Source organism: Taudactylus pleione, unplaced genomic scaffold (genome assembly GCF_031769625.1).
Source record: "Taudactylus pleione unplaced genomic scaffold, aTauple2 ptg000548l, whole genome shotgun sequence".
Lineage (NCBI taxonomy): Eukaryota > Metazoa > Chordata > Amphibia > Anura > Myobatrachidae > Taudactylus > Taudactylus pleione.
Genome location: NW_028284950.1, coordinates 1,570,864 through 1,642,952, shown reverse-complemented (window position 1 = coordinate 1,642,952; position 72,089 = coordinate 1,570,864). Strand labels below are relative to the sequence as shown.

The following is a 72,089-nucleotide window of genomic DNA, read 5'->3' as shown; positions in this document are numbered from 1 at the left end:
CTTTACTACTTGGGGCACTACTACAGGGGCATTAATACTGGGGAATATATACTGGGGACACTACTACAGAGGGGACATTAATACTGGGGAATTTATACAGGGGACACTACTACAGGGGGCATTACTAATGGGGGGCAATACAACTGGGGACACTACTACTGGGGCACTATTACAGGGACCATTACTATTGGGGGCATTACTGATGGGGGCACTACCACAGGGGGCATTACTACAGGAGGCACTACTAATGGCATGGCATATGGGGCACTACTACTGGGTGCACTGCATAAAGGGCACCACCACTGTGGGCACTGCATAAGGGGCATAAAGACAGGGGGGCATGGCATAAGGGGCACACATACAGGGGGCACTGCATATGGGGACAACTACAAGGGGCACTGCATAATGGGCACTTTTGCCTGAGAGCCAGTGGGAGGTAAACCTAAGACCTGTTGGGCTGGAATGGCAAAGGAGGGGGCTGGAATGAAGTATGTATTATGTGAATCTTGTTTTTTCAATGTGTTTAATCATGTGGTTCTAGATTTCAAAATGTATTTATGTGGTTCTGGATTTCAAAATGTATTTGAGGTGGATGTGGTTTTAAAATGTAGTTTATGTGGCTCTGGCTTTTCCAATATATTTTATGTGGAAGTGGTTTGTTGCAGTGTAATCCTGAAGTGGCTTTTTCATAGAGATATGCGCCGACCCCCGTGTTTTGGGTTTTGGATCTGGATTGGTTTTGCCAAAACCTCACCTCTGTGTTTTGTTTTTCGTGTTTTGGTTTTGGATCTGGATTTTCTTAAATAATCATAAAAACAGCTAATATCACATAAAATGGGCCTGTTTTTGTTCCAACAGTATAATTAACCTCAATAACATTTATTTCCAGTAATTTACAATCAATTTTGACCACCTCACAATATTATTTGCTTCATCTAGTTAAGGCCAAAAGGTTGCATCCAGCTAGCTGGCTGACAAAGCTAAGTGACACAGTGGATGGCACTAACATGTGGCAGTTCAGTTTCTAATTTCCAACACGGATACAGTGTTTTATACAGTGTGGGTTGGACACATCAATAGTGCACTTACTGAGACAGCAGTGTTGGCAGAGCGGGGTTGCTGACGGTGTCCTCAGTACATGGAATGGCAGTGCTGCGGTGCTGGCAGTGTCCTCAGTGAAGGGTACTGGTGATATCGGCAGTGCGGTGGTGCCAGCGGTGTCTTTAGTGCATGTTTGCTGGCTGTGTCGAAAGTGCGGGGGTGACAGCGGTATCTCAGTGCAGGTTTGCTGGTTGTGTTGGCAGTGCGGGGGTGCCAGCGGTGTCTTTAGTGCAGGTTTGCTGGCTGTGTTGGCAGTGCGGGGGTGTCAGCAGTGTCTTAGTGCAGGTTGCTGGCTGTGTCGGCAGTGCCAGCGGTGTCTTAGTGCAGGTTTGCTGGCTGTGTCGGCAGTGCAGGGGTGCCAGCGGTGTCTTTAGTGCAGGTTTGCTGGCTGTGACGGCAGTACGGGGGTGCCAGCGGTGTCCTCATTGCAGGTTTGCTGACTGTGTCGTCAGTGCAGGGGTGTTCTCAATGCAGGGTGCTGGCGGTGTCGGTAGAGCGGGGGTGCCTCAGTGCAGGTTTGCTGACTGTCGGTAGTACAGGGGTGCTGGTGGTGTCCTCAGTGTGGGAGTGTCAGCAATGTGGAGGTCGCTGACGGTGTCCTCAGTACGTTGGGCAGCAGTGCAGGAGTGTCGGCAATGGTAGTGTTGGCAGCGGGGTTGCTGCCAGTGGGGGTGTCGGCAGTGGGGGGTGCCGGCGGTGTCAGGCGGCGGGGGATGATGGGCGCCATCTTCTTTTGTGCTGTTTTCAATGGGCTTAATGCTGATTGGCTGAGAGCCATGACAGACGGCTCTCTCAGCCAATCAGCATTAAGCCTGCTGAAAACAAAACCTCGCGACTCGACAGAGGGTTCGTAAGGTTTTGCCTCGGGTCAGGGATCCGGGGCAGGCATGGAGAATCGAGCTGTACTCGGATCTCCCCGGATCCCCCAAACTCTTATATCCGAACCCGCTTTCTCTACTTTTTCAGTGTATTTTATATGGACCTGGCTTATTTCAGTGTATTTTATGTGGATATGGCTTGTATTTTCATTATGTGTAGGGCTCGCCCCCCGACGTGACTAAAAACGGGTGTGATACAAGGACATACTGCAAATGTCACACCCAAGGCATGCACACACAAATGCAGCATGGGCTTGTGACAGCTAGGCCACACCCCATTTTTTGAGCATGCGCCTCTGGCGCACACATGCTGTCAGTCTTTACTTTGACTACATATATTTTTCAGCGCTTTGCCTCTGATAGGTTAACCACCCCTGGGCTCAGTAGTCACAGCGGCTGACATTCTGTGGTCTTTCGAAACAACGCTCCCTTGCCGTGATACCACACCACCTCATGATGAGGCCATGCCCACTCCACAATATTACTGCTTCTTGGGGGGGGAGGGGCATTCTGACTGCTCACACTGGGAGCCTCAGACCCTAGAAACTGCCCTGTCCGTACCTTTTGTACAAAATGTGAGAAGAAATTGGCAAGTATAAAAAGTGACTGATCCCCGTTGTTTTTTTGTTTTTGTTTTTTTTAAATAACAACCACTGCTTCTGAATAACAGGTAATTTAGAGTCTTATTTAGCCTCTTAATTTTTTTCTATCTGTTTAAATGCAAAAAGAATCCGGACTCCTTGAAGTCCATATTCACTTGCAAAAAAACAAAGGCAAACAAATAATCTTTAGAATAACCATGTATGTTACTGCCTAGATTCCTGAGAAACAGTGACTCCACACCTCACTATGCATAACTCAAAAGTAATGGCATCCCTCAGATGGATTAAAAAGGAATACGGCATCATGTGCTGAGTATTTAACAAATGGTCATCTTAAAATAAATAAAGTCCTTTAACTTAACACATATAAAATTATAGGCCAGTAGGACATTTACAGTGCCTACATGTAGGTTAAATATCCAGTTTCTGCTTTTTGGTATTAAAAGGCAGATATCCAAGGATTACTTTCTGTAAAATGGAAGTAAAGTCCATTGTGTGGTACTCAGGTAAGTATAGTGTAGGTTTTCGGATAAAGGTAAGTATCAGAAGTTCAGGTTTTCAGGTAAGCAGGGATATGCCCTGTTCGATGTCTCTTACCGGATATGGGTGGACAAATGGTCTGACCAATACAGGTTCCACTATTGTTCCTGAGAGGTAAAGATGTATACTCTATACACAGACACGATCACCAAGTTTACGCATAGATGAAACTGAGAAAAGTTACTGTTACATCAAACTTTCACATCTAAATCATAACAGTTTCCTTGCACAATATGAATGATAGAGTTTTAACAATAACTTTTACTTGAGACAACCAGAATTATATTTATTCAACTGGACCTTGGTGTAATAAACGTCTCTGGCTGGAAGAACTTCTGGTTAATCAGCATAGATAATTGCACATCACAATAAATTCTTGGTACTAATACACCTATGCACTTGCACTTTCCTTTTGATAAAATAAAGCTAGAGCAGAACCATTTATACGTTATGAAGAATTAAAAGCAAAATCCAATAACAGATTATAATTTCCAGTGTTCAACAAAGATCAATACAGTAACTTATAAATTGCTTTAACCTTGGGGCCCCAAAAAAGTACACTTCTGCAGAATAGGTTTCCTGCTGGTGCATTCTGTAAAGCTGCTGAAGCTCCTGAGTATAATGTCTGGGAAACGGTTTCCTTTCATTGAATGGTGACAATTTGCAGCTTGGTCAGACAAATCTGCTACTTTATAACTTTTTAGGCGATTAGTGCAACACAAGTATCATTTACTGAGATGCAGAAAGTCTATCCTCGCCTGCAAAATGTACCCTTTATCTGACTGGGAATAGCAATTTTCATATTTCTGCATATTTCTGTAGTGATGAGTCCTGAATTATTTAGGCTTTCTAGGATACCGGAGCTGTATTGTCCCATACTGTGCTATGAGGTTCTGCCTGCATCCTGGGAAAGCTGCTGTAAGTGAGCTAGCCGCAGCACCTATGGGGGTAGCGATCACTCTGATCGCGCCCCCCATTGGCTATGTGCTGGGCTGAGGGGCACACAGTGCCCCCCTCCCCAGCGCCGCGTTATTTTTAAATTTGTTTTACGCCCGTCTCCCACAACCCGTCACCTGGGCCTGGCGCGGCTCGCGTCGGCCCTGCTGGTAACACAGGGTCTGGCTGATTAGTTTTATGTTATCAGCAGTGTTTTCCCATATACCCATGCAACAGTTTTTCAGATTGTTTCAGCAAGACTATCTGCTGGGATATATAAAACAGAGGATCCCTTTACTTTGTGGTGTAAGGATGTGTGGGTTTAGCAACAAGGCTCACTGGCCTCCCTCAAGATGGCTAACTTGTCTCTGAGCTGGTGGGACTGGCTCAACGCTCTCTAATCTCTTCTGTTAAGCCTCTCACAGCTATCAGGCACCGGGAAGAACCGCTGGGAATCGGGCAAAACACAACACACACCGCAGCTCCCAACGGCAGTTACCTCCCCTCAGCGCAGCCACCAACTGCCGTGTTCTCAAGTTCAACTCCTACCACAGTACTCACTGGTCCCATAATGTCCACCACCGCTGAGGGGGCCAGTGCAAAAAGTCCCTGCACACCAATGAAAACAGTTATACCATGGCCTATACTAGACAATGGCAGAAGGCACATTATAACTTTACATTTTTGTAGGGGTACCTCAGTGTGGGTAGGCACACAGGGTCTTGGTGGGTGCCACAATTGTCCCAAATAAATGCATCTTATGCATTTCATTGTAGTCAACATGGCTTCTGAACTTTTTCAAATGTGACAATTTCACTTTTGGTCACATACATACATACTTCCCCATTTATAGTGGTTTGCTTTATATTTAAATTAAAAAACAATAGCAAGAGATACTTTATCTATATGGTGCAATTATACAGAAATCTTGCGATCATTACCGCACACTTTTTGGTTTTGGCCATATTCAGTTTTAGTCTATTTATGACAGTTTATTCTGACAGTCACTCATCCTTGACAAAGACTCATGGTTGCATTGAAACGCATCGGTACGAGTGACTGGGGGTGTTTCTTTGAATCCAGATAAGTGGTCCAGAGGAAAGAAAATCTCAGGTTTCATCTTCTCCTGCTGGTGATCATATGTCGTAGCAAGTTATATCATTGTCTGGTATGATCAATATTCCCCATGTTTTCTTTTATGTTGATAATAATATCTGTTGTTCTTAAACATACTGCACTATCAGAAAGTTTCTTTCTATGGTCCCGGCCTTGAGATACTAATCATACCTTTATGTGCATTTACAACACAGACATTGTGTACGCATCTGTTTGCTGCCATTTCTGCACACTGGTGGAATTCCTGGCTTTGAAGGGAGCATTTTCTACTTGTATGGAAGTTGGATCTCTCTATTTGAAACCACCAGATACAATAGTATAATACTGTGAGAAAATATGTATCTTTTTATGTGTTTTATCCTGTTATCGGAGATGTGATTTTTAGGTGGAAACTTGAGATCGCTAAATTTTATATCCTTATATTGAAGCCTTTTTCTTTTAGCTCAATTGACGTCGAAGTTTTCTGCTATATAGTTTATGCGAGTATGGTGACACTTGATATAGGTGCTTTGTTTTTTTGCACCCAAGGTTTGGGTCAGCCTTTTACCACTTTACCCTGGTATACCCCTATCTCTTTTAAGCTTAATGTATGTTCACAGATTGATGGTTTAAATAATTGCAGTTATTACTAGGAACCATTTCTAAAAAAATGTTTTAATGTGAAGTTCTGATACACATATATAGTAGTATATCAAGTAACCCTAAAATAGCTTTTTGGTATTAACAAATAATAGAACACATTTCCGCAATGCGCTGTTTCCTTTTCCATTATATATAGATACACATTTATTTGGAGACTATCTCCTATTAACAGCTGCTAATTCCCTCAGAGAAACAGCTTTAGAAGTGCCTATGGAGATATATTTTACATTTTTCATCAATTGTACCTACGTACCTGTTATTCTTCCCTTATCACGTATGCAATGTGATTTGTGGTACCACATAATTAAACAAGTATGATTCTTTTCAGTCCTTAACTGCATGTGATTTCCCTACCTTGTATGCTGGGAGGTGTCAGAAAAATACAGTAATAGTATAAGTACAAGAACCCATTTTCTCTTATTTATTATTATTTTTTTTTTTTTAAGAGTAACATATACAAAAAATCCGTCCTAGGGATATGGCCACCACATTCCGACATGCTTCATACACTTTAGCATACGTCATCACTTTTAATAAACATTTGGTCAAGTTTTCTATAACACAATACTTTTTGTTGCCAGCAACCAGGTCTCATATTTTACTATCATTCCATCTTTTATTTAAGTAAGGACAATTGAAAACTGACAAACAGATATGGTGATAAATAAGCACCAACAACAAAAACAGCTGCAACAACAAAACAAAAAAATTGAGGCCTTGTAAAATATGTAATTGTAGGTGTCTGGTAACATGAGTGATAGAACAAGAGATAGGAAAATACAAAACATACAGATGTTATACACTATTCATACACTATTATATGCTCATACACTATTGCTGCAGTCGCGCCAAACAGCCATTCTTGTCACACCAGGTCCTGTGCGACTTAGCTTGCTCAAAATTTTTTATTTTTCACTTGTATGTGTGCCTTAGTCACAATGAGATGTGATAAAACAGCTTAACGATACTGCACGGCTTCATTTGATATTGGACATCTGTGCGTGAATGAGTCTGAATTTGTATATGAAGTGTTACAATGCAGTGGCCGTCGTCTGCTACTTTGGACATATTTAAAACTAATTCCTGTGTGGTTAAATTCACAGTCCAGCGTCTCTGGTAGATTGACCTGTGTTTCATTGCATCTGAGGTGCGAATTAGATGCAAATTTAAAGAAAGTTGCTGCGCTACACTACTCGGCGTGGCTTACTCGCGCCGCATGGCGTATTGAGGCTGGGTGTAGGAGGACTGGCACACAAGACTTCCAACATTTCTAAACAGATAAAAATTAATCTACTGAAGTTTTATGTAGCATTAGTGACAAGGCCTCCCCTATATAATAATCGGGAAATAATTATATGTAACAATAATAATGTACCTTTAAGTTCTCTTTAAAATAATAGATATTACATCTTTGTGAATCTAACAATATGTATTTTCAGGTTAGCTGTACTCTAGCTTGGTTTTGTTGATTTAATGCTGAATGCAGAAAACTATGACTACAAGGGAACTAATCTTTCCTACTTTGAATCTGTTTCTATGATTGTAAGGTTACTATAGCATGTTCCGTCTGCTGCTAAGATGGTGCTAGCAATGTTACTGTCAAGAGTGTAGACTGAAGAGATTAAAACACACACAAATAATATTGAGTAGTCTTTGAAACCAGTGAAACATTTGGCATTTAAGACTAGTAAAGCCTATACAACAATACCACCACGTACAAGGACGGACTATGGCTGCAGAACAGCCCTGGTATCCCTCTCTCTGCTCATGGAAAAAGGGTGTGAGCCACGCCCCCATCTCTGCATGTCGGCCAAGCAGAACGCTGGGAGGTGGAGCTGCTCTTCTAGGCTTTCAGGCTGGGCCGGCCCTCCTGGTATCTGCCAGAAGAGCCAGATGGCCAGTCAGGCCTGCAAACTTTTATGGTATGAGGACCATTACTCTGGTGAAGAAGAAATGTAGTATATCCCAATGCAAAGCAATCAATAAAATGCATTTTGCTTTCATTTCTAACACAGACAGTATCTGATTGGTTGCTGTGGATAACAGCAGCCTTTGCACAACTACCTGTTCACTAATTTTCAAAGCTATAACATGTATCCTATTCATGAAAACAGTAATACCATAAATAACCCAGATCTTTCATCAATATCATTGTGACAGAGCTCTTCAAGTAAGACAATAAGTAAAATAAACACAGGAGACAATGGGATACTTTAAAGCATTGTTTAATATGATATACAGAAGATATGTTTATATTGTATTAAATGCAAAATATTTTATTCACCACCTATATCCATATCAGCTGTTAAACAATTGATTTCCTGCAGTATATCTTTCTAAATTAGCTTCTGATTGAGCAAGAATACTTAACTTTTAGAGTCATACAAGCTCCTATCCCACACAGACAGGGAGTCCCAGTTCAGTTTCCGTCTGAATTCCAAGTATTGCTGTCATATCTGTCATTATCAGCCAGGAATATAGGACATGAAACTACAATGATACCCGACTTTTATCCCTCCACGCATAAATTGGTTCTTCAAGGTTAAATGTTTTATTCTGTTGAAACAATATGCTCAAATATTTTTTCTTCCCTATTAATAAGAGTTGTACAGAGTCGCAATTTTACCAGGTAGGAAAAAAAAACATGGAGATTGCCCCCAAAGCTGTCCTCTTGTTGGCTTCCAGTAGGTGTGCACTGGTGTTCATACACAGCAATACCAACAGTTCCACATCTGAGCAATGTCAAAGTATTATGCACTCATGACACACGAATTTGAGAAACATATCTTATCTGATTTTAAATGAAAGACATTACAAAATAATGAGAATGTTTCTTAGATACTATTGAAGAGTCGGACGCTGCAGCTCATGGAATCTTTCCCAGTATACATAGCATGACAGGACAGTACAGAGCATTACAGAGTTCAGTTTCTATTAGGGACTCCTGCAGAGATATCTACTCCTGGGAAGGTGATGTGATGACTGAGGAGGTCAAACGGGGAGATTCAATTCAATGCGCTGGGAAAGCATTCTTGGAGCTATTAAATTGTCCCCATCGCACCCGGCATGGAGTCGGACTTCCTTTAGTCAGACTTCACAGTGTGGCCAATGAATAGCGCTGGGAACTCCTGCCCGGCGCTATTCACATCGCACTGAATTGAATCACCCATAAGTAATTATCTTACCATGCTCATATTACTACAAAGTTTCCAACATATGCATGCAATACACGATGATAAACAGACACCAGACTGTGAGAACATTTCTGTCATTTGTAAGGCACATCTATCATAAACTATCGGTAATAAATGTTTTTACTTTTAAACATTTATCATAAAACAAGTTTTCTGCTGCAGCTGCTGACACGAAATTGCTTCTCTGAAGATTCGATAATCATACATACTGTACATCAAACAGCCTATCAATGGATCTTCTCACAAATCAGTACACACAAGAGGACATATAGGGGGAGATGTATCAAGCCTTGGAGAGAGAGAGTACCAACCAGTTTATGTCATTTCATAGCTCTGCTTTAAAAATTATAGTTAGAAGGTGATTGGTTGGTATTTTACCTCACTTCAAGGCTTGAAACATCTCCCCCATAGCCTCTGACTGTGATCCAGTGCAGTATGTAATTTGTGGGCTTTAGCCTTTCCTCTTCACAATTGTAATCTAAAACCATCTCCTGCATTTAGTTGCAGATAACAACATACAAGAGTAATCCAGAAAGTAAAGAATAAAAATTTGGTTCATTTTTTTTGTTTTGTTATTTTAAACACAGAGTATCTTTGTCTATTTCTCCACATAATCACCTCCTTTATTTATTATATCTTGAGCTTTGTATCCCCTTCACCATCCCACCAGTTTATTGAACCAGTTGTTGACTGCAAGTTTGAACTAGTCATCACTTTTAAAACAATTTCCATCCAGGAACTCTTTGAGCTTTTTAGAGCAAGGTCCAAACTTTAAAGGTGGATGATCGAAAACCTCCCTCCCAACACTGTGACAAGTGATGGATGTCCTGGTCAGTCTTCATCATGCACATTTGTTCATCCATTACTGAATATTTCACACCACTTTCTCACATCAAACACCAGCGATAAATTTCATCAGGTCTCACTTTCTGTGCATTCTAGAATGGAATAGCACTACACACTTCACTCAAGAGGCATTTTGTATTGTAGGGTTTGGTTTAACAAAGCACAATATCACCAAAAATAACCATAGAGCACTTAAAAACCAGGTTAGGGAAACCGCCTGGCCATGCATTGGGGAGGGTGAATAACCTGCCTGGCAGAAAGGTGCAAACACTCTTTAGTCTCTGGATTACCCTCGTATTACCAGCAAGTTGTACAATGTGTGTTTCACATGTGTTGATGTCTTATCTTACACATCTCCCAACATGGGGAATATTAGACAAACCTGACTTATGCTTTCATATTACTGTATATGCCCTATCAAAAGTAGCGTCGAACTCCACAAGTCATACATTAGCATACAGAACTGTTCCTTTTGCCACTATTCTTTTATTCCTACAATTTAAGGATACAATAAGTACCCCATAGTGCACAGGAAGTGTTATATTCAAAATAGTTTTCCAGGTTGTAAATATGAGCTATGTGAAAAGAACCTGGGGCAGAATACCCCTATGGTATCACAAGCCACTGAGGAACACAGATTATAGAACTGCAGCACCTTATACAGTCTACACCAGTGGTAGCCAACCCTGGTCCTCAAGAGCTACCAATGGTGCATGTTTTGCAGGTCTCACAGAATCACAGGTGATATAATTAGCTCCACCTGTGGATCTTTTCAAATGTGTTAGTTATGCTGGGCATACACGGCCAGATAAAATGCCTGTCAGACCGACAGACATTATATCTGGCCGGCTGCCAGCCACAGATGTCGCCGGCATACACTGAGATTTCTCTCACAGTGTATTCGGCAGACATCCGCGCTCCGTCCCCGGGGGAGGAGACATTTCCCTGTTCCTTCCGTAGGAAGGAACGCAGGAAATGTCCGTCTGTCGACCGCGCTGGGCATACACTGCCCGATGTGGCCGACAGTTTACCGGGTAAATATCGCATCGGACGGGCATGCTGGACAATCCTGCATGCCCGACCGAGCAATATTTAACCCTCGGTCGCCCCCCCCACATGGTTACAATTATCGGGGCGATCCGCCCATACCAGGCGGATCGCCCTGATAATTGTAGCGTGTATGGCCAGCATTAGTAATGAATACACCTGGGTGAACTATAGGTAAGCTCACGAGGACCGAGGTTGGCTACCTCTGGTCTACACCATTGAATGAGTGAGGCTACACACACACTGCCATTTGGAATGCATATTATAATGCACGTTAAAATAGATAAAAATATATGTTAACTGTAAAGTGTTATATAGGTAATTAGTATAAGTTGAGATGAGATCAATTGCTTTAACATAAAGATTCTCTGGGAAAATACATTTGGGACACGTGATGTTAAATAAGCAAAAAGCTTGCATAAATAAAAGTTCATTAAACACAGAATTTTAAAGCAAGTGTGTTCATCGCCTAGTTAGTATGCCCGATACTGAATGTTAAAGCCATATTAAAACTGAGGTTCTAAAATGTTATGACCACAAATCAAATAATAATTTAAGACTGCTATTATACAATTTAATATTCTTCCAAAATTTTAAATCTCAGACCTCAAATATATTTCTTTAGTGTGTTATTAGAGAAGCAAAGGATACATTAGTGTTGTCTGTGTTAGTACAGACTGACCAGTAGACCTGCAAGCCGATCCAATAAGCTAATTATATAAATTACAATATTGAAAAAACAAAACCACCCTACAATATTTTGTATAAATTCACATATTAACCGGCATTATATACAAATCTCAAACTAGCATTGCAGTAGCCATAATTAAGCACTCTTAATTATTATATAAAATAAATAAGTCAATTATTATATATAAGAAATAAGTGACCATAACAAAACAAAGCTCCCTTTTACCAAGAAAAATGTCCTGTTGTCCAACAGTGCACTTATCTAGCATGTGCAATTCACAACACTTTCATGAAGCTATAACGTATATCAGTAAAATGGTGAATCCAGCTACTCCAGTTCTACACTCTGGATTCTCAGGTCTGCCAGGACACTGTAGCAACGAGTTTATAAAGATGATAGGGTATTAGCGGAAATACCAGGGAAAGGCCCCCATACACAACTGTTCCAAAAGTAGACATATAGTTTGTTCAAGACACTATGTTTTAACAAACCTTGTAATAGATTAAACACTAGGTAAACTTTGATAGGTAAAAAAAAAACCCCATGTCTTTTACATTGAAACATTTGATAAGCATATCGCAGATAAATGCAGTTTTATACCTGTCCTAAAACACACCCTGTCCCTTCACCTGACAATTAGTTTCCCAGATCAGTATCCAGAATGATCCCACTTAGATGAACAATGAAACATTCACGGTTTCTAGGATTACACAATATGAAATGTAAGCATCAACCATGATAAAAAAATAAAAAATAAATATAAACTTATAAAGGATACAAGAATCCCAACTTTTTTTTTTTTTTTTTAAATGGAGCACACCTGCATCCTACCCAAACTTTTACCATGACAAACAAGTATATCTGTAACTTTGTCACAGGTTGTCTTGTGGTACAGGTTGAGTCTCCCATAACCAAAATGCTTGGGACCGGGGGTATTTTGGATATCGGAATATTCCGTATTTTGGAATATTTGTATACCATAATGAAATATCTAGGGAATGGGACCCAAATCTAAACACAGAATGTATTTATGATTTATATACACCATGTACACACAGCCTGCAGGTAATTTTATACTATATTTTCAATAATTTTGTGGCTCAAAGTTAGTGTACATACATGAAATTCATTTGTTTCATATACACCTTATACTCACAGCCTGAAGGTAATTTTATACTTTATTTTTAATAATTTGTGCCTTAAACAAAGTTTGTGTACATTGAACCATCAAAAAGCAAAGGTTTCATTATCTCAGTCATGCTAAAAATATTCCGTATTTCGGAATATTTGGATATGGGAGACTCAACCTGTACAGGGAAATGCAATGCTTTTGTAAGACCACTATTGGCATGTTCTAACCTGAGTGTGTGAACCAGACATGTAAACAGTAACAGCAGAAAATAGTGCGAGGCTGTACATGTAACCGGTATATTCATGGAAAAAAATGCATCTCTGCCCTCTCCAGTGCTAAATATAAATGTATATAAAAAGGAGAAATGCCAGCTTGCATGATACAATGAATTAAAAAACAAAACTTTTTAGCTCACTGAAAACATTTTAAAATTGACAAAGTGAATTGGTAAATAAAAAAAATAAAATAATAACAATAATTAATACGAATTGAAAACAGTTATTTCATGCTGAGTGAAGAGACACTGCTACAGTAAACAATACTATCTGGTTAACACCAGAAATAAACATTTAATTTAGATCACAATGTCATGGGGTTAGTAATTATCAATCCTGATTTTATCTAATATCACAGTTGTGCATGTTGTCATACAAAATGATTTACCAGGCTATCCTGTTAGGGTAATGCTTTAGCTGGTTATGTAGTCATTTGGCTTGTGAACTTCCTTTTCTTAATGCCCTTGAAAATATCTTTTGACTAAGGTCTTATTAGGCTACAGATTTGTCCACATACACTTTTCCTGAAATCGTGCCCAATAGCTTTATTTAGTAGAGATGAGCGTTTCGGTATCTTCCCACCAAGTTACGAGGTGTCCGTGAAGATGACATTTTACCTCGCTCTAAGATCCGAACTTGGCAGGAAGATCGAACCGCTCAGCTCTACTATTTAGTGTGCAACGGACTTCGTGACTTAGCTGTGCTAAAACACTAATCCTAAGTACCAAGTACACTCAAAGACGCAAAATTAAGGAAAAAGTGGCAAAATGGAGGTAAAAGTACACAATCTCTGATAAAACAGATCCGATATGAGTAAGTTGTGCCTTGCATTGTGTTATGCTTAATCTGCGACCGTACACCAATTCCTTTGCTCATAGTGTACTAGGTAATTAGGATTAGTATTTTTGTAGCAAAGATGCAACAATGAGGAAAAATTTGCAAAATTGAAGGAAAATGTATGCAGCCTGTGGAAAAATACAGATCCTATATGAGTGACCTACGCCATGCATCATTATGTTTTATCTGCGATTTTATACTAATTCCTTTGTGACAAAATGAACTAATCCTAAGTACCTAGTACACTAAATGCAAACAGAGGTGATGGAAAAGTAGCAAAATTAAGGATTTTTGCGCGCCATATAAAAAGGGATAGATGTACAGTATAAAGACATCTGTGTATTACCATATTTTATGTCTATTACTATAAGCTAGCAATAAATGCAGCTCCTTTAAACTAAAAGCAAGAATCGCTATTACAGTATGTCACTGCTGCCAACCACGGTTAGTTCCCGTTTAACAACGGAGTAATAAAAAAGGAATAGCTTACCAAGCATCAAGGGCTGAACCGCATGCATAGAATGCTGCATGTCCTCCATGACTGCAATCAGATGGTTGCCAAAATGACTGCTCCAACAGTTTAAGGTCATTGCCAGTCTCCTATTCTATATAATTGTAACCAGTGATTTGGATTTCACCATTGTACAGTATATATACACAACTAAGGTAAAGGCGACAGATGTTGTACATGTGAATATTGCTTACAAGAACTGGATATCGCAATGTCGACATTGGAATGTTCAACATGTCAAAAGGCACCATGTTCACATCTGAAATGTTGCAATGTGAAAGGTCAGCATTTTCAGAATGCAGACAGTGAGGGGGCCACCGATGTTAGAGTTAGGCAATAGGGGGAATGTGTTAGGGATAGGGGTAAAATGCTCACACATGCTGGTCACATGGCTGCAGGGACCTGGAAGATGCCGCTGCAGAAGCCACTACTGCCAAGACATGGTAAGTGACTGCTGGGTCACCGGGGATGTTAGGTCGACATTCTGAGATGCTATGTGCCAAGCATGTCAACATTTTGGCCATGTCGACCTAACATACCACATCCCGTTACAATAAATCACAAACTGACTATCTGGAAACTAATCAGACAAATTTTATTTTTATAACAGCCACTCATTTTATTATCAGACGTGGCAGTAACATAGTAGCAAAGGATGAGCTCACTGGTTCAACCTGCAAGCATCACGCGCATATAACACTTCTGTTTCTAATAAGAAACCATAACGGTCTTTCTAAATCTGGTGATGTTATATCAGTGTATATTTTGTAATTGTGACAACTGCAAACTTGTGCCACAATCTATAAAACAGTTGTGTGTGTTGTATGAATGGTCGACCATTATCTTGTCGACATTCATTAGTTCGACGTGGTTGAACTGTCAACATGCAGTATATTGACATACTTAGCATACCAACAGTGGCCATGTCGACATAATAATTTCTACACAGATGTCTCAGCAGCGGTGTTCCAGTGAGTATTCTATCCCTAATACCCAAGTTTCCCCCTAGTGCCTAACCCTAATTTCCGCTCCCGTAGCCTAACCCTATCCCTCCTGGCAGCGCCGAACCCTATCAGTCAGCGTCGTCAGTTCACATATTTCCATTCTGGAGCATTTCGGCAAGCTGAACCTTGTCGACAGCCTCAGGGTCTTTACATCCTTTAACAACAGAAGATATAAAATGTGAGGAAAGAAAAGATCTTTTTTTTTTTTTTTTTTTTTAATAATTTCTCTGTGCTAGATGTAAAACATACTACTGTCTGGTATAAAGTGTACTGAAATAAAAAGAGAACAGTCTGGATTAGGTAGTCACAACTGTAACTTCAAATGGCAGAAAAAGGTATACTATATTGCCCAATATTTAAATGTAGTTACGTTGTAACCGTCACAAAGTCATATACACAAAAAGGTTTGTATATTTCCAGTTCTAATATGTATACCGCTCAAAAGGAAGAATTCCACCATGACTTTCTTCTTGCAAAAAAAAAATGAAAAAACGTGATACTTTTCCTAGTGGTTAAAAAGCTTTATCTTTTTTTATCTTTCTTTTTTTTTCTTTTAAAGGTAAGATAATGTCACACCACTATGTTTAATATGAGTACAAGTGAAATCTAATAGCTAAAAATATCTGAAGATGGAGTTAAATCTGCTGCAATTTTAAGTAGTCTCTAATCATCCAGAAATCTTCAGCAGGAAAGCAATGCATAGATCCAGTTACCCAAAGCACAGGGAAAGTGTTCACATCTGCTGCGACAGCTGAAATGCTTTCAACTGCTTCAGGTACCATCCTGGTGCCTCTGGGCTATTTTTCCCTGTAGAGTGGTGGTCATAGCCATAGGCCACAGTAAGTTCCTCATCCTGCTCCACAGCTGCAATGGTTCGGATACATTTGATAGATCCAAACCGGGGATGGACAAACCTAAACAAGATTTATAAAATCCTCAAACACTTATATTACACATCTTTATCTCTACTGATAAATAAGGGAATTTCCACATGTGCCCACCTGGCAGGGTAGGAAGCACAAGGCATTTTCTTTTACTCTCAGAAGTAAACAGTAAGCAGGGAAGAGTTTACTTATAAATTTAAAATCTTATTAAAATCACTGAAGCAAACCCATTAAAAACAGGACTCATACAGCCAGTCATAGTTTGCCGTCGCTGGCTATGAAAGTGAGTAATATAAACAAGCCATCATATCTTTACTTGTAATTTCTAATGGTCTTTAAAAAGGTCATCTTTGTTTCCAACAGGAAATGTGACATTGTAAATAGACAACTAGTATGGGGACAAAACATTCATCGGTTTCAGAATTGTCAGGTGGTAGGAAGGTTCACACTTACGTGTCATAGATGCAATTAGGGGCGAAGGAGTGGTTGGCCTTGTGTCCCAGGGATGCACAATATTTGTTAGTCATATTGTAAGGCTCCGGCACATCGATTACAGTTTCATCATCTAAAGAAATTGTGTTGCCATTCAAAGACCAGTCTCTACTGTCAACCTATTGATGAAACCAGAAAAAATATGTAATATATTTGTATTGTAAGTTCTGCTGTTGGCATGAGCAGAGCTCTGCCTCTTTGAAAGTCACAAGAGGAATTAGCTCATAAAGTCCTTGCACATTAGATCAGTGAAATCTAGTCCTGATTGGCTGGCTCAGTGTAGTATAGCCCATCTAATAGACTTGCCATCCTGCTCAAATCTCCACTAGGTGTGTGCAGTATTTTGCCTCAATATAAAGAGTAGTGTTCTTTGTTTAGACAGACTGACCAGGGGTAAAGTCTCCTATTGGACCGGGGAAGAACTGCATAAGTAATTAGAGGTCTCCGCTGGCCTTGCTATAAAGTTCACTTGTACAGTACTTTTCCTGTACAAAGTGATTCCAAACCTTTAGAGCCATCTGGTACACATATGGCTGCCGCTGGGCTGACCAGTTAGCGCTGAGTGCCAAAACAGCTGGAGACATAAGTCCTGCGTCCTCACAAGACGTTTCAATAGTGAAGCAGTTACTACGGTCATTTATATATTGCTATTTTAGCAAACTTGTAGGGGTATTCAATATGGGAGCGAAAACTCAGTTTTTGCGTTAATATCGCACCTATGACGTCATTATCGCAGGTTTTAGTTTTACATCGTATTCAATTTCAAAGACTTTTCGCAGGTTCTTTGATAAAAAACGGGGATAAGTTTTCACCATTGAATAGGTGTTGAAAAAAAGTGCAGAATTGGGATTTAGGGGTGCAGGCTTAAAAAAAATAGCCTGCACCCCTGGGAATGACATTTAAAAAAGAACTGTGTCAAAAAAAGTTTTTTAAAAAATAGGGACACCCCAAAAAATTTATGTAAAAATTGGGGTGGAAAAAAAAAAATGGGAAAAAATCGTTTAACAATAGGGAAATAGGTTCAGGGCTATTCTGCAAGTATGCGGCAGGTGTTTTCTAGAATAGATTTATAGCGGCAGGTGCACAATTGCAGAATTTTTAAAAACTTACTTTAGGGACATGAAAGTATGCTAGTACCCATTTTCATGTACCCCAAATTTGATGGGACCACTTAAAAAAACTAAAAAAATAAACTAAGTGCTCTTCTGCAACACTTCTTCAATGTCGGGAAAAAACACCTGCTGCGGCTATTTAAATCCCTGACTTTCATTTAAAGGCTAAAACGGGGGTACCCATAGTGATCCCCCATGTTTTTACAACTTTAGGGGGATTCCTACAATTTTTTTAAGGAAGATTTTGTAACTTTACGCAAAGCCCACTTCGCAGGCTCCCGTTTTCGTTAGTTTCATATTGAATACGGGGATAAGCGGGCGCGCGCCCGATACTTTATCCCAGGTAAAAGCTCCGATATGAAACGTAAACTTCGACAGCGAAGTTTACGTTTCATATTGAATTCCCCTCTGAGTCTTGAGATTTTTAGCAACAATGAGGGGAATTCAATATGAAACGTAAACTTCGCTGTCGAAGTTTACGTTTCATATCAGAGCTTTTACCTGGGATAAAGTATCGGGCGCGCGCCCGCTTATCCCCGTATTCAATATGAAACTAACGAAAACGGGAGCCTGCGAAGTGGGCTTTGCGTAAAGTTACAAAATCTTCCTTAAAAAAATTGTAGTAATCCCCCTAAAGTTGTAAAAACATGGGGGATCACTATGAGTACCCCCGTTTTAGCCTTTAAATGAAAGTCGGGGATTTAAATAGCCACAGCAGGTGTTTTTTCCCGACATTGAAGAAGTGTTGCAGAATAGCACTTAGGTTATTTTTTTTTTCGTTTTAAGTGGTCCCATCAAATTTGGGGTACATGAAAATGGGTACTAGCATATTTTCATGTCCCTAAAGTAAGTTTTTAAAAATTCTGCATTTGTGCACCTGGCGCTATAAATCTATTCTAGAAAACACCTGCCGCATACTTGCAGAATAGCCCTGAACCTATTTCCCTATTGTTAAAACAATTTTTTCCCATTTTTTTTTTCACCCCAATTTTTAAATTAATTTTTTGGGGTGTCCCTATTTTTTACAAAAACTTTTTTTGACACAGCTTTTTTAAATGTCATTCCCAGGGGTGCAGGCTATTTTTTTTTTAAGCCTGCACCCCTAAACCCCAATTCTGCACTTTTTATCGACACATATTCAATGGTGAAAACTTATCCCTGTTTTTTATCAAAGACTTTTCGAACCTGCAAAAAGTCTTTGAAATTGAATACGGTGTAAAACTAAAACCTGCGATAATGACGTCATAGGTGCGATATTAACGCAAAAACTGAGTTTTCGCTCCCATATTGAATACCCCTGATAGTGTGTGCAGCACTCTGAACAACATCTCTCATATTTTTACCCATACTTATTTCTATACTACAAATTCTACATACCTCAATATCCACATACCTCATAATTATATTATTAGTACTTCATTTATTTTAAGAGCCTAATTTTTGAATTGATATTTGTTTCAGCCTAAATGTTTTTATAAAAGACCTAAACACATACTATGCATACTCAAGCAAGAAAAAGGATAAACAGGAGAGCTCATAGATCACACAAATTTACATAATTTTATCAATTTTCATGTAAAATTTGCCTGTACTTAATAAATATATTATAAGAACCAAGTTTATCACAGTACCGATTATTTATGTGGACAGCAGCGCACAGACACATCTCTAATACAATACTGTATATTCTCGCCAACCCTTCCCGTTCCCTACTTTCCTTGTGTGCGCCCTTCAAGACAAATCCATACATTTCTATTCATATCTCTGAGTGATCAAGAAAGGGATCACATTGATCTGTGGCAGCCGCAATACCTTCTTTCCCCACCCGGATACCTCCCAATCCCTGTTTTTTCTCCTCCCTCATAAAATAGCGCGGATCACACACTACCATAAAAAAAAAAAAAAAAAAAAAAAAAGGGAGAGACAGATAATAAGAGATATGGTAAGAACGTACCCTTGTTATCTCTCTTTCTTCAAAGTCCATAGGGTCTCACAGGTGTCGACCTTGGAGTATAGGTTGGGAACCAAATCCGGGCACCACGCAGTTAAAGCTTTCAGCTCCCAGGATGCACTGGGTCCGCTCTCCCTATAACCTCGCCCCCAAGTCAGAGGCACCTCAGTTTGTAAGTAGCCAAAGGAGGAAAGGAAGAGGGAGAAGATTGGAATACTCAAAAATCACACTCACAGAGAAGGAGATGGGAAACCGGTGACCAGTAACACAGCCCATATGAAGCCAGGTGCGTCAGGGCGGCTACCCTGTGGACCCTATTGACTTCGAAGAAAGAGATAACAAGGGTAAGTTCTTACCATATCTCATTTTCTTCAGGGTCCACAGGGTTGCCCTTGGGGATGTCCCAAAGCAGTCCTTATAAGGGTGGGGCCGCTCCTGTGCTGAGAGGAGAATCCGTCGCCCAAAAGAAGCACCGACAGGAAAAGAGATCCAATGCATAGAACCTTAGAAAGGTCTGAACAGAAGACCACGTGGCCACCTTGCAAGGCAGAACAGCCGAGGCGCCACAGCGAGCCGTCCACGAGGGGCCCACAGCCCGAATAGAATAAGCTTCACCAGAAACAGAAAGGCCTTCCTATGTGTAGGCCCCTGAGATAGCCATACAAAGCCATTTAGCCAATGTCTGTTTATTGACCGGCAATCCTTTCCTGTGAAATCCATAGACCACAAATAAGGAGTCCGATTTCCTGAAGCAACTTGAACGGACCACGTAAATCCTGAGAGGCCGGACCACAGTCAATGAGGCCACCCCAACTGAGAGGTCTGGAGACTGAAATGTCGGTACAATAAGCTCCTGAATAATATGGAACTTAAAAACCACTTTAGGAAGAAACACAGGGCAAGTGCGACTCACAACCCTGTCTTGGTGAAATATCCAGAAGAGGGAGCCACATGAGAACGCTCCCAATTCAGACACTCTTCTGGCATATGCAAACGCCATAAGAAAGACAGTCTAAGCCATAAACCACGTAAGGGCTATCAAAACTAGTGGTTCAAATGGAGGACCCAGGAGGGCACAAAGAACCACTACCAAATCCCAAGGAGCCCCTAGGGGGGAATAAAGGGAGGTAGAATCCAGAAAACACCCTGAAGGAGGATCTGGATACCCGAGAGTGGAGCAATTCCACATCCGAACCATACTGACAGTGCAGAGACCCGCACTTTCAGGGAAGCCAGGCGGAGGGCTAGACCCAAGCCAGCAGGAAGGAATGCCAGAACTTCTGGAAATCGCTACAGGTACGATACCATAAGAATTATGTATGCCACATTCTGTGGTAGATTCCAGCAAAAGCTGGCCTATGCGCTCTAAACATCCCGATGATGACAGAGCCACAGAAGCCTTAGGACCACAGTAGGGATGCAGTCATAGACAAACTATCCAGGTCCAGGGAAAGGCAAGGACCCTGAGACAACAGGTCTGGATATTGAGGCAGCAGGAACGGAGTGTCGATGGAGAGACTCCAAAAATCTAAGTACCAGTGACGTCTGGGTCAATCTGGAGCCACCAGCAGGACAGTACCACCATCTCGATTGAACTTCCGAAGAGCTCAAGGAAGACCGAAGGAAACAGGTACACAAATTGGAAGGTCCACTTCACTGACAACGCGTCACCAAAGGTTGCTTCAGTACCTCTAGTTCTGGACCCAAACAGCGGCAGTGTGTGATAGAGTCAGGAGGCCATGAGGACCACCCTCCGGAAGGTCCCCTCTGCTCACTAGGAGTTGAAATGTCTCTTGGAGAAGAGGCCAGTCCCCGGGATGCACGTCATGACGGCTGAGGAAGTCCGCTTCCCAATGGAGAACTCACGGAATGAACACTGCAGAGATGGCCGGGAGGAGACCCTTGGTCTAAGTCAGAATGTGTGACATTACTGTCATTGCTGCCCAACTACGAGTGTCTCCTAGATGTAAGCCACTGTTGTGACATTGTCGGACTGAACCTTTACAGGTTTACTGTGAAGTACAGTGCCTTGCAAAAGTATTCACCCCCTTTGCATTTTTCATGTTTTGTTGCCTCACAACCTGGAATTGTTTGGAGGTGTGCATCATTTCATTCACAGAACATGCTTACAACTGTGAAGTTGTGTTTTTTTTTATATTGTAAATCAAACAACATTTAGGACAACATAACAGAAAACTTCAGCGTGCATAACTATTCACCCCCTTAAAGTCAGTACTTTCTTGAGCCACCTTTTGCGGCAATTACAGCTGCAAGTCGCTTTGGATAAGTCTCTATGAGCTTGCCACATCTTGCCCCTGGGAATTTTGCCCATTCCTCAAGGCAAAACTGCTCCAGCTCCTTCATGTTGGATGGTTTCCACTTGTGAACAGCAATCTTCAAGTCTGACCACAGATTCTCAATTGGATTGAGATCTGGGCTTTGACTAGGCCATTCCAACACATTTAAATGTTTCCCCTTAAACCACTCAAGTGTTGCTTTAGCAGCATGCTTCAGGTCATTGTCCTGCTGAAAGGTGAACCTCCGTCCCAGTGACAAATCACAGGCAGACTGAACCAGGTTTTGCTCAAGAATATCTCTGTATTTAACATCAACCATCTTTCCCTCGACTCAAATCAATTTCCCAGTCCCTGCTGCTGAAAAACATCCCCACAGCATGATGCTGCCACCACCATGTTTCACTGTGGGGATGGTGATCTTGGGGTGATAGGATGTGTTGGGTTTGCGCCACACATAGCGTTTTCCTTGGTGGCCGAAAAGTAAAATTTTAGTCTCATCTGACCAGAGCAGCTAACTCTTTTTTTTATCACTAAGTAATGGCTTTTTTCTGGCCACTCTTCCATAAAGCCCAGCTCTATGGAGTGTATGACTTATTGTGGTCACATGCACAGATACACCAGTCTCTGCTGTGAAACTCTGCAGCTCCTTCAGGGTTTACCTTTGGTCTCTGTGCTGCCTCTCTGATTAATGCCCTCCTTGCCCGATCTGTGAGTTTTGGTGGGCGGCCCTCTCTTTGCAGGTTTGTTGTGGTACCATGTTCTTCCCATTTGATGATGATGGATTTGATAGTGCTCCGGGGGATCAAAGATTTGGATATTTTTTTTTATAGTTCAACCCAGAATTGTACTTCTCAACAACTTTGTCCCTGACTTGTTTGGAGAGCTCCTTGGTCTTCATGGAGTGATGTCTCTTGCTTAGTGGTGTTGCAGCTTCTGGGGCCTTTCAGAAAAGGTGGTTTTTATACTGACAGATCAAGTGACACTTAGATTTCACACAGGTGGACCTCATTTCACTAATTATGTGACTTCTGAAGGTAATTGGTTGCACCAGAACTCTTGAGGGGCTTCATAGCAAAGGGGGTGATTAAATATACACATGCCAATTTTCAGAATTTTATTTATAAAGATTCTTTTTTATATATATTTTTCTCATTTCACTTCACCAAATTAGACTATTTTGTGCAGATCCAACACATAAAATTCAGATTAAAAATAAATTACAGGTTGTAATGTAACAAAAAAGGTAAAAAGCCAAGGGGGGGTTAATATTTTTGCAAGGCACTGTGTTAGGCCAAAATGAGGGCCCAAGACAACTTGAAGTTCCAATAAGTTGATTGGCAGGGCGGAATCGACAGACGTCCAACTGCCCCGAAAGGAGTGCGGACCGGTCACTGCGACCCCAGAGACTGGCGTCCGTTGTAAGGATTACCCTGGATGAGATGGCTATAGCCACCCAGATAGAGACAGATGCACCTCCGGAGAGAGCATCATCGTCTGAACAGTGATCCGATGGAGAAACCCATTCAATCTGGAGAGGATCAGTTTTTGCAAAGGCCTGGAATGGAACGGAGCATATTCCACCCTTCTGAAGGTAGACACCCTGGATGCCAGAACCCGCATTACAGAGTATAATGACACTTGTTGACTGTGGAGACATCCACGCACTCGTAGTTGAAGAGTGGAGATCTTGTCTGACGTCAGAAGGATTCTCCAATTCTGAGAATAAAGCAGGGCTCCCAGATGAATCATACCCTGTGAGGGATTCAGGGAGGACTTTTCCCAGTTGATTTACCATTCGTGCTTGTGAAGGAAAGCAATGGTTAACTGTAAATGGCTTTAAAGTACCTTGGTGATCCTGCTAAGAGCAGGAGGCTGTCCAGATACTGGAGTAGTCGGATACCCTGAACAGGTGGGCTGTCATAAAAGCCATAAACCTGGTAAACCCCGGTGAGGCTGTGGACAGTCGAAAGGGCAGAGCCCGAAAATTGGAAGTGTTGCTGTGGCACAGCAAACCTGATCTAACGCTGATGAGAGGGCTCTATAGGTACCTGTAGGTACGCGTCCTGAATATTCAGCGATACCATAAAGTCCCCAGGCTCCATAGCTCGAATGATGGAGCGTAGGGGTTCCCTCCTGAACCTAGGCACCTTTAGAAATTGGTTCAGGGATTTGAGATAGAGGATATGCCAAGGAGGACCATTCGGCCTCTGCACCAGAAAGAAAGTAGAATAACCAGTCCCTCGCTGAGATAGTGGGGCTGGCATAATTACCCCTGCTTACTGCAAGGACTGTATAGTTTTCTGGCTTTGTAAGGCATTGTTCGGTTCTGAAGAAGGGCCTGTGTAGCAAAACATGCGGGGAGCCCGTCTGAGCAATGAGAGGGCATACCCGTGAGAAACTTCAACTCTTACCCAAGCATCCGTGGTGACTTGACACCAGCACTGGGCAAACTGAAAAAGTCAGTATCTCACTCTGGGATCCGCCAGATGAAGACCTGTCCCATCAAGCTGAAGGTTTATCCTTAGGTTTAGAAGCAGGGTGTCTGGATGTCCAGGTCTGCTCGGTACCGGGTATGGCGGCCCTCGTGGAGACTGGCCTTAAGTCTTTTTGTCCTCAGGAACAGCCTAAACAGATTTAGTCCGAGGCCTTGTAGTGGGAGTAGCTGAAGGAGGAAATTTGCAGTTAGTGATACTGCCAACATTGCTACAATCTTGTTGCTATCGGAGTCCACCTATGCCTTCCATGAGCGCAGCCATAGAGTATGGCGGCGTATACAGTCGCAGCCGAAACCCTGAAGGCTAGGAGACTGGCATCCAATGTTGTTACTCCAACATATGAAACTGCATTTTTTATGTGAGCAACAAAAGACATCTGATCCCCAGAAGTTTTTGAGGGAAAAAGCTCTACAAGTGCATCAGCCCAGCACTCAATAGCTTTAGCCAACCATGCGATAGCCATGGTTGGACGGGCAACAGTCCCTGAAAGCGAGTATATTGATTTCAGGCAAAGTTACCACCTACGAATCTCCTGTAGAATCCGTCAGGGCAGGAATGGGAGGCGTAGCAGCTCTCTTAATCAGACGAGTAACGTGAAAATCTATCCCAGGAGGTGATTAATATTACTTGTAATGACCCTCAGGGAATGGGAAACATGAGGCCAAACGCTATTGTGATACCTCTTATCTGGCGATAGCCAGCCTCCCGCCATGTTATCCACCCGCTGGTCAGAGAAGGGGAACACAGCCGAAGACACTTTAATGCTTAAACTGAGGGTGATTTGATTTAGGTGCAGGATCGACATCCTCTATAACTAGGATGGACTTGACCACCAGCACCAAAGCAGGGATATTAATACTTTATTTAGGCTCCCCCTTGTGTGAGAGGGATAGGAGTCCGATACATCATCCAGTTCACCCTTGGCTGATGATCTATGTTTATTATGCCATTTTGTGTTTCACAGAAACGACATCCACCCAGGGTGGCTGTTATGGTATACCCTGCAAGGGAAATGACAGACTGTTGTGGTACCTGAGGGGACTGCATGTACTGTGAAAAACCCCGGTAGGGAGCGATAGTCTGTGTCACAGGGGTAAACTGCAAGAACTGCGAGATACCCTAAGAGGGAAGGGTAGCATGTTGAAGTAACCCCAAGTGGGCTACAACTATGGGGGCCGCCAGGCGATCCGCAATGGAGGCCAGGGTCTTGAGAAAAAACAAACCGCCCAAGGGGGGTCCTTTAAGGGCCCCGCACCTAATGGCACCTTAGACATAACCTTCCCTGAGTCAAATCCACCGTACTCACATCTGCAGCACATGACTTGCTGGATAGCAAAAATATGTGCAGTATCGTGCTCTATTACCTGGTCAGACATATCTGACCAACAATCATTGTGGAAATATCAAGTAGCGCAATACTGGTCCTGACTGCCGCTAATATTAGCTGCAGGGACCCACTATTAGCGTATGCAACTCACAGTTCCACCTAAAATATGGCAACGAGCAGTATGCAACAGTATGTGACCAAACTCACAAATATTGACAAGTATATATATGTGAGGTCTCAGAACCACCCTAAGTACACCTGTATTAGGGCAGATTGCAAAGAAAAGGGATAGATATACACTGACAGATGAGAGAAAAAGCACAGACAGTCAGCGCTAGCATAAGTTGCATACAATGCAGAAATAGATATATATATATATATATATATATATAAAATACATTACATATAATATACCGCAAATGGCACTACATTCAACTGCCCAGATTCAGGGGTCTCTTTACTAAAGCAGTGTTAGGAGACAGAGTGGCAAGTGATAAGGTGCCAGCCAATCAGCTCCCAACTGTCATCTCACAGGCTGTATTTGAAAAATGACAATTGGGAGCTGATTGACTGGCACCTTATCACTTTTCACTCTGTCTCCTAACACTGCTTAGTAAATAGACCCCTCAGTGTCTGGGGAGGCTATAGCGCTGTGTACACTAACCCAAATGGTGAGGTACGCAGGGGGACTGGACCAACTGCCGTCCTAGGAGTTCTCTGCTGCACCATAGAGATAAAATGACCGCCTGGAGACCTCAGAGGAAGCATGGCCCACATAGGAAGCAGCTCAGGGACGCCAGACCATACACTGGAAAGGCACGCTGAGCTGAGGGGAGGAGCCACTAACAGGGAAGGCTGCCTCCCCTGGCTGGCTATTAACCCCCGGGACGCCGGCTTCCCGCTGCCGAACGTTAAGTCCCTGGTGGTCTAGTGGACACGTGGGGTATGTGAGGGGCCCGCCACCACTACCAGCGCCACTGGTGTGTCCCCAACAACCGGAGGCAATGGACTGCATAAATGTGTGGATCACCGCAGTGATCCGCGACCTTACTTGTTCTCTGTCGATCCGGCAGCAGTCCTGGGTGCCCGCAGAGTCCGGATAGCACAGACTCTGGGGTCCCGCCGAGATCCCCAGATCTGTACTGGCATTGCGGTGCCGGCAGGATAAGAGAGTGGCAGCTTGGACGTCCAATGGACAGTCAGACGCTGCCGTTCTGAAGAGACCAAAAGTAAAAGAAAAATGTTTAACTCATAAAATATAATTAAGCTTAGGGGCTGCTAATCAGCCTCCCTGCGCAAACGGTGACCAACTGCGGCACCAACTCAAACTGAGGTGCCTCTGGCTTGGGGGCGGGGTTATAGGGAGAGTGGATCCAGTGCATCCTGGGAGCTGAAAGCTTTAACTGCGTGGTGCCCGGTTTTGGTTCCCAACCTATACCCAAAGGTCAACCCTGTGGACCCCCTATGGACCCTGAAGAAAATTGGGTAATTGAATATTCAGATCTTTCTCTGCTTCTTGTGTCATGTTGAAGATTTCTGAAACTTGTGCAGTTGATGGGGGAAATGTAACAACCTACGAGAAATGGCATGTTGTAAATTGCGCACATACTAGAGGCTAAGGGCCTGATTTAGAGGTGCAAGCTAATGCTACCACGACTGCATCTTTTTCTGCAACATGCCTGCATCTGGCTAGCCACCCCAGTTAGCAGCCAGAAATGACCATTGAAATTGATTCTCTCTGTGTCCAAATTCATTCTGGAGGCTTTCGGCGAGAACAATGGAGTCACATGCGCAGTGCGACATGAGCGCAAGTGCAGACTTAAAACATTGCCCACTTGTGGTGTCCAACATCGACACTGCAGTCACCTCTGAATCAGGCCCTAAATGCCTAACTAGAACACTGACTTTTTCAAACACTAGTTGTGACCAGAGATTTCAAATGATCTCAATACAAAATTGTGATATGTAGTAAGCAATGAATCCGCAGCGCGACCACGGAGTAGGTAAGTCGAGGAGAGGGAAGTGAGGAGGGTGCAGGGGGGAAGGGAGAATTTTGCTATGGGCCCCCCTAGGTCTAGTTATGCCCCGGCTTCCTCATGTTTTCTTTTAACAAATCTCCCCTGAAGTCAAGAAAGAAGAGTGCAGGCCCAGGAGCCAGCAGACAGAACCTTCTTCATTTGTACACAGCCTGAAGAGAGAGACCACATAGAACTAGGACCAGCATATATAGCACCCTGTTCCAAGTGCAAAAGATCTACCACCTCTGTAAATGTTCCCTATCAGTTCATTGCTTATATGTTTGCACAAGTTTCTTCCGGATACTCCGATTTCTTTCCACAATACAAAAACACACAGGTGAGATAACTGGCTTCAGACCTAAAATATTTTTTACCCTAGTGTATGAGTGTCCATGTGGCAATAAATATAGACTGCATACTCCACTGGGGCAGAGACTGATGTGACTTTGTGTGTGCTATATAAATAACTTCAGTAATAAATAAACTTATACCATTAGCAGATGGCAAGCAGGTAAAGGCCATGAGGATGGAAGTTGTGAACCTCTGTGGAGTAGCTCACAAAAAGGGCCACTCTGCAGAGTCAAAGGCCTTTGCAGAATAAACAGTTACCATCACTTGCTTCCACCTGCTTTATGGCATCATGCAGAGCATAAAGGTAGTATACACTTGTCCGATGTTTATCAGTGTAGACCTACTATACCAGGAATAATGTACGTCTAGTTTAGCTGTTGTGACAAAGTTTTAAAATAACTGTCTGCTGGAGTAATAAGGTTCTTGAAGACCTAACCAAGATTGGGTTCTTCCCAGATTTTTGAATAAGAGCTATTGTGGCATAATTGGGAGAGGTGGTGGGCATCTGCATCTAGTGCTTCACTAAGGTCCACAAGAGGCTTCTAAAAGCAATTAGTCCAAAAATTAAAGTTGCGAAGTTGTACAGATTGCAGATAGGTCACAGCAAAAATGTGGTGGAAGGGAATACAGATACAACTAATACTGTCTGTGCTGTTGTACTACAAAGCTTGTAGGTCAGTGAGCTCATTTCTATTATGTGGTGTTACTGAGGAAATAGTTAGGAGTACGCATGTCCTTATAGAAGTAGGTAGTTGAGAGCACATATGTCCTTGTAGGGGTAGATAGTTGGGAGCACGCATATCCTTATAGGTGTAGATAGTTGGGAGCACGCATATCCTTATAGGGGTAGATAGTTGGGAGAATGCACTAATAGGGGTAGCACAAAAGTAATTTGACCAGCATTAGCTACAGAACTCATACCTCTTGATGCGTAATCCGAACTCCATTATAAAAGGTCATCACAGTATGAGGCCCAGCGACTGTTTTAGCATAGAGACCTTCTCCAGCATTGGAAATCAGAGAGTCTGCTACATATACTCTAGAAAACAAAGCAATCAACTTCAGTTGCACAAGTCCAAAATTAAGAAATGACTCAAGAAACTATAAACAATATTTTGTCAGATGGAGATTTTATTTAATACACACATACATACATACATATATATACATATAAACACACATATATATATATATATATATATATACATACATACATACATACATACTTATATATATATACACACATACATACACTACCGTTCAAAAGTTTGGGGTCACTTAGAAATTTCCTTATTTAATGCACTGTTTATTTTTTCAATTAGATAAGATAATATTAAATTAACACTCTATACACTGTTAATGTGGTAAATGACTATACTAGATGCAAACGTCTGTTTTTTAAAGGACTATCTACATAGGTGTATAGAGGCCCAATTCCAGCAACCATCACTCCAGTGTTCTAATGGTACATTGTGTTTGCTAAGAGCGTTAGAAGACTAATGGATGATTAGAAAACCCTTGTGCACAGCTGAAAATGGGTTTGCTTGTTAGAGAAGCTATAAAATTGTCCTTCCTTTGAGGTAGTTAAGTATCTGGAGCATCACATTTGTGGGTTCGCTTAGACTCTCCAAATGGCCAGAAAGAGAACTTTCCTGTGAAACTCGACAGTCTATTCTTGTTCTTAGAAATGAAGGCTATTCCATCCGAGAAGTTGCCAAGAAACTGAACATTTTGTACTACTCTCTTCAAAGAACAGCACAAACAGGCTCTAAACAGGAAAGAGAAGTGGGAGGCCCTGGTGAACAACTGTGCAATAAGACAAGTACATTAGAGTCTCTAGTTTGAGAAATAGACGCCTCACAAGTCCTCAACTGGCAGCTTCATTAAATGGTACCCGCAAAACGCCAGTGTCAACGTCTACAGTGAAGAGGCGACTCCGGGATGCTGGCCTTCTAGGCAGATTGGCAAAGAAAAAGCCATATCTGAGACTGGCCAATAAAAGGAAAAGATTAATATGGGCAAAAGAACACAGACATTGGACAGAGCAAGATTGGAAAAAAGTGTTATGGACAGACGAATCGAAGTTTGAGGTGTTTGGATCACACAGAAGAACATTTGTGAGACGCAGAACAAGTGAAAAGATGCTGGAAGAGTGCCTGACGCCATCTGTCAAGCATGGTGGAGGTTACGTGATGGTCTGGGGCTGCTTTGGTGCTGGTAAAGTGGGAGATTTGTACAAGGTAAAAGGGATTTTGACTAAGGAAGGCTATCACTCCATTTTGCAACTCCATGCCATACCCTGTGGACAACGTTTGATTGGAGACAATTTCCACCTCCAACAGGACAATGACCCAAAGCACACCTCCAAATTATGCAACAACTATTTAGGGAAAAAGCAGGCAGCTGGTATTCTGTCTGTAATGGAGTGGCCAGCGCAGTCACCAGATCTCGACCCCATTGAGCTGTTCTGGGAACAGCTTGACCGTATGGTACGCAAGAAGTGCCCAACAAGCCAATCCAACTTGTGGGAGATGCTTCAGGAAGCGTGGGGTGAAATTTCTTCAGATTACCTCAACAAATTTACAGCTAGCAGCTAGAATGTCAAAGGTCTGCTATGCTGTAATTGCTGCAAAAGGAGCATTCTTTGACGAAAGCAAAGTTTGAAGATCAAAATTATTATTTCAAATAAAAATAACTTCTAACCTTGCCAATGTCTTGACTATATTTTCTATTCATTTTGCAATTCATCTGATAAATAAAAATCAGCTTTCATGTAACACACGAAATTGTCTGGGAGACCCCAAACTTTTGAATGGATAGAGATACATATATACACACACAAAGAAACAAGATAAAGAGAATCACCCCACGGGGTGAAACAATGCACGGAACTGCATGTCTATGTCTTCCTGGCGACGGGAGCCGAGCCCCGAAACGTTGAAGCAAAGTTGCTTTTATACTGATCTGCAGTGCCGTGCATTGTTTCACCCCGTGGGGTGATTCTCTTTATCTTCTGTATACACCATTTTAAAGGCACGCAGCAACAATACCAGCTCACATTTGGAGTGCCAAACCGACATGTATGTATGTATGCATGCATGCATGCATGCATGTATGTATGCATGTATGTATGTATGTATGTATGTATGTATGTATGTACAGTCAGGTCCATAAATATTGGGACATTGACAGAATTTTCAGATTTTGGCCTCTATTCACCACCACAATGGTTTTGAAATGAAACAAACAAGATGTGCTTTAACTGCAGACTTTCAGATTTAATTTGAGGGCAATTACATCCAAATTGGGTGAACGGTGTAGGAATTACAACAGTTTCAATATGTGCCTCCCACTTTTTAAGGGGCCAAAAGTAATGGGACGATCAACTCAAAAGCTGATTTCATGGACAGGTGTGGGCTATTCCCTCGTTATTTCATTATCAATTAAGCAGGTAAAAGGTCTGGAGTTGATTCTAGGTGTGACACTTGCATTTGGAATTAGTTGCTGTCAACTCTCAATATGAGATCCAAAGAGCTGTCACTATCAGTGAAGCAAGCCATCATAAGGCTGAAAAATCAAAACAAACCAGTCAGAGAGATAGCAAAAACATTAGGTGTGGCCAAATCAACTGTTTGGAACATTCTTAAAAAGAAAGAACGCACCGGAGAGCTCAGCAACACCAAAAGACCACGGAAATCAACTGTGGTGGATGACAGAAGAATTATTTCCCTGGTGAAGAAAAACCCCTTCACAACAGTTGGCCAAATCAAGAACACTCTCCAGGAGGTAGATGTATATGTGTCAAAGTCAACAATCAAGAGAAGACTTCACAAGAGTGAATATAGAGGGTTCACCACAAGATGCAAACCATTTGTGAGCCTCAAAAACAGGAAGACCAGATTAGAGTTTGCCAAACAACATCTAAAAAAGCCATTACAGTTCTGGAACAACATCCTATGGACAGATGAGACAAAGATCAATTTGTACCAGAGTGATGGGAAGAGAAGAGAAGGAAAGGAACTGCTCATGATCCAAAACATACCACCTCATCAGTGAAGCATGGTGGTGGTAGTGTCATGGCGTGGGCATGTATGGCTGCCAATAGAACTGGTTCCCTTGTATTTATTGATGATGTGACTGCTGACAAAAGCAGCAGAATGAATTCTGAAGTGTTTCGGGCAATATTATATGCTCATATTCAGTCAAATGCTTCAGAACTCATTGGACGGCGCTTCACAGTGCAGATGGACAATGACCCGAAGCATACTGCAAAAGCAACCAAAGAGTTTTTTAAGGCTAAAAACTGGAATGTTATGCAATGGTCAAGTCAATCCCCTGACCTGAATCCGATTGAGCATGCATTTCACTTGATAAAGATAAAACTGAAGGGAAAATTCCCCAAGAACAAGCAGGAACTGAAGACATTTGCAGTAGAGGCCTGGCAGAGCATCACCAGGGATGAAACCCAGCATCCGGTGATGTCTATGCGTTCCAGACTTCAGGCTGTAATTGCCTGCAAAGGATTTGCAACAAAGTATTAAAAAGTGAAAGTTAGATTTAGGATTGTTAAGTTTGTCCCATTACTTTTGGCCCCTTAAAAAGTGGGAGGCACATATAGAAACCGTTGTAATTCCTACACCGTTCACCTGATTTGGATGTAATTACCCTCAAATTAAATCTGAAAGTCTGCAGTTAAATCACATCTTGTTTGTTTCATTTTAAAACCATTGTGGTGGTGAATAGAGGACAAAATATGAAAATTCTGTCAATTTCCCAATATTTATGGACCTGACTGTTTGTATGTATGTATATATATATTACAATGTTACATACATACACACACACATACACACACACATAGCAGGTAAAATAAGTATTGAACACAACATGTTTCTTCGTAAATATATTTGTAATGGAGCTATTGTAATTAAATTTTCACCAAATGTCAGCAACAACCCATGCAATCCACACATGCAAAGGAATAAAACCATAGATGTCCAAAAATTAAGTTATGTGTAATAATGTGAAATGACACAGGGAAAAAGTATTGAACACATGAAGAAATGGAGGTGCAAAAAGGCATGGAAAGCCAAGACACCAGCTAAAATCTATCAGTAATTAGAAAGCAATCCTGCCCCTTGTCAGTGCAAATTAATATAAGATGGTTCAGTCCCAACTGATGGCTTATAAAAAGGTGTCTCGTTACCAATTTCATTACAATAGCCCCATTACAAATATATTTACTGAGAAAAATGTTGATGAGTTCAAGACTTATTTTACCCGCTGTATGTACGTATATGTATATTATAAATATATAGTAGTTGTAGGTATAATGCACTCACATTCTGATCTTATGATTGCTGGGGTGCAGACTTCAAGTAGTGATCCAAGGATAAACACCTTCATACTACTCCATATAGAAACAGATCAGAAGGCACTCACCACACTTGCAAATAAAAGTTTTTGTGTTTATTTAAGCATTTTCACGGCTTCAGGGGTCGATGTTTCGGTCCACATTTTGGACATTTGTCAAGACTACCATTAAGACATTACATCACCAAGCAAAGGAGTTAGCATGAAAGTGCTTAAGTAAATACAAAAACTTTATCTGCAAGTCTGGTGAGTGCCTTCTGATCTTTATATACCATAGGAGGGGAATACCCAGTCGTCTTCAGTGATCATTGGGACAGGTACTGCCAAGTAAAAGGGAGTGGTTCCTCCACAACATCGAATACATCAGGGGCAAATCTCCGCCCTCTTTAATTGGTATAAAATTAGCTGTTGCCAAGTAGATGCAGTGCTCAAATAAAGCGTTGAGTTCAATTTCGCCAATCTCAGTCTCCAAGTCTTCTTTTTAGGTTTAGTTAGGTTAATGGTTGAGTTGTAACTGAACAATAAATATAATTTGACAATACAAACTGGTAGCAGAGTTTTTGCCATCTTAAAAAAAAAAAAAAAGATACAAAACGGTCCCAGGGATTAGGACAGTCATTTTTGCAAAAGTTATTAAATAGACGTAGCATAACATACCGAAAAATTAGGAAATTTTAAAAGGATATTTAACTTTTAGTTTTTGCTACAGTATATTGCCTACCTAGGCTCGCCAGATCCCATGCGACTCGGCTTGCGCCAATCGTCTTTTACACCCAAAATTGTGTCTTATTCGCAAATGGAGACAAACCACTTCACAAGACTGCACTGATAAATTTAATATGCAAAACTTGTGCATCTTTGTGCGACTGAGTCTGAATCTTTATATGAAGTGCTACCCTGCAGCGGCTGCAGCTTTTTTCCACACCAAATTCCATTGTGCTTCGTATACAGACTGAGTCACACACAGATATACAAGTGTCACATATCAAATTGATCACGGCAGTCTAGTGAAGGGGTTTGTCCCTTCCGATTAAGATGCATTTGTGTGTGAAAAATATGCTTGGCGCAAGCCAAGTCGCATTGGACCTGGCGGCTCACTCGCGCCAGGCATCTCGCGCCGCAAGATGTATTAAGGCCAAGTGTGTGAGGACACATCTGTAGGTGTGAAAGATAAAACAACATTGCTCTACATTGCATTGTAAATGGACATAGTTATAGATCTCATCTCTTAATAATTAGGGCATACAAAGTGGAGTGAAAATATAGGTTTAGTGTCATTTTAATATACTTGAGTAGACTGCCTCAAATGATCACTAAAAGTAGTTAACATATAACAAGATTACCAGAACTGAAGATATTTGGTCTGGAGGAAATCATGCCTTTCTATGACCAACAAGGTCTATTGAAGGATTTTAAAAGTGGAGATGAAGCTGGTGTGTAAGTGTATTGTACAAATTCTAAATTCACACAACACAAATATAGTACCCTTGAAAATGGCAAATTACACTGTCCCAACACTCACCTGGACTCTAAACTATATCCTCTTCTCTGTATTACTTAAATCTGTAATTCCCCTGTATTCACCTGGAGCCTAAAATCCCCCCTGTATTCACCAGGACTCTATAGTCTGTAATCCCCGCTGTACTCACGTGGAGCCTAGACTCTGTATTCACCTGGACCGTAGAATCTGTAATCCCTCTATATTCACCTGGATCCCAGTAATCTAATACCTCTATATTCACCTCAAACCTAAAATCTGTTATCCCACTGTATTCACCTGGAGCCTAAAATCCCCCCTGTATTCACCAGGACCCTATAACCCCCCTGTATTCACCTGGACCCTAGAATCCCCTGTAATTACCTGGACCCTAGATTCTGTAATCCCCAGTGTACTCACCTAAAATCTGGATCCTAAAATCTGTAATCCCTCGATATTCACCTGGAGCCTAGAAATCTGTAATCCCTCTATATTTACCTGGAGCCCAGAAATCTGTAATCCCTCTATATTCACCTGGAGCCCAGAAATCTGTAATCCCTCTATAGTCACCTGGAGCCCAGAAATCTGTAATCCCTCTATAGTCACCTGGACCCTAAAATCTGTAATTCCTCTGTATTCACCTGGAGCCTAGAATCTCTAATCCTCCCTGTATTCACCTGGACCCTAGAATCTCTAATCCTCCCTGTATTCACCTGGACCCTAGAATCTCTAATCCTCCCTGTATTCACCTGGACCCTAGAATCTCTAATCGCCTCTATATTCACCTGGTCCCTAGAATCTCTAATCGCCTCTATATTCACCTGGTCCCTAGAATCTATAATCCCCCTGTATTCCCTTATAGAATCTGTAATCCTCACTGTATTCCCCTGTACACTAGAATTTATAATCCCTTCCCACACCATTCATGGCCACAAACCTTTTGGAAAAGACACAAACTGCTTCACTACTGAAGATGTTATTGCTTTTTTTCCTGAAGATACAATATTAGTTCAGAGAATTACATCCATATAATAAATGCATTTTGCCCTGGTATAATTAAACTTCCAAGAAAGGGAAAACAATCTATTAAAAAAAATGAGAAGCAAGTTTAAATAAAGGCATTTGACCAAATCTGAGATACTAGAATGGACATGCACTAATGGCACAGGGATCTCTGCTTGGAGGTGCGGCTAGGGTAGGAGATAACCAACTTCCTGAATAGCTAATATTAGTCCTACATTAGTACTCTAGCTCTCACTGTATGTCAAACGTTTGCATTAATAACATGTGTACACAACCATACATTACCTGTTACACGTTATTAATGCACACGCATGAAGTACTCACACCGGGAGCTGGAGTTTTTCATGTATTACTAATTTGAATTTTTTTTTTTTTTACAGACTAATAAACTCACTTTTCTGCCTCATAGGGGTCAGGATGCATCGGACTCGTAGAAATACAGAACGAAGTAGATCTATCAAACGTATAATTTTTACCTACAAAAGAAAATAACAACATTTGTATACAGATTTGTAAATGTGTTCATTAAATGCTACAAATAAAAGATAATATGTTAAAGAAAATATGACCCTAAATTGTATTTTTTTTATGACTCGAAGGTCTATGTTGGTGCAAGTAAATCAGTTTGCAGAGCTCACCATTCAGTACTGTAGTCAGTAATTGTCTGTTCTTACCCATAATCCCTTTATCTCTTCCTTGACTTTTCCTGTCAGTTTTATAGTGTGGCTTTAATCTAATCCTCTCACAAAAGAATAGCTTGCAGGCATGGAGTAACGGAGAGATATTTATTAACATTCCTTATTTACTAACATTTATTCACATATCGCCAGCATATTCTGTTTTTTGTGTGCGCTTTACAATTGCGGTAAATGTGTGATGTCACTGGAGGTGGACTAAGAACATAAACATTTGAAAGCAGAAAGGTAGCAGACACAACCCCATAATTTTGCTTGTAGCATGCCCTGAGTGTTACAGAAAAACGTGTCTAGCCTACACACTTCCTCAATGCCAGACTTAATTAAATAACATGTTACAGGTTTTAGACACTTTAAAGGAAAGCCCTGATAATGACATATTTAACTGTTAAATAAAACTGATGCTGGTGTTTCATTACTCAATACTCTAGGTAATAATTGTGCGTGTGTGTCTTTTTCATAAAAGTTCTATAAATGAGATTGAGGAGAGGAAAGAATGTAATAGGGTGCTCAATAGTTAGCGGGTGACCACAGACCTGTATTAGTGTAAATGGACAGCATTATTAGGTACTCAGCAGCTGTTATGCTATACATACAAAGGGGTGGCTTTTTTCTTTTTTATAAACCACCCAGGCACATTAATTTGGGAAGAGGGGACACAGATAAAAACATAAATAAAGATGACAGCCTCTCTCTTCTGTCTAATTTACACAATACATGAGGTTGGAATGAGCAGTGGTCTATGAAGGGGATGATCCTAAAGTGGTATTAAGCTGGACATTGAAACAATGTGTTCACTCTTTCCCCAATGTGCACTGCCAGCAGGATCACAGTTGGAGCAGAATGATTTTCCAGGGCTGGTTCGCCTGTCCACACAGCCAGATGCACAGATATATTTTTCAGATACAGGTTGAATCTCCCATATCCAAAATGCTTGGGACCAGGGGTATTTTGAATAATGGAATATTCCATAGTTTGGAATAATTGCATACCATAATGAAATATCTTGGGAATAGGACCCTAATATACACACAGAATGCATTTGTGTGTTATATACACCTTATACATACAGCCTGCAGGTCATTTTATACAATATTTTCAATAATTTTGTGGCTCAAACAAAGTTTGTGTACATACATGAAATTCATTTATGTTTCATATACATCTTACACACAGAGCCTGAAGGTAATTTTATACAATATCTTTTATAATTTGTGCCTTAGACAAAGTTTGTGTACATTGAACCAATCAAAAATAAAAGGTTTCATAATCTGAGTCATACCAAAAAAAATTCCGTATTTCGGAATATTTGGATATGGGAGACTCAACCTGTATGTGGCAACTCATAGTGCAACACATGGATATGAGACAGAAACTGTGATTCAAATCCATTTTCATATTTTGAACCTTTGTTCCCTGCTATAGTTATTGTTAATATAATCCAATGTTTAACATTATCCATACAGTCTTGAATTCCCAATTTAAGTACAGTGCTGGATTGACAGAAAAAAAATAAAGCATGTGTATAGTAGATAGTAACATTATTACCAGCAGATGAAACTCTATTCTTTAAGTTTTGCAAAAACAGATATATTGTTTCGTGATTATTATTGTATAAAGTATAACCCTGCAATAATCCTACAGTAACGCACTCAATAATAAAAGTACTTTTCCAACAATGGGGCATTTCCACCGTCGGAATTACACTGCCGGGATTGCGTATGTATTCCATTTGTAACCTGAATACTTCCAAATCAAATCATAAAATAGCTCCTCAGTGTAGAAACACAGGTAAGGGAGAATCAGCTTGTCCACTTCTCAATGGAAGTCATGGATGAGGTGTTGGATCCTCGATACCTTCAAATCAAATCATAAAACTAGGGATGTGCAGGCTCGGTTCTACTCGGTTCCGTTCGGGTTTTTTTACCGAATCTTATTGGGTATCAGCTGTCACGAGTTTTGGATAGCCAATAATATTCGGTAAAAAAAAACGAACGGAACAGAGTAGAACCGAGCCTGCACATCCCTACATAAAACTGCTCCTCATAGTGTAAAGCTGTACAATTTATTAAAATACAATATAAACCACCACAAGTGAAGGTTACTGCTTACTGCAATAGGCCTTATGTGAGGCACATTTCAGAGCATAGAAGATGATGTTAAATCCTGGATAAATTCTCCCAAGTCCTAGATGTCCTTTACCAGATTCTATATGGCAGCAATGTTCCTTTTTTACCAACGATGCGTTTCGACAGGAGTCTTTTTCAAGGTATGTACAGGTGGTGTACCTAACACAACTTATATAACTGTAAACTCATGACACGCCCCAATTAGGGGTGTGTCCATTGCCCAAGAATCAAACATCTACAAAATAAATATTTCCCATCCATATGTACAGATGTATTTTCATTACAAGTTTCCTGTATTTTTTAAAAAACAACAAAAAAAAAAAAAAACAGAAGGGAATTGCAGACTTAAAAAGGTACTGAGGAATGTCTAGCCAAAGCAGAAATGAGACTCGTATATGAAGTGAAAACATTGGAGCTTATGGTTTTAAATAGGGATTTAGAGATAAAGTGGTTCTTGTAATGGGTTTACCCCCACCACTCCAAATCCCATAATCACTCTCCAACTATAAGAAATAAAGCTTCCCATAAAATTATATTTTTGATAAATGTATTTCAGTATACAATTGCACCAGTGTAGACTATTGTTTGCTAGCCCATTTTTATTTTACATACAGTATTTATTTGTCTACTGGTTTCACAAATAAATGTAATTATATGTATTTTATGAGTTTTATTTTTATAAAGGTGCCCATACACGGTGCGATTTATAAACTTTCTGATCTCATTTACAATTTCCCTTGAAATTCGTTACGATTTGCACCAACAAATGGAACAATTGTACAAACGATATAGATGTGTCGTTTACGATTGCAAACCGTTAACGATATATTGTTTGCAGCAAACAACCTCACAATGCATCTGCTGGAATGTCAATGGGGAGCGCTTATCTAGGGGGTATAAAAGGCAGCCCCCACTTTAGGTCTGTGCATACTCTGCTCTGTGACTAGTGAAGCTTGGGTGTTATACTTGCTGAACGCTGTACATTGCTTTTGTGCCTGGCTCAACAAAGTGGGTTTTTCCGCATTCTATTCTGTAGTGATGGATTCCTATCACTATAAGCTTCTGCTAACCTATGGCTATCTGAAGCTAAAAAGGTGATGGAGCTGAGGAGAGGAGGAGGAGGATGTGGTCCAGATGGACCAAAGAGTGGCTGATGAGACTCGCTCCCATATGCCCCTGCTGACTGATGGAGATAAGGGAGAACAACCCAGACGATTATCACAACTACCTGCGTATGGATGATGCCACCTTCCAGGAGTTGCTGCTTCTGGTGACCCCCTATATGCGGAGGCAGGACCCCAATATGAGGAGGGCCATCGCAGCTGAGGAGAGGTTGGTGACTACCCTGAGGTACCTCGTTACAGGAAGGTCCTTTTAAGACCTGAAGTTTGGGCCCCTCATTTCACCCCAGACTTTGGGGCGCATCATCCCAGACACCTGTCAAGCAATTGTGATTGTCCTGAAGTTCCACTACTTGAAGGTGAGTAAAAACACTACACATGTTTTTCTGGCAAAATAATTTTTTTATTTTATTTAATGAAAGTGTGGTAAAAAAAATTAACCAACATGGCTGTATATATTGATAAACTTAGCAACCTTTATTCCTGGATAATTGTACTTAAAAGCAAACCACATGGCTGCTTTTTAATGTTTAACTACACCAACATGGTTTTAAATGTATAAAAACTGCATTATCAACAAGTTTTCTCTCTCCCAATAACTAGCCAGCTATATGGTATACGGTGTGTCAGAAGGTGGATTCAATAGGCCAAGAAACACATGGCGCAAGTCCAGATTGAGGCCCCGGCATTCCTTTATCTGTCCTTACACAAAGGTATACCATACAGTAGCTAATGGGAGAGATACAACTTGTTGATATTTAAAAACTGTAATGGTTAAATTACTTTAAATGTATAAATGAAAAAATTGTGGTGGCTTCTCGTCCCCCGCCAACATGGTTCTGTAGAAAACATAGGAGGATGTGGAGTGGTTGGGGAGTAGGGTAAGGATGGGGTGTAGGGTTGGACCCATTAGTGGTGTGGCCTGGTAGCTAGGTGGCAGGTAGGCATGGGATGTGGAGGACCCATAAGTATGAAGTGGCTGCCCCATTGTCAGGGGCAGAGGATCGTCGGTCAGCCTTGTTATACTGCCCGGCTGCTTTCATTTTCCCTGGATAACCGAATCATAAATGATCTTCTCTGCATGGATCTGTTGTTGTTCCTCCATAGCTCACAAACTGCTTGTAACATGTATTCCCAGGTTGTCGAACATGTCCAGGGGTTTTTGTAGGGCCTGCTCCATTTGTTTCAAGAGCGCATCTGGCTGCGCCTGGGTCTTTCGCTCATACCGTTCTGTGCTTTGAAGCAGACTGAGTGAATTCGGCCTCGCTCTCTCATCTATGGGGCATTTGCTGGCTACAGCTGAGGTCGAGGTCAGGTGTAGACTGTTGGAGGAGAGAGAGACAATGTTAATATCATATTTTCTAAAATGTAGATTTTTATTTCTTTATTCTATTTCCCAACAACGGTGGAGGAGTGGCAAATCATTGCAGAGGATTTTAATCGTAGATGGAATTTTCCCAACTGCGGTGGAGCGATTGATTGAAAACATATCTGCATTACACCACCTACCCACAGCTGATCCTTTTATTATAATTATAAGATTTTTTTTTTAGTATAGTACTCATGGCAGTGGTGAATGTCAATTACGAGTTTATTTTTGTTGATGTGGGCAAAATGGCTGTGCTTCTGATGGAGGGTCATTTATACAAACCCTCTTCTATAAGAGACTTAACACCAACCGTCCGAATTTTCCAACAACAGCGGCAACGAAGCCCGGCCCTTAACTATGTTTTTGTTACTGACGAAGAGTTTGCTCCATGAACACTTGCTGAAGCCGTATGTGCAAAGAGGCCTGACGAAAGAAAAGTGCATCTTTAACTACCGGCTATCCAGGGCACGGTGGATAGTCGAAAACGCCTTTGGCATTCTCAGCAAACGGTTCAGAATTTTCCATACGGCTATCAATCTTCATGTGGACAAAATAGATTCTGTCGTCTTGGCCTGCTGTGCCCTCCACAATTTCCTTAGCAAAAAACAGAGGACATTAGACTCAGCTATGGCAGATCATTCACAGGAGGCTGTGCAAATGCCCTCCGTGTCCACACATGCAATTTTGGAGTCAACTGGGACTAAACAGGTCAGGGAGGAATACCTGACCTACTTTAATGGAGTGTGGGCAGTACCATGACAGGAGGCCAGTATCCGTTAATGTCATATGGACAATTGTGAACTATTGAACTTTTAAAAAAACATTTGGCATGGTGTGTATGCACTATGGGCCTGATTCAGACTTGGGAATAGAGAGATATATTGCTCTCAACTGTGAACCTGAACAAACCACTTTGCAATGCAAGGGGTGGAAATACATACATTTTTTTACATGTGGGGTAAATACTGGCTGCTTTTGCATGTAGCCCACAAATACTGCACAGCTTTATTATTATTCTACAATTTAGATGTCAGTTTGGAAACACTCCTCAGAAATCTAAATCTCTCTGCACATTTTAAATCTGCCCCACCTGCAGTGCAGCATGGTTTCACCAAGATCAGTTGAGAGAGATCTCTCTCTCTATTCCCAAGTCTGAATCAGGCCCTGTGTCTGTACTTACCACATCCAAAGAGGACGATTAATCAGTTTCTGGGTTGTCCTCTTCCTGCTCCTCGGAGACACTCTCCACCAAGAGCGTTTGGGAAGCTCTATGCGGTTCCTGCTCGTGTATGAACTTGAGGAGGTGGAAGCACCACATGGTACTGGTATATACATCATCTGCCCCACTCCTGATGCCCATGACACCTGCTGCTTTTTGCACTCCTTGACGTACACGGTACGCAAGTTTTGAATCTTTCTCTTAAACCACTTCGGACAAGCCTTGTCGTGGAAGGGCAAGCTAAACGTGATCAGGGCATCAATGGCAGCAGCTTTCTTCTCTTTATTTCTGTATGCTTTGGATTTCATTTTCCATAGATATTCGTGGGCGCGATAACGCTCCAGAAAGCCAGTGACAAACTGGCGCTCTTTTGCACTGGTCATTTCTGTTGAAAACAGAACAAAGACTGTATTAAGACATAGTTTGAATGTTTTACCTGTTGGATTATTTTAAATAGTTTATATGTTTTTAATGTGTTGAAAATATATTTTTAAAACGGTCAGTGTATTTTTATTAGGGATGTGCAGGCTCGGATAGGTTCGAGTTTGCACGTGGAGTTCGGATTTTTCCCTCCAAAAAAACGGAACTCAGAACGAGGCAAAACGTCATCTTACATGGACGAACATCATCATTCCTGGACAAAAGACCAGGAATGATGATGTTCGTCCATGTAAGATGACGTTTTGCCTCGTTCTGAGTTCCGTTTTTTTGGAGGGAAAAATCCGAACTCCACGTGCAAACTCGAACCTATCCGAGCCTGCACATCCCTAATTTTTATAGTACATTTATCTGCACCAGTGAGTGGCCGTTATATTTGAAAAAACTTGCATTGTGCCACACTGTCATAACATTGGCTGGAGCAGTGGGTACATTGCGGGTGCTGTGGATATTAACCATTGATAGGCCAATACGTTGGTGGCATTGGTGGGGCAGGGGTTAATACACATTGGTGGGGCAGGGTGTACAATGGTGTTGTAGTAGAATACTACAGGCGATGTATATACTCACTTTACAATATGAAAAACTCCTCCAGACAAACTATCTCCACGCTGCTGCCTGCTGGTCTCTTCTCCAAAGTCGTCTGTCACAAAATGGAGGAGGGGAGTGGCCAGGGACTTGTCAACACATCGTACATCAGATTGTTCTTCAAGCAAAAAAGCAAACGATGTGTGTCACATCGTACACAATAGGTCGAAATCTTTCTGCAGGTTCAGTTGATCAACGATGGCGATACACGACGCACATCGGCATCATCCAGGAAAACTGCACTTTTTACACGATTTTTGTTACGATCGATCAAAAACAGCCAAATCGTGTAAAAAAATAGATTAAAAAAAATTGCACAATGTATGGGCACCTAAGATATTGTAATGCTTTTTTATTAAAACACAGTATTTCATGATACTGTAGTTTTACACTGTGTTGATTTAATGTTTTTTTTAATGCTCAAATGTACTCACTACCTTATGAGTTACAATTAGACTAATATCTAGTGGAATGAAAAATCGCATCCTTAAGTGTATTTCTGCACAGACCCGCTGACTTTCTTGCTGCTCCCGTATGCACCGGCATCATCCGGTAGGTACATGTGTAGTAGAAACAGGAGCACCAGTATACTAAGGTGCATCTCAAATGTGAGTGGTCGCACCTTTCGGAACCGGAAGACATGGTTCTTCTGGCGGAAGCAGCATGTGTTCCACAGGTAGAACGCAAACACCATTCTTGGACAATGGACACACCCCTAATTTGGGGGGGGGAGTCATGAATTTACTGTTTAATTTGGGTTAGGGACTCCACCTATACACGCTTGAAAAAGACTCATATTGAAATGCGTTGGTGGCAAAAAAAGAAAAAAAAAAAAAAAAAAAAGAGAGAAAAACTGCCACATAGAATCCAATAAAGGACTTCTAGGACTTGGGAGAATTTACCCGGGAAATGAGCTTTCATGCCCTGAAATGTGTCTCATCTAAGTCCTATTGCGGTACGCAGTAACTTCACATATGGTGGTTGTACAGTTTTACATTATGAGGAGCAGTTTTATGATTTGATTTGGAGGTATTGAAGATCCAAACACCTCATCCATGAATTCCATTGAGTGATGGAAAAGCTGCTTCATCCTTATGTGTAAGTACGAATACATGATACACCATATTTCATTTATAAATATTTATAAGGGAACATTTCCATCTTACACCATATTTCATTTATAAATATTTAGAAGGGAACATTTCCATCTTTCCGGGGTGAACACTGAGAAGAAGCCCCTTAGAATCATATCTTGGGAACATTTTTCACACACTCTACATCGAGAGACTGTTAAAAACATTCACTTCTTTGTTTAATATACCATAAATAGGGGAGCTCTGATTTGTCTTGTAGTTATATTGTTATCCAGTGGTGGGTGATCTCCACTCCACTTATAAATTTAGCTGTACCCCATTATTGGAGCACAGGCGTTACCATTTTTGTCTTTAACGGTTCTACACTTACTGCCATGGACCATCTCAAAGTATGGCTTTCCTTCCTCCACAGATGTGAGAGTGGCCAGCTTTCCTTCCAGCATTTCTCCATCAATAAACTTCCCATAAAGTGCAGTTGTTCCATCTGGGTACACATAAGCAATCTTATCCCCAGTCATCTCCCCATCTTCATTCACTCCTCCCACAAGGCTGCCTCCATCCTGCAAGAGAATGCAACCAACACCTGCTTGTGTCAAAGTAACCATGACGTAGCTTTATCTGCTTCATATGTCATTAGAAGGGGATAGTCACTTTTTGATAACCCGTTCTTAAACCAATCCTGCAACCTACGTATAGACCTTCTCATCAATGACAAAAGCAGTCCTGTAATCTGTAGTTGTAATATCAGGCTACATGTAGACTCTTCCTAATACCACCTTCTCTTATCTAATATGCCACAGAATTTATGTACTCTGCTGTAAGAAACATGTGATGTGATGAAAATGCCAAATACACTGAGACGTATTCAAGTAATTCATACTCAGTAATATATTAGTAAAGCTGCAATATAGTCTAAATTCTAGTACATTAACCATGACAAGATATCCACCCAGCGGCATAAACCAAACTGTGATACAAAGGGGTCAATTTTGTCCATCAAAACTTCTCTCTTGGACATAATTACTAGCATTATGCTGTCAGAGTTACAATGAAAAATCATTCCAGTGTAACAGCGCCCTCTCTGGCCAATTTCATTCATAAAGATGCACACTTGATGGGTTTACACGGACAATGGGAATCACCTATGACCGCTAAATACCTTGTGTGCAGACAAAATGCAACTGGTAAGCATACGTGCACAATGGAAAGCAAAGTGGTAAGTAAACTTACAGAGTTAAACAATATTTGGTAAGAATGAGCAGACAACTGACTTTTGTTTCAATACATATAAGGCATTTATATTACAATGCCGCTAATACCCTGGAATGTATGGGATTAACTCATACTTACCGACTTTCATGCTCCCTGGGAGGGGGCAGCCCGGTCGGTAGCGAGGGGGCGTGGTGGCACAATCACACCATCATGGCCCCACCCCCCGCTGTACATTGTACTCTGTAAGTGGGCAGCCGCAGGAGTGTTCGGGGGGTGGGGATGTGCGAGTGGATTGGAGGAGGGCCGTGGGCGGACCCGGGCGGTGCGGGAAACTTGACTTTTCCGGGCGCCACACGATTTTTGGGTGGATTAACGGAGCATTGGCGATTTGTAATTAATTTCAAAATATTGTGTAATGTTGTCCTAGCTGCTGTCCTCGCCGCCTGTTAAATGATCAACTGGGTGCGGTTTACAGAGCAGCCGTTTGTTACAACGCAGAGATATTTGTGTAGGATTTATAAACAACACTGATGTGGATTGTTAAGTGCAAATATAAATGTCTTGATCAAATTATGAAGGAATACCTCATACTCCATTTTGCTAGATACTACTACTACAAGATTTTATATGCGAAGATTTTAAATTTATATACACTCACATACACATGGAAATAAAATAATGTGAATAAACATTTGAAATAACTGCTACACTTACTGGATAGTAAATCCAGCAGACTCCATGTCGAATGTTGTCTTTATATTGACCTTTAAATATCAGCCGTTTATCTGAGTCAAACTCTTGTGCCGGTCCGTTCAGCTCTCCATCCACATATATTCCATGCAGGGAACCCCCATCCTCATAAGTGTACACGCCTTTTCCCTGCAAGGCATCATCTACATAAAAGCCTTCCAAATTACTGAAAAAAAATAATAAAAAAAAACCACATGTCTAGGTATATACAGAGTATAGATACACAGTACTGTATGCTGCATTTTGCTCAAAATGCTCAGCAATATTGTAAACACTGACTTTTTGTCATAAATTAAACAAGGCACTACACATTCCTAGGTGTATTAACAAATGCCTGTAGTGAATTGCTTGTACTGCATTGGAAACACAGGGGGAGATGTTTCAAACTTGCAGTGACGTGTGGTGAGGTAAATGGCTTGGGAGGCACTGACTAGTATCAGAGCCAGACTTATAGATACATATATGAACCTGAGGGTTCATGCGGGCATTATACAAAGCTGCAGCAGTACATAGTGCTGGAAATTTGGTGTGTTTGATCAGGGATGTGCGGAAAACGTAGACAGGGGAGGCAGTGCCTCACCTGCCATACACTTTTTACTCCAGAGTTTTGACTATAAAATTGATTAGAATATTACAAAGAAGATATTTCTAATATTTAAAAAAAAAAATCGTATTTTTATAATCAAAACTCTGAAGTATACCTAAGTATGACAAGAATGGCTCTGTGTCTCCTCACCGCACATTACTGCAAGCTTGGAGATAAAAAGGTACCAACCAATCAGCTTCTGTTATTTTATTATATCACAGCCTATAAAATGACAGAAGCGGATTGGTTGGTACCTTATCGTCTCCAAGGCTTGATTCATCCCCCCAGTTGAAAATTAGTCAATCGTAATTATTACTTGACAATGACACATTCTCTTAATATACTTCTCTTTAGATTTTAACACAAAAAACTGGCTAGGCCAAAAGCGTTCATCATGGCTTGCAACCTTGACCATAACAATAGTCAAGGTTGCAAAGAAAGTCATTGTACAGGTAAAGGATTTGCAGGGGAGAGCACAGATTCATTTTCAATGTAACAATACTGTGCTATACTCAACCCTGCTAGTCACAATCATCCTTAGTGTATACAAGCTAGGGGTGATTGTGACTAAGGATGATTGTGACTAGCAGGGTTGAGTATAGCACAGTATTGTTACATTGAAAATGAATCTGTGCTCTCCCCTGCAAATCCTTTACCTGTACAATGACTCTCTTTGCAACCTTGACAATTGTTATGGCGGAAATGTACTTCTAATAATCACAATCAGCTGTACCAACAAAAGTGTCTCTCAAAGAAAGCTAGAAGAAAACCTGACAGTGCACAATTGTCAGCCTTCAAGTCACTGACTTTCAGCTATATCAATCCATTCAGCGATTATTAAATTTAACTAATGGGTATTGTTCAACAGAGGTATTGATTTAAAGATTTAAATACTGAGACATTACATATTGACATTATGGTCTGTTACTTATGAATACCATTAACGTTTCTATTTATAAGGGAGTTTTTTTTTTTTGCGAAATGTCCATTAAGAGATTTGTAGATTTGTATTTTGTACCTGCGCCCTCATTGGTGTTCTGTTTCACCTTTATTTTACTTTATTTTAACAAAGCATGAAAAGTTTTTAAGATGCTGTTAGTATTAGAATCTGTCCTTCAAGCTTCTGTTCTGCATCAACAATAACTAATGCTGGTTTGGTCATGACTTGTTCCTCAAAATGGGCAATCAAAAATCAGAATTAAACATCTACTTGCTGAAGAACAATGACACATGGTTTTTAGAATAAACTCATCTAACATCATTGTATACAGGGATCTCACAATTATTAGATTATAAACCATTACACCCATGTGATTTAAGGATTTTACAGGGCTTCTCACAATTACCTATAGGACCCAGCTAAGATAAAATAATTCTAAGAACCACATTTAAACTATGGGTAACAAGTATTGTGAAAATTATTTTCGGATGAATGAAAGTGGACTGCGTAGGGAAAGCCAGGGTATATAACAGGCCTAATATTACAGTATTATAAATAAGGTCATAACTCATGTGGCTCCTATGATCCGTTACACTCTCTATTAACTGTATTGTATTATTGTAATTGCATTTGGCTGTCTACTTGTAACATATGGCCCTCTTCATGTAATACGCAGAGAAGACAGTGTTAACCAAGGACACCCAATACAGTGTTAACCGAGGACACCCAATAAACAATGTCACGTTACCTTCTCCTGGATATCTGCTAAGATCATTCAAACCTATCCTTTATATCAGATGGGACTAAATGCCTGAAGTCCATTTTCACACAGGCTGGTTTTACTCCTCCGCAATTTTAATTTCCACTTTAAAATCCTCAGTTACCAAGGTGACATTAACCTAGCTGAATGAACTACATAAAGCAAATCAATCTCAAAAGAAATCTATACCCAAGTTTTCTAAAACATTGTAATAGTTTCACATTTCATAAGAAAAATATTTTTCACTGGGAAACAAACTCCAATCATCCTGACTATTCTAGAAGGGGTCCTACACAATACTACGCATCTATCCCATGACTTTGTGGCACTTTAGTGTATACCACTGTGATAGGCACAGATATCACTGTAATCAGTTTCTGTTGTCAGTAATTGCAGAGTAAAACATGAATCGGGTTTATTGTTGATCTTGCATTGTACTGAAGTGAAGCATTAACCTCTTCATGAGTGGATTTCAGTGAGCAAAAGGTAAAGAATATTTTTGGAACAACAATGCTCAAGCTAAGCTGCATACTGTATAAGGTTGCCCAGTCTGGCCAAAGCTAGGTACCCCTAAGAAAACTGTGATGCCTCCTAACTCTTGGTCTGTCTACTCAGCAATATGTAATAGTCGGCTAGTGAAAATGATGGTGTCACCAAAGCACAAAAAGTACAGGATTTGTTTTCCTACCCCTCGATTCTGTTCATACTGCAGAGCTAGCAGCACAGTGATACTCTACATCACAGAGCAGTAGTGTCACGTTCCCTCGCACAGACTGCATCCACATAAAGAACTCCTGAGTCCCATTCTTTCCTCTTTCTCAGTGTAGGTTTCTAATAAATCATAATGTATTCTTCATGGTGATAACATTCTGGAGACTTTCATCTACACAAAGTTGGCCTTTCACAACTCTCAGCTGCACAGGCAGCAGGCCAGAGAGCTACAAACTGCTCAGAGAAACACACTCAATGAATATAATTATCATCAATGTTCCGTGCACAAAACATACTTGTACATCCAATTTTACCAGTCAGAAGTGTCACTGTCTACTTGCCAATGCTTTGCCTTCATCAGATCGTAGCATGAAAAGAAACATTGTGTAGAATATATTGCATGTGTTATTAAAAGACAAGAAAATGTTTGAATACCTACCTAGCATTTTCTAGCTTATTACTATTATCCTTTACTTATGTGGTGCCACAAGGGATCCGCAGCGCCTTAAAGTACATATACAAGCAGTATGAATAAAACAAGACAGAAGTTACTTGGCTGGGTATATAATGTACAATATATCGTTCCGACACGGATCAGAACAATTTATCGTACACATCATATAGTGTGCACGCTCGTTTGCGCGTTCATAATGGTCATTCGTTGCATCATCCCATCTGTTGTGCTGCAGAGCAGATGGGACGCTGCAATGAATGAAGACATGCAGTTACATGCAGCATGTAATGACACATGGTGCCGTCGTACACCAAAGTGCGCAATATACATGTAGCTAAAGGGGAGGGGCAAACAGACAGGGGTGACACAGAGGGGTGAGACAGCGAGCAAGGAGCAGTGGGTTAGGTTGAGAGCTGGAAGGCTTTCATAAAGAAGCGGGTCTTGAGAGCCTATTTGAGGTCTTGTAGAGAGGTGGAGAGGGAGAGTTCCAGAGGTAAGGAGCAGCACAAGCAAAATCTTTTGGAGTGGGAGGGAGTAATCAGTTTGGAGGAGATGCGGCATTCATTTGTGGAGCAAGTGGGCGGTGGGAGTGTGAAGGAAGATCAGGTGAGAGATGAAAATAGGAGAGGATTGGGTGAGGGCTTTGTAAGTGAGTGTGATAAGATTTAATTGGGTTTTGAAAGGGAATGGGATCCAGTGTAGGACTTATAGGAGAGGGGACACAGATGTAGTGCATTTGGAGAGGAAGAGGAGCCGGGCAGCAGCATTGAGGACAGATTGGAGTGGAGTGGATTGGAGTGCAGATAGGAGGAGGTTACAGTAGTCCAGTCCGGAGAGGACCAGTGGGTGGATGAGGTTGCCTCTAGGGGATCTCATTCTGGAGATCTTTTTGAGATGGAAACAGCAGGACTGTGAAAGGTACTGAGTGTGCGGTTTGAAGGAGAGGGAGCAGTGAAGGATAACTCCAAGACAGCACACTTGTGGGCTAGAGGAGACGGTGGTGATGTCAAAAGATAAAGAACTTGTGAGAGGTGAGGTTATTCAGAACAGTGGGAAAATTATCAGCTCAGTCTTAGACATGTAACATTTAAGAAAGTGCTGGGACATCCAGGAAGAGATACAGTTGGAAATAGGAGTGATTAGAGAGGAGGAAATGTCAGGGGAGGAGAGGTAGATCCGAGTGTCATCCACCTAGAGATTATATTGGAGGGTAAAGGAGCTAAAGAGAATGCAACAGGGAGAATAAGAAAGGTCCAAGAATGGAACCTTGGTGGCACAATAAGAGACTAGCGCCCCTTCATATTCTAAACAGAGATAGTATTAAAGTTGTATGTGTGTCTCTAAGCAGGTATGCGTATTCATTATGAACTATAGCATACGATAAGAATTCATTCCAATCGGGGCAGATTGGATATAGGGTTTGGGGTTCCATCTTCCGGGGACAAATGGTGAGGAGGGATCACGAAGTCAGGGGATTTGTGGGTGTGGGCAAGAAGCAGGTAACTGTGGGTATATGGGGTACTTGTTATTGTATAATTGGTGGGGACAGAAATGTTTATGACCAGCATATGTAAATTATGTGTATGGGCATATTTTTTCAAATGAGACATTTTTCCATTAATGGGAACTAGCACTTGGCAAAGGAACATGAACCACCTCTGTCACCATTACACCACATACACTGCCAGCTCCTCAGGCAGCTCTCCGAGGTATGAAGCAAAAATGGCAGAAAGGTCACTGTACAATTAACATCTGCAACTAAACATCTTTAATATGGATTTTGGAATAAGTGGTTTTATTTTCTTACCCTTTGCTTCTTGGCTGCCCTAGTCAGAGTTCTGCTGAATGCCTAACAGCCCGGCAAAGATCCTCCTGAAACTCCGCCCCTTTTATATAAGCCCCGCCCCTCTGAGATCCACCATTCAAGTGACCTGGAGCACAAGCTCTGGGGGCTGACAAAGGCAGGGAGCACCTATGTCCCTGCACTCACAGCAGCAGCATACCATCGCTCTCCTCACTGGACAGGGAACTGGCTGGTTCACTAACCCCCTGGCCAAGGGAGGCACCGCCCCCTCCCTAGCTGGCGCCCCTGGCGAGTCCCATACTGGCCAAGGGGTAGATACGCCCCTGCATGGGGGACACACTATTGGTAGAGAAAATTAATGTGGCAGATTGGAGGAGACGGAGAAAGAAAAGTCAGAGAGGTAGGAGGACAGCCATGACAGGGGCAGTATTTGCAGAAAGAGAGGGTGGTCCACAGTGTCAAAAGCAGCAGAGAGGTCAAGGAGAATTAGCAGAAAGTGGTGGTCCTTGGATTTGCCTGCAAGAAGATCATTGCTGACTTTAGTAAGGGCAGTTTCTGTGGAGTGAACGAAATCCATACTAAAATGGGTCTGGGTCAAGCAAGGAGGAAAGAAAGGCAGTTGTAGAAAATCAGAGTTTGGAGGCGAGAGAAGGATCGGTAGTTAGAGAGAGTGTCAGGATCAAGGGTGGGTTTTTTAAGAATGGGGGAGACAAAAGCATGCTTGAATGCAGAGGGGCCTGATAAGTGAGAGAGATTGAAGAGGTGGCCAAGATGGTAACAGGCAACAGGAGAGTGGAAGCGGAGGAGGCGGGAGGGGATGGGGTCAGGTAGGAGGACTGGATTAGGGCCATGACTTCATCTCAATAATACTGTGGAGAAATGAATCAGAGGTGGTAAAATGGATGGGGAGGATGGGCAGAGGCAGGCTGGGAAAGAAGGGATGGGGTGCTAAGGGTCTGGTGAGGTGTGGTGTCCTGACATATGGATTCCATTTTAGGTGTGCAGTGGGTGGCAAAGTCAGGGTAGAGAGTAAAGAGGGGAGGGGGGGCAGAGTGGGAGCAGAGGAAGGAGTTTAAAGAGGGGAAGAGATGATGGTTGGAGGACTGGAAGAATATTTTGGATTGTATAGAGAGGGAAGGGACAGTACCGTAGGTAGAAAGCAAAATTTGATATGGAAAAAGTCTGCATTAGAGCGTGATTTACTTCTCTGTCTCTCGGCAGTTCGTGAACACTTTTGCATGTATCTGGTGCATTTGGAATGCCAAGGTTGGGGCATGGATCTGTAAAGGTAAGTAGTGACAGCCAGAGCAACAAAGATAAGAGCAGAAGGGAGACATTGTATAGGGAGTCAGCTTGGATAGGGCAGGAAAAGGACAATGGGCCGATGGTCTGGAATCTGTGCAGGCGGCTAGCCAGTTCTGCGCATGTGTCAATTAGTGGATGGATAACAATCAACTGTTTGTTTCCATTTCTGCTTAGAGTATGGTAAATATTCTCCAGAACATCACTGCTAAAGTTACTTATTTTGTTTTATAATTTTAATTTAGTACTTTATAAATTACACCCCTCCCCTGTCCAAATAAAACAGAAACCGTAATAACAGGGGTGAGGCCGGGCTTCTGTCACCTGAGGCAAAGACACAGTGACCACCATATAATGAAGAAAATCACAGTGACCGATATCTAATACAGAAAGCATCAGTGACCGCCATAAAATAGAGTGGTTGTGACTGACATACAAAACAGACAGCATTAGTGACGCCTGCTTCCATCCCCCTTAGCTTCACTCTTGCTGTAATATTTATCATTCATTTCCTGTAAGAGACATGGGTATGGCTGAACTATCCATCAGCTTGTTGTAATGACTATTAAATGTATTACATTTTGTAATAAGTAAAATGAGCTAACATGATTAAGGGGGAAATTTAGGGTGTTTGTTGGCAGTTTGAATCTATTGCACATCGCCAGCAGTTTTGATCTTCAAACCACTGGATTTACTAATAATCAGTTTGTGTATTAAAAATGCACAAACCACTGTTTTGCCACAAAACCTTTGAAAAGCTATCTAGCCAATCAGCATATAAGGTTCATTACATTTATTATGAGTGCAATCATTATGCATTGAAAAAGAGGAAAAAAAAACATTTATAATTATCTTATGAGGAAATAATTATTTAATGAATATATTAGGTGCCATTTCAATACATAATGATTGCACTCCTAAAAAATCTTAACCTCTTCATCTGCTGTTTCGCCGGATAGGCTCAAAATGTATGCGGTTTTGTTTGGCGTTTATGTCTCAAACGGTTTGTAGACCTGCCACTTGATGAAACCTCTGTTTTCTATTCTTTACATGTGAAAAAAAATCAGGATAGCGATATGTAGTGTAGGGATTTTGAAAAATTGTGGTTTTGAGGCACTTTTGCCTACAGTAAATCTGCCAGTTTAGTCATTTTCTCCCTAAAGGACCCCATACACGGGGCGATATAGCAGGCGATCCGACTGATTGGTGCGATTTACCTGCTATATCACACAGTGCATGGCTCCGATATCAGGCCAAGCGCGCTCCCGAGGGGTCGTACATCACACCCCCTGATCTCTCTGCAGGACCATAGGATCAGGGGATGCGATGTGCGATCCCATTCATTGCTATGCAGACGAAACAGGGGGGAGTCGGCATATCGGGCGGGCGGCCACCTGATTGCACTTTGTGTGCGAACCGCCCGATATGTCGGACCACGGATCCCCTGTCGCCTCGCACAGTGTATGGGGGCCTTAAGTCTGCAGCTATAGTGGTATGTCTAAAATAACATATGTTAACTGGAGATGAATAATACTGCTTTTATACCTAAGTTCTGGGCTGACCCAGAGGTTGGAACAGGGTTCCAAACCGGATCAGACCCGGAATTTAGCCGGCGCCGACCCAGGAAGTTCCCGAGTCGGCGCCATTCACACCGGAGCCTGGTCTGCAGTGACCCGGCTCATTCGGCATGGAAGTGGATGCTTGGAGATGACGTTATCTCCAAGTGCCACTGTAAGCCGGGATGTGGCGCACTCCAGGTCATCGTGACCCGTATCGCGACGTTTACACTGCAGGGTTTCACGGGTTATTCCTGTGTTAAACTCTGCAAGTTACCTGGGTACCTGGATCAACCCAGAAATGCATCCCTGTCCCCTTTTACACCAAGGAGCTACCAGGGTTAACCCTGCAATAACCAGGGTTTTAGCTCTGGTGTAAAAGGGGTATAATATATGGAGACAGAAGATTATTTTTATTCATTTAAGATATTCTGTATCTCCTAATTATTTATAAAGACATTTTAAAAAAAATATTAGCAAGTTAGATTAGTAAAACACCACAGATCTGGAATGCTTTCACATCACAGTGTGTACACTCAATGTGCGTCATTCATCGCATCTTCACATCTCATATGCTGCACGTTAGATAGGAGGATGTCATGAACGATGTGGTGCACATCGCGTAGTGTGTACGCCCAACCGGAAGACCACAAGATATATTGGTCCAATCTTTCTTCTGAAGACATCACTTGAACTGCCAGTGACCTACATGGTGACTGCATAGTGTGTACAGGAACAGGAGAAAAGAGTCATTGGATACAATGCTCCGACATGATATATCGTGCTGGCGTTTGTGGATTGTATAGTGTGTGTGCTCTGTATTGGAGATGAGGGGAAATTGGAACGACCATCGCATCTTTTGTACATCGTTCTGATGGGTACCTAGTCTTAGGTTCTTCTGGAAAAGGGTATTCACGATCATTTGGATCATTTTACCTAATGTATACTAAACTATATTTATAAATAAACCCTATCCTTTCACCCGCGGCTCCTCGTACTCCTCCTGATTATCTGTGAGCAGCGCGCGTGCATCTGTGTACACTACGGTCATCAAATAGCTGAAATAGTTTCTTATACTTGTTGCCAAATAAAACATATTATGAGGTCTGGCTATTAAATAACGAGACTGATAATATAATTAGACATAAATTATAGTAAGTACATTTTAACTCTGTTTCCCAAAAAATACTTCTTCGAACACTGTGTGACAGCAAACTATTGGTGCGAGAGGGGTGAAACTTGCAAAACCGTTTTGGGATAATCCAAGGTCAATGTTCCCCCACTCCTTTTTAACTCACGCAGTATAAGGTTTATGGTGGAAAATTTATTAGGATAAGCAATACCACTTTCACACGCAAATGTCTCTAAAACCCGGCTTTTACCCGGCATTTCAGTGCCGGGTCGTTTTACCGGTCCCAGCCTGACACCCAAACCCCCCCTACAGACAGAAAAGAAAATTACCGGGTCTAGCATTTCTATGTGGTAATTTGCTGATCAATACGGGTATTTTTTCCGGCCGAAAGAATCAACCCGGGTCGAAATTGCCAGGTCTCCGACCCTGGTAAAACCAGAGTCGAAGTCCCGGGAATTTCGACCCAGGTTGACCCTTTCAGACAGAAGGAGGACCCGTGTTGATCAGCAAATTACCAGGTAAAAGAGATTTACCCGGTACTTTGCTTTTCTGTCTGAAAGGGGTATAAGGGAACTTAGGACAGAGCACCTTGGATGAGGCTATTCAGTAGTATAATGCAGTTTTGAACAAGACCATTCTCTGTAACAAAAATATTTCCCCAGTAATTGATTACATTGTGTGTTCGCGTGTACGTAACGTATTAATCCACAATACAAATAGCCAGGGTGCTCTTTACCTTCCATCAAAGAAGATGAATCTACCCCGTCCATTCTTCTCACCATGTACAAAATGTCCCTCAAAGCGATCTGTAGAGCTATAGCTGACTGTGCAGAAACCATGGGGTAAACCATCATCATCCAGATTACCTGTGTACAGAAACAAGGGCATTACACAATTCCAGTGGTTCATTATGGTTTACTCCATTCACACCCATGCTCTGCATATAAATATTTTACTGGACTTGGGACTGAGCACATACTAATCTATCACCACTATCTTGTCATTGTCAAAGTGTCAGATAGCAGTGGGGAGATCAAAAGTCCTGGCTCTTCTCTGCTTAACAACCATTATCTGCAGACTCATGTCACCAGTGTGCTTGCTGCATCTTCCGGCATTAATTAACTGTGAGGTATCTAATAGCACATTATAGCCAAAATGTGCAATATGTGATAGTACATGTAGTACCACATGTACTAAGCTTTGGAAAGTGATAACTTGGAGAGTGATAAGCTACCAGCCAATCAGCTCCTGTCATTTTTCAAACACAGCCTGTAACATGACAGTTAGGAGCTGAGTGGCTGGCAGTTTATACCTCTCCAATTTATCACTTTTCAGATCTTAGTACATCTCCAGGATTGAGAGAGAGATTCAACATGTTAAATATCCCCAACTCGCAGATTCTGATAATTTTTAGGTCTGAATAAGGGAAACAAGCTTCTCCAACATGTTGGATTTTGCAGGTCATCTGACCCGGTTCCAATAGATAGGTAGAGATAGTTATCAAAGGACACGAATTACAAGCCTGAGAAAGTGTGATACAAAATGCGTTGGATGGTTTCCTTGATATCCTATCACTGCACACCATAGATGATCGACCACCATTGGAGCTCCCACTCTCAGAGTGTCTTTGTGACGTGTATTCCATTCTTTATTCCCGGTATTTCGTGATTTATATGCGATATGCTCATTTATTATTGTCTACATGTATGGATTTTAGATGGATAGATCAGATGGGACATAGTTACTATCCCTGTAGTCTGGATGCCAGCGCTCAGGATATCGGCGCCGGAGTCCCTACAGCAATCAGAATCCCGGCGGTAAGAATTAGGGTGATGGTCAGGTTTAGGGGTTAAGCACTAGGGTGGAGGGGTTAGGGTACTTAGTTGGGTCAGGATTCTGAATGTCGGGATGCAGCTGTTGGTATTATGACCGCTGGCATCCCGTGCCAAATACGATCAGACAGAGAGGCTCTAGAGAGATCTGAGTGATTTGAAAAAAAGAAATATATAAAAAGGTAATTTTATACAAAGGTCCATCTGAACAAAATATGCACTGCTCAGGGATTCCCTTCACAGAAGCAGTTTGCAAAAAGATCGATGTTTTATCTAGTTTATTCCAAGTTCACTCATCTTAGAGGAAACACTACATAAGAGTAGCCTTTTAAAACCACTGTAAGGCCTAAATCCACTCTCTGCATTGCAACAAATATTTTATGCAGACAATTTAGTGTTTAACGTTACCAAAAGAAAAACAAAAAACCTGACATACTTAGCATACCGTGCATAGCAAGTCACTAGGTAAAGCACAAAAAGGACATATTTAATCACATAAACAGAATCCAGACACTGTGTTAGGTGCATTTGGGAAGATACCACTTAGTACTTTACAGATCCCATTCTGGATTCATTCATCCGGCTTTGGCAGGTAGCTGCCCATTCTAGTGACATATGTCACATTACTATAAGATTTTGGATCACTAATGCCAAAAAAAAACAACTGAATGTCAGTGTTTACATGTAATAGTAAAATGATACGAAGAGACCGAGATCCATTTCATATCAGAAATTCATCCGTCTTGTCAGACTGACATCATTAGTGGACATAAATTGAACTGTGAAATCATGATATGGTCTCTAATTCTCTATCCATTGCATTAAGTCATATTTTACAGTCTAAACTCTTTTATCCCTCAACTTCTTAATCGCTTTTGTCTGTCTGCTGTGACAGCACAGTAACAGATCTCTACTGTCTACTGGAAAAGAAGATTAATGTCTGTCTGCACTCTCTTTGGGTGAGGGGTAAATCCTAGGCAGTGAAGTGTCAGCTCCTCAATAAAAACAAATTGGTTAAATCTGTTTGATTTAACCAGTTTGTCGAAACAGCCATTTTTGTCCAATTGCCAACATTAGGGAGAAAATGGCCAATTGTAACTTGCTCCCATACATTACCTGATTTTCATTCCAACCAGCCAACTAGTTGGATGTTTGGAAAGATAGTCTTAAAGTGTACGGACAGATTGACAGACATTTATGCACATACTTGCTTGTCTAAAAAAATCCACCCTTGCTACACTCTACGTGAGAAGGCTCCTTCCCATCCCAGCTTCAGTCATAAAGCTTAACGCAGTAGTCTCCTACGTTAATTGAGTTGTGAGCTACTTTAGAAAAATGAAAGCTCCTGAAGAGCTACTAAAATTGTAGAAAAAAAAATCTGGCTAATAACCGAACAATTGAAGGTAATTTAATGAAGAAAAAAAAAAAAGTTTCATAGAAAATAAAAATGCATTTAATTATTAGTAATAATGTTGTAGTTTGTAAATAAAATGTAAGCACAGGCACATTTCACTGTTAATTACTGGTTCCAAGGAGGTAAGTGCAACAGAGGAGCAAAAGATATAGCCAGGACTGCTGTGTGATTTTTCTGGCAGGGCAGGGCGGGAGTCACTCACTCCACCATAGCGTAGTCCCCGTGGGTGGAACCACGGGGAAGCACATTAGGTGATTGCTGTAGAGGCTGCTGCAATCACCTGACTTGCTTCTCTGTGACTCCACCCATGGCGCTGATGTCACGGGGGAGCACAAGTCAGAGGTCACTTCCTCCTAGTTGACTAGGCAGTACTGCCGCTAGGTGAGCTAGCGAAATTAAGACCGCGAGCTACCGGTAGCTCGCGAGCTACAGGTTGGAGACCACTGGCCTAATGCATCCCACTCTCAAATTGCACTTTTGAGTGTTTGCTTTATTAGAATACACAGTGCAAAAATATGCAAATTATGCCACACTACCTGCAAAGTAGTTGTCCTGTCTCAGCCCCAATGACAGCAAGAACAAATGTGCAGAGAGTTGTTTTTTTAATTATTGTTATTATGCATAACATTATTTTCAGATAGCAGCAATAATTTCATTTTCATAGTTTTTCCAAATAACTGATCAATAATCTGTAAGAATTGTTATGCCATGCCCTGGTTAAAACACAATATTTAAACTTATCAGCTAAAATGTTTACCTGAATACAGCACACATTATATCAAGTAACAAAGTAATAGCAGCATTGCAAATCCAAAACAAGGAAGGCTGGGCGATGTTAAAGCTCCGAGCACTACATTTTATTACTCATTGCATACACAAATCAATTAAATTAATTCTACACCGGAAAACAGAAAAGTTAAGGACCACTATACTGAAAAAAACGGATTCATATTTATCAGGACCCACTGTTCTATATGTCACCCCTGCTGCTACTTCCACATGCTAAACACGCAGTTCATGCTCAGATGTGGATGTACTCATTCTGGACTACAGTGCTGTAGAATTCCTCTGATATAGATATACTAGCAGATGTACCTGATTTCACCTGGGTAGACCTTAGATATTTACTGTTTCCATTTCACCTCTCCAGTAACACAGCCTTCACCTCTATAGTAATGAATCACTACTATAGTAAGACATTACCTTTCCTCACCTGTGTACTAACTAACACATTCCTCTCCCTCACCTCTGTAGTAAAACATTTCCCTCCCTCGCCCGTGTTGTAACAAACATTCCCTTACCTCATCTGTATAGAAATAAAAGCTCTCTCTCACACCTGTAGTAACACATTCCCCTCCCTCCCTCCCACCTGTAGTTACCCATTCCCCTCCCTCACCTCTGGAGCAACATATTCCCCTCGCTTGCTAGAGTTGTAAGACATTCCCTTCCTTCACCCCATAGTAACATTTGACACTCCCCTCCCTCACCACAAACTGCCAGTGATGACTGGATATGAACTGTGCTGCAGCCACGTTGAGATATCAGACAGGACATTGCACAGGGAAGGGGGTCGGGGGTGACAATGGGTATGTGTGTTTGGTTAAAAAAAAAACTAATTCACATATAGTGGTCTGACCCATATGTAAAAGAACCTACTGTATGTTCTGAATGGACATTTATGTTGTTGTATCTGTAGTAGTGATCTGAATAGACAAACTGTACAAGGCTGTGAGCATATCCCTTGTTACAAATTAGCTGCTGACTCTGCTTTTGTATTGTGGATCCAGCTACAGTATGTGGCCTGTTCACACAGACAGCTGGAGTGAGGCAAAAACAGATACTTATTTACTGACAGGAGAGAAGTGCTGAATGTGAAAGGAACCCTTATATAAGTGATTCCCAACAAGTGTGTCAGGAATTGACACAAGAAAATAAGAGCAATATGTTCATTTTTTTTTAGTATATATTTTTTTAAAGTTGGACATACACAGATGGGAGGTTATGTGGACTCGATTAAAAAAACAACAAATAGATTGGGGACTATTTTCCTTAGAATATTCCAACTTAAACTTTCCAAGTCAATGATGATCTTTATTATTCCAACTTACTCTTACCGTCACCGCAAACGATTTGCATACCTGTCTGAAATATGACTAGTTAGAAAAGAAAAAAATTGGAAAAATAATAAGATACGGTAATAAAGTAAATAATTCCTGTGTAAGACAAACATGTTGGCAATAATGTAGTCAGTAATCTCCCAGTCATTAGACCCATTACCTTTTGATGATGCACGATGACTTAATGAAATCTAATGTAGTTTAATAATGATCTTCTGCATGTTCCAGGATGGGGACATGGGGTGTAACAGCTTATCATTCTGCAACCAACTATCAGCTTATCATTCTGCAACCAACTTCTTTCAAAATAATATATGATTGCCATTAAAGGAAAAATGTTATGTTGTTAATTTATTTCAGTGGTTTGTAAGAACAGCTTGCATAGTGAATGTGTCAATGTTAGGTAAGGGGGCTTATTATACCTAATGTACATAGCTCAGTCTCATGCCTTGTCTATACCCCATTTGCTCACTCCTATGATACCAGCGACATGCCAGCCGGGCAGCTCCAGCACTAACAGCTTGGAGTGGATCCATGAGTTCACCAGTGAGGTACCGGCTGCTGGATCCCAGTCTAGGGAAGCGTGCTCTCACCCTACTGGTGTGTCTCTGAGGCTGAGCACATGTACATTCTCCTCCCTTTTCTATGGGATTACTGATATATCCATATGGCTACCTTGACTGTAAATAGAAGTACTAGTCCCACAGATAGTAGACAGGTCCCCACATTAAGTGAAATGCTGACCTATGTGAAGAGCATGCAGTCTGCACTGTATGTGAAGGCTGGATTACTGTGAGCACGGCACCGTCATCCCCCCTCTGTAAGGCATTGCTTCTTCCCTTTTTGGGGTTAGGCTATTTTTAGCATGCTTGCGGTTATCAGCCTTCCAGAGCTGGATCTCAGCCACAGCAGCATGCAGGGAGGTAGCAGACACAGAGCACCCACCTTCCACTGTCTCCTCCACGTTCTCATCATCACTGTCCATGGCTAGCTTCCTTCCTTCCTCCTCTACTGACAACAAGCAACAGCAGCAGTAACGTGCGGCTCCCAGGCGCCCCCTCCCACCGGAGCCAGAGGCTGGGTACTGGCTCCCCCTACAGAGACACGACAGCAGCAGCAGGCGGTCTCCCCCCTGTGTCTCTGCACTGTCTGCAGTACAACTGTAAAGTGTAGCTCCATGCTGCACCTCTACTCTCTCATACTAAGCTCTCATGACATCACCCAGACCAATGCTAACAGCATAATATCATTTCCCAGAATACTGCTATATAATGAGTAATAATTAGAGGGGGTACATCCAGGAATCTCAGGGGTTAGTGTGTGTGTGGTTTTTTTTTTTTTGTGGGGGGCACCTCATGTCATGTCATTCCCAATAATAGTTGGAAGCTTTGCTGAGTACTTTTGTTTCTGAGATAACAATTATCCACTTGTTGCTTTTGTCGCTATGTACTTTAGATTTTATAATTTACCACATAAATTATGTATCAGCATGAGATAATTGGTAGCAATGATGTTTCATTGATTGTAAAGCTCCTTCCATCCCATGAGAGCAATACAAACATGGCCTCTGCTGTATCCCACACCTCAGGGGGTGTGAAGGCTGACCATTAATGTAACTACTAGCAATGCATTGTTGCCAGTTCACTGTCCATGTCTATGCAGATAATTTTTAGGGCATTTAGTATGTAGCTAGGGGATGCTTAAAAACACTCAATCATTTTGAAGAGTTTGCTCAGTGGTTCCCAAACTCGGTCCTCGAGGCACCCTAACAGTCCAGGTTTTCAGGATATCCATACTTAAGCACAGGTGACTTAATTAGTACATCAGTCAGTTTGATTATGCCATCTATGCACAAACATGGATATTCTTAAAACCTGGACTGTTAGGGTACCTTAAGGACCGAGTTTATTCTTATGATGTAATGTGCCCCCCCTCCCTCTTACCTGTCAGCAGCCACCCTCTCATCTCTTCACAGCATTTTCTCTCTTCAGCCCAACACATGCTGCTTTTTGCTGGGCTGCAGTAGGGCTAGGGAGGCTGCTACCGCTGAGCAGCAGCAGCAGTCTCCTCTGCCCATGCGGGAGTGGGGAGCGATCACACTGATTTCACCCCCCCTGAATTTGCCCCTGGCTGAGGGGCTCACAGTGCCACACTATTTAGCATGCATCAAATATAGTTTTTCTATATTTTTTTTTAAGGGACCCCAAAAAATTACAGGGGCCTGAACCGGCTCTCTGCAGGCCTGGTTGAACGGCACCCTGCAGCAAGTAGCGCTACTGTACAGCCGTTCCAGGCACCCTGTAGACTGTGGAGCTGCCCTGAGCGCACTTAGGTGTTCTGCTTCCCGGAGCCGGCGACCCCACTCCCTAGGCGTAACATCATGACGTCACAGATTGAGGGGGCAGGACAGGACACACTGCCGCCCTGTTACAGCGCTGCTGCCATGCCATGAGACAGGGAGAACATATAGAGAATATATATTGAATTACAATACTATGACGAGTGTCCTATGGTAAGAATGGAAGTTTTGTATTGTGAATACTTTTGTTGGATGCATATTAACTAATAAAGACAGGCATGTAAGAACATGTAGTGTACATTGTATCTAATATACCTAATAATTTGCACTAAAGGAAAATGTATCATTTGTGTTGCATTTTTTGGACGAAAGGCTTCTTGTTCTATTTCTTACATTTTTAGGTAAATGCAGCCAGAATACCTAGCTTTGAAAGACACAAGTAAATGTGGGTATGTGGCCTTAGTTACACATACTGTACATATGCAAGTAAAAAGATTTGTCTGTGTTTGTTAGAATGGTGAAACTTTGAGGACTTTGGGCCTGATGCAGCAAGGATCGCAGTAGCAAAGATGCACGCAATTGGACGATTAATTTGCATTGCGCATGCATCGCAGTGCATGAACTAGCAATTATGATGGGAAATGCGTTTGCAGAGGCTACGCAGACCCAGAGCACATTGATTGACAGGAAGTGCAGTTGGTGGGTGGTAACGGGGATGGTCCGGTGAACGCAGGTGTGTCAGTGCGTTGCAACACCGTTGCAGGGGCGTGCATAAATTATCCACTGCAATACCATATGCAGCATGAGGGCTCATAGCATGTACTGAAATTAGCAATTCCTGAGTGAGGTCTGACCTGCCTTAACTGTGCATATGGGTCCAATGTTACCGATTATTTCGCTATGTTGGCCAAGTATACGGATGTGTGTAAGGGGAAGAGGGCGTCCTTATGGTAAGCTGTGATTGCAAACATTTGCATTTCACCGCTAATATTAGAAATTGCGGTTCGTGCGTTCTAGCAGAATAGCGATTCTTGCTGAATCAGGCCCTTGAGCACAGTCAATACTTCACTGTTCACAGCTGAATGTCAGACACTGTATGTAAGTACAGTTACAACTGATGGGAAGAATGACCTCACTCCTCTTCTAATGTGCTAGAACTAGACATTCCCAGCAATATCTGCAGCTATTCTTGGAATTCCCAAATATAAAATAAACACAAAAATCACCATGGCACAAAGGACCTGCTACTAGCCTAAGTAGTAGGGAATATAGAGCCTGATCCTGAGTCTCACACAATTTGCACGCAATGCTGATGTTCACGTAGTTGAGCGATTTTCTGCAACTGCGCATGCGTGAAAATTTCTGAAAACAACGACGCATGTGTTATACAGAGTGTAAGGACAAAGATGTTGTTGCTATTGGTATAGCGAGTATCAGAAATAAGGCTGAAAGGTAATGGCGTTCCTGGGAGATGGCTAGAAGTGCATGCATAAATGGTCCGTCTTATGGGCGTCACGGGCGTGTCAGTGAAAGCGGCTGCATTCTCAGATGCACAGCTACAGCCATAGGAGGCTAGAGTGAGACGGAGAAACTGCACCGCACATAGGGCTGGTGCAAGTATCGATGGTGCACTAACGGTGGCATCTTAAGAAACCCCGGCGGTACTACTGCATGGAGAGACACTGAAAGTGGCTAACTCAGGGCCTGATTCATCAAGGAACACACGCTAGCATATGCACGCACCCGTCCGCTGTGAGAATATGCTAATCAATGCATACACACGGAGACCGAAGCACAAGATGCAGACTCCCAGCACCATACTAAGCCGCCCATCTCCCTTTACTCACAGCCGGATCAGTACACAAGATAGCGTAAACATCGGTAACATTGAGAACCATTGGACCCATTAGCATAATAGTGGTTGACCTGACCTGCCGCAGGATTTTGGCCGCTTCCTGTATACAGCTAATGGTATGGCTGTGTATGCCGCCGCACTGCCTTAATTATGCACACCCCTATAACGGCGTTATAATGCCTGCATTCACCTGACCACCCCCTGTCACATCCCACAAATGGCACTTTCTGTCAATCAATGTCATAAGGGGTCTGCGCACACGCTGCGTATAGTCTACGTACGCTTACCCAGTCGCACTGGCTAGTTTGCGCACGCGCAGTGCGATGAATATGCAGTTTTGAAAAATCGGCCAAGTGCGTGCGTTCTCTCATGTGCGTTCCTTGCTGAATCAGGACCTCAGTCCTTGCACATTCATACACAAAAAAAAAAATCAATACTACACCAGGGGAAGAGAAACACAGCTGTGCTCATCTCTGAATCAGGCCCATAGTAACTTAGGGCCTGATTCAGGGATGAACGGATATGCAGAACCACACACAAGCGACTGTGCAAATCCGTCCATCTCAGATGCAAATGCAGAACACCTCCTTGCTGCATTTGCAATGCCAGCACTGTGACTGACGTCGCAGGCTGGGATCACTATTGCTGCCATCGGTTGCTCCTCTAGTCAAGTTGTAGGAGCTGAAGCTTTCCGCAGCCTGGCTGGTACCTGGTCATGCAAGAGGTCAGGAATCTGCATCCGCTGACACAGACCCTGGCCTCATCCTTCCCTGAAAAACGGGGGTGACGCGCTTCCATTTCCGGGAACGATGACCAGGCATGTCCCCGCTCAGCCCCCCAAACACAGCAGTGCCACTGTTAATCAGGTTGTGGCTTGGGTGGTCTGCAAGTGAGTACGCAGGACCCGTTCTTCACATGAGCAGAACGGGTCCTGCACAGGCACAGACCCCTTACCATCGGAGATGTGCGTTCATCCTCAGATGAACGTACATCTCTGAATCAGGCCCTTCATGTGGCACCAGGTTCATAAGCAAATAGGGGACAATTTCCAAAGTTAAAAAAAATCAATAATAACCTGCAAATTTACCATTATGAACAGTTTAATAACAGATCAAAAGCACATATTACGCAAAGCGTTGGGTACAGGATGCCGGTGCTCGGGAATCTGATGGTCAAATTACCGACAGGGTTAGGATAACAAGATCTGCTGGTAGGTATTCTAACCCTCCTTCCCCGGTGCCTAAACCTAACTTCCCTCCCAGTGCCTAAACTTAATCTCTCCCAACAAGCATCATAAAGCTAACCCTAGTACCTAACCCTAACTCCGCTACTTACCTTCGGGATGCCCTTGCCGGGTTTCTGACAGGTGTTGGGATTCTGCCGCCTGTATTCTAAGCGGCAACAACCCCTTTGCCAGGATATTGACCAGAATCCCTACACAACATATAAGACATTTGTCATATTAACTATAATAATGAAATTTGTTAGTAAAAACGGCTGTCAGATAAACAAAGTAATTAGTATCAGTCAGTAGCACACACTCACAGCTAGATATTATGATGCTATTTGTAATTCCTACTGACCGAATGTGGGGATCACAGATCTAGCAGAAATATATACAATCCGAGTTAACTAATTGGTGTCGGCTGACATGTATATAACAGAATAACAAATGGTGAGATCTGTTAAAAATTATAATGGAGCTTGGAGTATAAAGTGTCTAATATCAACTGGGATGCAAGGTAATCTATAGCATAAACCTGTATATGATGCTAAATTGCGTTACTCCATCAGCCACAACCAGTCCCCAGTAGATAAGGGGAGTTTCTGCAGTGTCTCCAGTTTGATGTTTTACAGATGATAAAACACCTATAGCAGACTCCATTTGATTCAGGATCTCTCCAAGCTATATGGTGGTTATTGCAGGAATTTGTGAATTGCCAGTATTCATTCACCACCAAAATCAGGACGGATGGGATGTATGGTACTTGACATTTCCATTAAAGGTCCTCCTACAAAGACAAAGGGCCTGATTCAGACCCACTCGCGAGCGGCTGTCCGCTCGCAAGTGGGTCGATGTTATGCACTGAGCATGCGCACGACGGAGGGAGCTCCGTCGTGCGCATGCGCCAGACGCGACGAGCGAAGGAAAGTCCTTCGCTCGTTGTGTCCGATCAAAGGGAACGTGCTGTCAATGTTGATTGACAGCACGCCCCCTTTGGTGGGCGTGCCGGGGGCGTGCCTCCCTGACGGGGGAGTTCCCACGGGAACGCCTCCCGTCAGAAGCCGGCCCACTGACATCACTAGTGATGTCAGTGGGAGTGATTTTGGCTCTGATAGAGCCAAAATCACTCCGGAGCTTGCGGTTGAAAACCTCAACCGCAGGCTCTGGCTCGCAATTTCGATGGTCGCGATGGTCTCGACCATCGCGGCCATCACAAAGCACGCTCGTATAGCCTGTGGGTGGTGACCCACAGCTATACGAGCGTCCAGGAGGACGCTCCATGAAAATGGAGCCCGGCCCTCATTCAGAGCGTGCGCTCTGCTCAGAGCGTACGGCTCTGAATGAGGGCCAAAGTGGCATATTCATCAATTATCAGGTCCTAGACCCGATAATTATAATTTCACTATTCGTGGCAACAAGAATACACCTACAGGAACAAGGGCTCCGAAAGGTATTTAACCAATTTCTCTCATATACTATTAGTTTGTCTGTGACTTACCTCTACCACCTGTCCTGTTGGTCAGGATATTCTGATTTGCCTACTCCATCAGTGTGAGCAAGGGACTGTGCTATTCCTTCCAGGCTGATTAGTCACCTGAGAGTTTTTCTGTCTGTGAAGTCTGTAGATTGCTGATTAGAACAGTGGGCTTAAAGGGACCCATACATCAGAGATTGATTGCAGCAATCGTGCAATTTGCAATTGATTGTGTATAAAAATCTTTCCTTTTTTCAATCGATTGCTGATTGCAGAGATGCCACAATCGATTGAAAAAGGGAAAGATTTTTATACACAATCGATTGCAAATTGCACGATTGCTGCAATCAATCCCTGATGTATGGGGGCCTTAATTCAGCAAGGAATGCAAAGCAGAGAACGCACGCACTCGGCCGATGTTTCCGCACTGCGCATTCTAATGCATCACAGTGCGCGTGTGCAAACTAGAAATTGCGATGGCAAATGCGTTTGCAGAGGCTACGCAGACCCCGAACACAGTGATTGACAGGAAGTGCTATTTGTGGGTGGTGAAGGGGGGGGGTTGTCAGGCGAATGCAGGCGTGCCAGTGCGTTCGGACGGTGTTGCAGGGGCGTGCATCAGTTATTCATTGCAATTCCATACGCAGCCTGAGGCCTCATAGCGTGACCTGAAGTTAGCAATTCTTGAGTGAGGTCTGACCTGCTTCAACTGTGCGTATGGGTCCGATGTTACCAATTTTTTCCGCTATGTTGCCCAAGTATACAGGTGTGTAAGGGGAAGTGGGCGTCCTTATGGTAAGCTGGGATCGCAATGCGATTGCAAACATTTACATTTCACCACTAATATTAGCAACTGTGGTGCGTGCGTTCTAGCATAATAGTGATCCTTGCTGAATCAGGCCCAGTGTTTGCAGTCCAAATAGTAGTGCTGGTCTTGAACTGCAGAGATCAAGAAGATGCATTGGCTTTCACTGCCTGCTATTCTCTCTACACTTCCACAGCATGCTACTACTCAGGCTGCACACCAGAGTTCCTTCCAAAACTCAGTATGGGCACAACCATGTTGGAGTCACCTGACTCTCCTCCACCTCTCGGAGCGCTGCTCCCAGACCTGCTGACAGCAGCATCCAATCACTGAACGCTAAAGTCTATAAGTTCAACTTCCTGACTGGCTCGAATTGCCATTACGTCATTGCTTCTGCAGCAGGCAGCCATCAGCAGCCAAAGTATGCAAATCCCGCGATCGCTAGCAAGACATTAGAATGCCCACTATGTCTTGCCGTGCGATTGCGGTATGTATTTAGACACCCACCAGCCTGACACAAGACGCCAACTTTCCCTTCAAAACATACGTCATCTCCAGTAAGTGTATTAAACATTCGGTAACATCTAGTCTAGTTACGGATGGGATGTATGGTACTTGACATAGTTACGGATGGGATGTATGGTACTTGGGATGTATGGTCCTTGACATTTCTAGTTACGGATGGATGTATGGTACTTGACATTTCCATTAAAGGTCCTCCTACAAAGACAAAGTGGCATATTCATCAATTATCGGGTCCCAGACTCGATAATTATAATTTCACTATTTGAGTCTAAAGGATAATGATAATAATCTAGTAACATTGGACCCATACACAGCAATAATTGTAATTCATCCATGTGATGTGTATGCTGACGATGCGTCTTAATTACGCACACCCCTGAAATGGGGTTCAGATGCACAGACACGCCTGCATTCGCACTACCAACCCCGTTACCATCGACCACCCCCTGTCACCACCCACAAATGGTACGTCCTGTTACTCATTCTTATGGAGCATCTGTGTACAGAGGGCATGATTCAGACCCGCTCGCAAGCGCTTTAGCGCACACGAGCGGGTCGATGGTGTGCTCTGCAAATGCGCAGCGGCTGCACTGCACGTGTGCAAGCCCCGGAGCGAGAGAGAAATTCTCTCGCTCTGGGGCTCATTACAAAAGGGGCGGCTGTCGATGTTGATCAACAGCTCGCCCCGTTTTGTAGGCGTGGGGGGGGGTGGCTTCACAAACGGAGGCGTTCCCATGCGAATGCCTGCCATTTGTGGGCGGCCCCACTGACATCACCAGTGATGTCAGTGGGAGAGCTTCCGGCTCTATTAGAGCCAGAAGCTCTCTGGGGCTTGCGGCCACGAGACCCTACCACAAGGGTCTCGTCACAAGCCCCGATGGTCGCGATGGTCTTGATCATCATGACCATCATCCTGGCTGCTCGCAATAGCTGTGGGTGGTCACACACAGCTATGCAAGCGGCCAGGAAGCCGCACAAGGAAAAAAAAAAAACGACCTGATTCAGAGCAAGAGCTCTTTCAGAGTGTCCGGCTCTGAATCAGGGCCAGAGTGCGACCGCTTCCCGATCGCATGGACTAATTCACACATACGCACTGCGTCTTGTACGCATGCGCAGATTGCAAACATCAGCAGGCTGCGTGCGAACGTAGCCTAGTGAACTGGTCTGAATCAGGCCCTCTTTATGGTCCCAGTCCATCTTAATCCATTTCCAGTCTGGTGAATGCAAGTCTCCATCTACCTCAGTGTTCCAGTCTGGCCTAACTAGAGCTTTGCTTCTAGTAATACTACCTCGGTTGCAGTCCGATACTTGTTACCATTGGTTCCAGTCCGATACCTGTTACCATCGGTTCCAGTCCTATACCTGATACCATCTGTTCAGGTCCGATACCTTTTAGTATTGGTTCCGTTCCGATACCTTGCATCATTGGTTCCAGCCAAATACCTTGCATCACCAGTTCCAGCCCGATACCTTGCATCAACGTTTCTAGCCCACTACCTTACATTCCAGTCTTACTCATATAATAGTTCATCCACTTGCAGGAGATCCTTATTCTGTGTGATCATGCAATCCTCAACAGTTATCTTCATGACAATACAGTCAGCTGTCTGGAGGATACTTCCACTATAGAACATGGATCCCACAATTCTTATTGGTGGATGGCTTAAAATCCTCACTTGATTACTAAAAAGACTCAAATGAGTCCATGGAGTCATAAAAATAAAAACATAGTGCAGCTCCATTTGGAATTAAATGGTAACAATTTATTTATCCATTGCACTCACATTTATGATAAACAATAAAGTATGTAATATCGCTCTTATAGGGATCCTGGTGTGGGTCTGGTCAACCCCTCTGATTCTCAAATGGTAATAATCTTGCCCAAGGTTCTGGATACCTGCAGCCTATCTCAGGTACAGCGATGAACAGTTCCAAAAGTCCACCAGTCGTAGGTCACCCAGCTTAATACGTTTCAGACTTATTGTCCCTCCTCAGAAGCCTGGCGACATTGTCCACTTTGTCCCCCTTTACACCCCCTTCTATTAGGAAAAAACACTCCCAATAAAAAAGTGCCGCCCCCTCTCCTTGGTTCCCGTTAGCGCCATTCAGAAACGGAACCAGAAGAGCCGCTGTGCAGCTCCTAAGGCTGTCTTCCCTTACACTGGAAGTGATGTAATGTCCAATGTACCACAGCGCTTTTCTATATCCGGTATGTGGCATTCGGTCTGCGTTCCATCTCCTCAATGCAGACTGATAGGGGTGTGTCAGGACCACCCACTTTGATTGGCAGGAGGGCTATTCTTGGTGTAGTTGCTATAGAAACAAACCATGCAATCAAGTTCATCTATGATCCTGCTCCACCCCTACAGGAAGTGGGTAGGGCCTTTAGACAGTGGGGCCTACCAGGGTTTTCCTTGTACACCTGTGAGTCAGTCCGCTGTATCTACGTAGTAAACCTGAGATTTAAGAAAATATATTGTATAATTTACAATATTCTCAGGCCAGATAATAAGTATCTTTATATGTGTCAT

The 72,089-nt window shown here is 42.1% G+C and overlaps 1 protein-coding gene across 1 annotated transcript; it reads right to left on the bottom strand.

The window, feature by feature from the left end:
- Positions 1–14,399: 14,399 nt before the first annotated feature.
- On the bottom strand, positions 14,400–62,524 carry SETD7 (SET domain containing 7, histone lysine methyltransferase). The gene is made up of 8 exons (XM_088451451.1): positions 62,321–62,524; positions 56,749–56,878; positions 46,732–46,933; positions 45,176–45,365; positions 36,547–36,628; positions 29,201–29,318; positions 16,690–16,847; positions 14,400–16,266 (listed from the first exon to the last, which is right to left on the bottom strand). The coding sequence occupies exons 1-8, from the start codon at positions 62,358–62,360 to the stop codon at positions 16,086–16,088; spliced, it is 1,101 nt and encodes a 366-aa protein (XP_088307577.1). The 5' UTR covers positions 62,361–62,524; the 3' UTR covers positions 14,400–16,085.
- Positions 62,525–72,089: the final 9,565 nt, after the last annotated feature.

What these genes read in the sequence shown, in the direction of transcription:
- SETD7 (XM_088451451.1), bottom strand. Translation starts at nt 62,360, where the DNA reads ATGGACAGTGATGATGAGAACGTGGAGGAGACAGTGGAAG. An exon ending in TCTGCTGGATTTACTATCCA is followed by an intron (nt 45,366 to 46,731) that starts GTAAGTGTAGCA and finishes ATTCTCTTGCAG; the next exon opens with GATGGAGGCAGCCTTGTGGG. An exon ending in CTTTGAGATGGTCCATGGCA is followed by an intron (nt 36,629 to 45,175) that starts GTAAGTGTAGAA and finishes TTTCTTTTGTAG; the next exon opens with GTAAAAATTATACGTTTGAT.